At 39.3% G+C, this 72,089-nt stretch overlaps 1 protein-coding gene across 1 annotated transcript; it reads right to left on the bottom strand.

The window, feature by feature from the left end:
- Positions 1-13,139: 13,139 nt before the first annotated feature.
- dnajc25 (DnaJ (Hsp40) homolog, subfamily C, member 25) lies at positions 13,140-43,076 on the bottom strand. The gene is made up of 4 exons (XM_051689862.1): positions 42,758-43,076; positions 24,824-24,976; positions 18,595-19,065; positions 13,140-17,041 (listed from the first exon to the last, which is right to left on the bottom strand). The coding sequence occupies exons 1-4, from the start codon at positions 43,052-43,054 to the stop codon at positions 16,919-16,921; spliced, it is 1,044 nt and encodes a 347-aa protein (XP_051545822.1). The 5' UTR covers positions 43,055-43,076; the 3' UTR covers positions 13,140-16,918.
- Between the last annotated feature and the right edge of the window lie 29,013 nt (positions 43,077-72,089).

Below are 72,089 nucleotides of genomic sequence, written 5' to 3' on the forward strand. Positions count from 1 at the left end.
GCAGCTTTATCCATGCTAGTCCACCATACTTTGCTCCTTAGATGTTGCTTGGTTCCAACAATCCCTAAATGTCCCTCATGCGCAAATGCTAGCACTCATGCTTTAGGAAGAACAATGTGTATTCTACGTAGGACAAGATAACCTACGACGCAGAACTCACTAGCTATGGCAAATGCTATATGTCATACGCTTTTCAAAATGTCCACTTTCAATGGCTTTTCTCACCTCTGTCATTTCTGGATCTTTTTCTGATGCCTCCTCCACCTCTCTTGTGATTAAAGCTCTCAGGGTGGCACTAATGGCTACAAATCTCACATTCAATCCGATTCATGTGAATGCTGCTCTCTAATTTCTGTGCTTCCCAGAAGTTGTGACAGTGTGTCTGCAATGTTTTCTTTTCCTGAAACATGGACAATCTTGAAATTGTAAGGTTGCAGACATAAAACTCTGCATTCAATACGGGTGAAAGTCTTAGATCGTGGACCATATACTGACTCTAATGGCTAATGGTCAGTGACCAGATCAAATTGTCTCCCATAGGCGTAAGGGTGGAGCTTCTCACCAGCCCATACAAGGGCAAGGGCCTGTCTCTCCATTTGTTCTCTCACGGTCTGATAAACTTAAAAGACTGACATAACACACGTCTGCTTCCTGCAGGTGGCTCTACGCCGGGGCCAGGATGCTGGCATTTCCGCGTCGGCCTGCGATAGGGCGACTGCAACCGAAGGTGGGAACCCCGTCGAGTCCTCGGCGTCAGACTGAACCAGCCCGCTCTCCGATGCTGCAATTGAGAGCTCATCTGCTTTGCGAGCCCCGAATGAGTCATGAACTCGCCCTGAGATGAGCCGGCAATCTCATCGCAGAACTCGACTAGGGCAAATGAGCATGCTGGGGAATGGGAGGTCCGTGGGGGGTTACCCAGCGGAGCGGCTCCCATTGTAATCCCCAAATCGTGCTAACCGACGCGGCCTCAAACCCGTAGGTAGAAGGACCGCGGTGGGGAGCCACTGGGGTGGCTTTCCCTCTGAGGAAGGAAAGCCGCAACCACAACGTTGCCATGGTCATGTTCTCGCAGTGAGAACATGACCCGTCCACGAACGCCGGCTGTTGTTGTTTTTGTTACTTATGAGTGTCTTGCTCAGTGTCATGCTCCATGTTGTCTGGGAGAGGTGCAACATTGCTGCTGCTGCTGTTTCTGCATCACAAATCTACCAATTTGCACGGTGATGTCAGCGTAAATAAAACAAAATGTTTGATGTACTGTAGCGTTTACTGTAACATGACACCATTGTTGGCAAATTCCACAAGCTGTAACATGAAAATTTACTTGACATTTTCCATTGATCTTCTCGCCTATGTGTGGGTGTGTGTGTGTGTGTGTGTGTGTGTGTGTGTGTATATATATATATATATATATATATATATATATATATATATACAATTGTGCTCAAAAGTTTGCATACCCTGGCAGAAATTGTGAAATTTTGGCATTGGTTTTGAAAATATGACTGATCATGCAAAAAAACTGTCTTTTATTTAAGGATAGTGAGCACATGAAGCCATTTATTATCAAATAGTTGTTTGGCTCCTTTTTAAATCATAATGATAACAGAAATCACCCAAATTGCCCTGATCAGAAGTTTACATACCCTTGAATGTTTGACCTTGTTACAGACACACAAGGTGACACACACAGGTTTAAATGGCAATTAAAGGTTAATTTCCCACACCTGTGGCTTTTTAAATTGCAATTAGTGTCTGTGTATAAATAGTCAATGAGTTTGTTAGCTCTCATGTGGATGCAATGAGCAGGCTAGATACTGAGCCATGGGGAGCAGAAAAGAACTGTCAAAAGACTTGCGTAACAAGGTAATGGAACTTTATAAAGATGGAAAAGGATATAAAAAGATATCCAAAGCCATGAAAATGCCAGTCAGTACTGTTCAATCACTTATCAAGAAGTGGAAAATTTGGGGATCTCTTGATACCAAGCCAAGGTCAGGTAGACCAAGAAAGATTTCAGCCACAACTGCCAGAAGAATTGTTCGGGATACAAAGAAAAACCCACAGGTAACCTCAGGAGAAATACAGGCTGCTCTGGAAAAAGACGATGTGGTTGTTTCAAGGAGCACAATACGACGATACTTGAACAAAAATGAGCTGCATGGTCAAGTTGCCAGAAAGAAGCCTTTTCTGCGCCAATGCCACAAAAAAGCCCGGTTACAATATGCCCGACAACACCTTGACATGCCTCACAGCTTCTGGCACTCTGTAATTTGGAGTGACGAGACCAAAATAGAGCTTTATGGTCACAACCATAAGCGCTATGTTTGGAGAGGGGTCAACAAGGCCTATAGTGAAAAGAATACCATCCCCACTGTGCAGCATGGTGGTGGCTCACTGATGTTTTGGGGGTGTGTGAGCTCTAAAGGCATGGGGAATATTGTGTAAATTGATGGCAAGATGAATGCAGCATGTTATCAGAAAATACTGGCAGACAATTTGCATTCTTCTGCACGAAAGCTGCGCATGGGACGCTATTGGACTTTCCAGCATGACAATGACCCTAAGCACAAGGCCATGTTGACCCTCCAGTGGTTACAGCAGAAAAAGGTGAAGGTTCTGGAGTGGCCATTACAGTCTCCTGACCTTAATATCATCGAGCCACTCTGGGGAGATCTCAGACGTCCGGTTCATGCAAGACGACCAAAGACTTTGCATGACCTGGAGGCATTTTGCCAAGACGAATGGGCAGCTATACCACCTGCAAGAATTTGGGGCCTCATAGACAACTATTACAAAAGACTGCATGCTGTCATTGATGCTAAAGGGGGAAATACACAGTATTAAGAACTAAGGGTATGCAGACTTTTGAACAGGGGTCATTTCATTTTTTTCTTTGTTGCCATGTTTTGTTTTATATTGTCCAATTCTGTTATAACCTGCAGTTGAATATGAATCCCATAAGAAATAAAAGAAATGTGTTTTGCCTGCTCACTCATGTTTTCTTTAAAAATGGTACATATATTACCAATTCTCCAAGGGTATGCAAACTTTTGAGCATAACTGTATGTGCATATATATATATATATATATATATATATATATATATATATATATATATATATATATATATATATACACTGGTGGTCAAAAGTTTAGAATAATGTACAGATTTTGCTCTTCTGGAAAGAAATTGGTACTGTGGCATTCAACTGATCACAATGTATAGTCAGGGCATTAATAATGTGAAAAAGTACTACTACAATTTGAAAAACTTAAACTACTTCAAAGAGTTCTCATCTAAAAATCCTCCACATGCAGCAATGACAGTTTTGCAGATCCTTGGCATTCTAGCTGTCAGTTTGTCCAGATACTCAGGTGACAGTTTACTCCACACTTCCTGTAGCACTTGCCATAGATGTGGCTGTCTATGGGTTAAGATCCATAACACTCTTTTCCAATTATCTGTTGTCCAGTGTCTGTGTTTCTTTGCCCACTCTAACCTTTCCTTTTTGTTTTTCTGTTTCAAAAGTGGCTTTTTCTTTGCAGTTCTTCCCATAAGGCCTGCACCTGAGTCTTCTCTTTACTGTTGTACATGAAACTGGTGTTGAGCGGGTACATTTCAATAAAGCTGTCAGCTGAGGACATGTGAGGCGTCTATTTCTCAAACTTATCCTCTTGTTTAGTTGTACATCTGGCCTTCCACATCTCTTTCTGTCCTTGTTAGAGCCAGTTGTCCTTTATCTTTGAAGACTGTAGTGTACACCTTTGTATGAAATCTTCAGTTTTTTTGGCAATTTCAAGCATTGTATAGCATTCATTCCTCAAAACAATGATTGACTGACGAGTTTCTAGAGAAAGCTGTTTTTTTTTTTTTTTTTTTTTGCCATTTTTGACCTAATATTGACCTTAAGACATGCCAGTCTATTGCATACTGTGGCAACTCAAAAACAAAGATAATGTTAAGCTTCATTTAGCAAACCAAATAGCTTTCAACTGTGTTTGATGTAAGTGATTTTCTAGTACCAAATTAGCAATTTAGCATGATAACTCAAGGATAAGGTGTTGGAGTAATGGCTGCTGGAAATGGGGCCTGTCTAGATTTGATCAAAAAATACTTTTTTTCAAATAGTGATAGTGCTGTTTTTTACATCATTAATGTCCTGACTATACTTTGTGATCAGTTGAATGCCACTTTGGTGAATTAAAGTATGATTTTCCTTCCAAAATAGCAAAATCTATACATTATTCCAAACTTTTGGCTGCCAGTGTGTATATATATATATATATATATATATATATATATATATATATATATATATATATATATATATATACAGTCATGTGAAAAAGAAAGTACACCCTCCTTGAATTCTATGGTTTTACGTATCAGGACATAATAAAAATCATCTGGTCCTTAGCAGGTCTTAAAATTAGGTAAATACAACCTCAGGTGAACAACAATGCATGACATATTACACCGTGTCATGATTTATTTAACAAAAATAAAGCCAAAATGGAGAAGCCATGTGTGAAAAACTAAGTACACCCTTACTGCTTCCATATGATTTAAGAGGCTAAGTAGTAGCCAGGTGCTGCTAATCAAATGCCCTTGATTAATTGATCACCAGCAAGTGTGACCACCTCTATAAAAGCCTAAGTTTTAGCAGTTTGCTGGTCTGGAGCATTTAAGGGTGTGTTAACACAATGCCAAGGAGGAAAGACATCAGCAATGAACTTAGAGAAGCAATTGTTGCTGCCCATCAATCTGGGAAGGGTTATAAGGCCATTTCCAAACAATTTAAAGTCCATCACTCTACAGTGAGAAAGATTATTCACAAGTGGAAAACATTCAAGACAGTTGCCAATCTTCCCAGGAATGGACGTCCCAGCAAATTTGCCCCAAGGTCAGACCGTGCAATGCTCAGAGAAATTGCAAAAAACCCAAGAGTTACATCTCAGACTCTAAAGGCCTCAGTTAGCATGTTAAATGTTAAAGTTCATGACAGTACAATTAGAAAAATACTGAACAAGTATGGTTTGTTTGGAAGGGTTGCCAGGAGAAAGCCTCTTCACTCTAAAAAGAACATGGCAGCATGGCTTAGGTTTGCAAAGTTGCATCTGAACAAACCACAAGACTTCTGGAACAATGTCCTTTGGACAGATAAGACCAAAGTGGAGATGTTTGGCCATAATGCACAGCGCCATGTTTGGCGAAAACCAAACACAGCATATCAGCACAAACACCTCATACCAACTGTCAAGCACGGTGGTGGAGGGGTGATGATTTGGGCTTGTTTTGTAGCCACAGGACCTGGGCACCTTGCAGTCATTGAGTTGACCATGAACTCCTCTGTATACCAAAGTATTCTAGAGTCAAATGTGAGGCCATCTGTCCAACAGCTAAAGCTTGGCCGAAATTGGGTCATGCAACAGGACAATGATCCCAAGCACAACAGCAAATCTACAACAGAATGGCTGAAAAAGAAAAGAATCAAGGTGTTGCAATGGCCCAGTCAAAGTCCAGACCTCAACCCAACTGAAATGCTGTGGTGGGACCTTAAGAGAGCTGTGCATAAACAAATGCCCGCAAACCTCAATGAACTGAAGCAACGTTGTAAAGAACAGTGGGCCAAAATTCCCCCACAATGATGTGAGGGACTGATAAAGTCATACATAAAATGAATACTTGAAGTTATTGCTGCTAAAGATGGTTCTACAAGCTATTGAATCATAAAGTGTACTTAGTTTTTCACACATGGCTTCTCCATTTTGGCTTTATTTTTGTTAAATAAATAATGACACGGCGTAATATGTCATGTGTTGTTGTTCATCTGAGGTTGTATTTACCTAATTTTAAGACCTGCTAAGGACCAGATGATTTTTATTATGTCCTGATACATAAAACCATAGAATTCAAGGAGGGTGTACTTTCTTTTTCACATGACTGTATAGCCACACTGGACACAAAAATATATTTTTGGGGTTTTCTTCTGACAGTTGGTTAATAAAAAGACAGCAGTCGATGAGGCAGTATTGAAAAAGGGGATGAAAAAAAAGAATAAAGAAAATAGTTCAGTCACAGATACAAAGCCTGAGACTGCCATCAGTTTTCCCAACTAGCACGATAGGTAAGGAATAAGCACTAGTGCTTTCTTGGATCACTCCTTTTTTTAAGGAGCTTGGTGATACAGTGCATTCACAAAGTATTCAGACCCCTTCATTTTTTTCATATTTTGTTATGTTGAAGCCTTATACTAAAATACTTGGAATTCTTTATTTTTTTTCACATCAATCTACACTCCATACCCTATAATGACAAAGCAAAAACCAGATTTTTGATAACTTTGAAAATGTATTAAAAACAAAAAATGGAAATGTAAGTGCAGCGTAGTTCTAGTGGGAAGACTAGCAGCTGTACATCATCGCACCATTAGCTAGGTAACTCCTAGCCAATCACATGTAAGCCATTGCTTTATAAGTCTGCTCACAATCTATCACATTGCTGTTTCAGTGTGCTAACACAGCAACGTTATTCTATAGCACTGTCTGACGTTGAGTCCATTTCGCTCTCTGAACATCCAGCTATGGACACGGACTTATTCACTGCCGCTTGCCTTATCCAGAATCAGCAGTTCCTTGCGCATCACACGTCTGCAAATTTCCGGATTCTCAGTGGGATCGCGCCCTCTTGGAATCATAATAGACATGCTCCGACCTCTCCAGGCCACAGGAGAACCCGTGCACAGAACATCTCTGGAAGCCCACCTTCCCTTCCCAACGCAGTGTTTTCTTAATCTATACATACTTCCTCATTCCCTCGGAAGCACCAGTTGCAGTGCACCTCTGACACCTAGCGGTAGGCTCTGCACTGCATTCTCTTATTCATCAGATAATTTCATTACCAGCGTGATGCATATCACCTATATGATCAGGTCATACAGGGGGTAATTCCTTTTTCACGGCATATTTACGTTTTATTACTCATTCAGGCATCATTAAAGTGTAGAAACTTGTATCACATGTCTTCATAAATCATTCACTTTCACCTTCGGTTGTGCCATGTTTCAGTCTATGGGGATCTTCAAGCATTGGGGGTTTATCAATGTTCAAAATTTTAAAGCTCATGAGTTTAACTGTCATGTCAGCCTAACTACATTACTTTAAGTATCAACGCATTTTAGTATGAAGCTGTTCACTTTTAATGCACGTGGTTGGCAATGTTACATTTAGTAGGTTTGGCAATCATTGGATAAAACCTGTGCCAAATCAAGCTCACTAATTTCATCTTGCTCCATTAATTTCCGTTCCTGCTGGTAAGTCATAGCTCTTTCCAAATGCTTTTGTTATTTCTTCAACCATGTTGCCAAATGCCTTATTGATTTTAAAGTTATCAATGTTTTCGTTTTGCTCCACTCAGTGTACGTAGGGGTGTGTGTGTGTGTGTGTGTGTATATATGACAAAATAATTAAAAAAAAGGCAGATATCAAAGACTATTTCAAAATCATGCCCATTCTCACCACCGACTGGCCCCTCTAAATTTCCATGGCAGTCAAAATTTTACTTTGCTGTCCGACTCGCTTTCGGGTGCAGAAGTAGCCCTCACATTGTAATTTTCTATCAAAAGGCCTATACTGGATCCTTCTCAATCACATTAAGCTCCCCTTCGTACTACACCTGCTCGACGATTTCCTACTCATCAATCACCCCGCTGCCCCACCCCTATTTTTGGACATCCTATCGAGCTTTTTCACAAGTTGGGTGTTCCCCTCTCAAGTGGAGGAAGAAAAAAAAAAAAAACACGGGCCCTGCCATGTCTCTCGAATTTCTCGGCATCACGCTTGATTCTTTAAACATGCAAGCTTCCCTGCCAAAAGATAAACTCGACAGGATCAGGTCTATTCGCACGTCGTCCTCCGGTCAGTTTGGGTCTCATATCGTGATCTCCCGTCCCTATTAGGCCACCACAATTTTGCCATGTGCATCATCCCTCAAGGCAGCTCCTTAGTTTCCCACCTCCTCACACTAGCCCATTCCGTAGACAACCTCTCCTACATCATGTCAATCAATGACAGCTGCCACTCGGACCGCCTCTTCTGGTCACAGCTATTAAATCACCGGAATGGCATATCCTTTTCACACATACACGCACAAAAAAAAAAAAAACCCTGAATCTCCAGACGACATGTCCCCTTTCACGGACGCGGCTCCCTCCGTAGGATTCGGGGTATATTTTCTAGGATCATGGTTCACAGGGAAATGGCCAGATTAATTTTTCAATATAGCTTCCTCTTCCGCCCTCTGAAATGTATCCCATCGTCATGGGCAGAGTTATATGGGGTTCCCTTTGGACACGCAAAAGCGTTGTAGTTTTGCGACAATTCTGCAGTCGTCACTATAATCATTAAGGCCGGTTCTCCTCTAGCCTCATCTTCCTTATGAGACATCTGACATGGCAGAGCATTTCCTGCAACTCCATTATCTCAGCCAGACACAATCCTGGGTTTTTCAATAAAAATAAAAAAAAAATAAATTAAAAAAAAAAAAACATTCCCTGCCTTCCCCTCTCAGACCTCCTGCGGATTAAGCCCCTCCTCACTACCCCATTTAAATTCTGCTCCAACTCTCATGCAGAAAGGACTTGCCCGGTCCACACTCACTTCCTACAACTCCGCCTGGGCTCACTATTCCTCCTTCTGCCAATCACACAGTACTCCTCTATTTTCCGTTCTGATCTCCCAGTGTGCGTGTTCACTTCCTTTTGCTTTCACAATAGATCTCAATTTCCTCCCCTATTCATCACTCCATCCCTAGCCCCCATGTCGCACTACTGGTTCAGAAACCACCTCACCGCAACCCTCAAACACCGTGGTCTCTCCCCTCATATCTTCTCGGGGCACTCATTTCGTATCGGAGCAGCTACTACTGCCGCTCATCGAGGTATTCCAGAGTCCACTATCAAGATGCTCGGCTGTTGGTCTTCCTCATCCTATCTGAAATATATTCAACCTAACACTCAAATCATCAAACAAGCTCAACTCGCCATCAGCTGTAAGTTTTCATACCTATCTGGTGGTGGTTGGTGGCTCTCTTCCATCACATCCTTCCCTACACAATGATTCAATTCAAGCACATCCATCGTTTCGCAAGGATGATGCATAACTATGTCTACCCTCCTCGCCAGGGCTTCCATAATCTCAAGCATGGTTTCCTTTGCATAGGTATTGCACAAGCCAGCTCACCCTCGCCGGAAAGCTCACACTATCATGCGATATCTTTCAACAGGGTATTGCACGACAACATCGCCATTATCGTATGGCTTTATGTATGCTGTTCACCTTGGCAAAGATAACCATTAAACAATGGCCGCCCTCGTTTGAGGGCTCGAGCCTCATGGAATATCTTTCTACGAAGGGTATTGCACGCAATATCGCACTCAAGCACAAGGATAAAATTAAACAAAAAAAAAACAAAAAACACACAGCTTTTCCTATTGCAAAGGTATTGCACAACCATGCCAGATATCGCGCACCATGTCAAATCTAGATGTTCACGTCTTTTTTTTTTTTTTTCTCTTCTCCAGAATGAACGCCTAACACAAGACCTGGTCATACCTGACTGGATCTTCTCTTCTGGGGGTAGTATTCTACTCTCTCTCTTTTGGGGTAGGCTCCTCGTCCCTGCCTCCTATCTCTGGCAGGATATGACGGTTCTGAGTACAACTTCGGACCGCCAGACGCCAAAGAGAAACATTACATTTTCTGTTTTATATTCATCAAATAAATATCATCTTGAATTTCACTCAAGTCTGCAAGTCTTCCTGACAGAAATGTAAGTGCAGCGTAGTTCTAGCGGGAAGACTAGCAGCTGTAAATCATCGCGCCATTAGCTAGGTAACTCCTAGCCAATCACATGTAAGCCATTGCTTTATAAGTCTGCTCACAATCTATCACATTGCTGTTTCAGTGTGCTAACACAGCAACCTCCACCACCACACCGCCACCAGTTGAGTCCCGTTCTGCATGGGGGTAGGCTCCTCGCCCCTGCCTCTGATCTCTGGCAGGATGTGACGGTTCCAAGTACAACTTCTTCGGACCGCCAGACGGGGCTTACACCAAAGAGAGACATTACATTTTCTGTTTTATATTCATCAAATAAATATCATCTTGAATTTCACTCAAGTCTGCAAGTCTTCCTGATAGAAATATCACATTGACATAAATATTCAGACCCTTATCTCAGTACTTAGTTGAAGCACCTTTGGCAGCGATTACACCCTCAAGTCTTTTTGGGTATGATGCAACAAGCTTTGCACACTTGGATTTGGGGATTTTCTGCCATTCTTCTCTGCAGATCCTCTCAAGCTCTGTCAGGTTGGATGGGGACTGTCGGTGGGCAGCCATTTTCAGGTCCTTCCAGAGATGTTCATTTAGGTTCTAGTCCGGGCTCTGGCTGGGCCACTCAAGGACATTCACAGAGTTGTCCCTAAGCCACTCTTGCATTGTCTTGGCTATGTGCTTAGGGTCATTTTCCTTAGGGTCATTCAGCCAAGTCTGAGGTTCTGAGAGCTCTGAACCAAGTTTTCATTAACGATATCTCTGTATTTTGCTGCATTCAGCTTTCCTTCAACCCTGACCAGTCCCCCAGTCCCTGCCGCTGAAAAACACCCCCACCCCCTCTGTTTCTCAGAGTCTGAGAGTCCTTTAGGTGCTTTTATGCAAATTCCAAGCAGGCTTTCATGTGTCTTGCACTGAGGAGAGGCTTCCGTCTTGCCACTCTGCCATAAAGCCCAGATTGGTGGAGTGTTGCAGTGATGGTTGTCCTTCTGCAAGTTTCTCCCATCTCCACACATGATCTCTGGAGCTCAACCAGAGTGACCATCGGGTTCTTGGTCACCTCTCTTACCAAGGACATTCTCCCCCAATTGCTCAGTTTGTGCCACGCGGCAGCTCTAGGAAGAGTCCTGGTTGTTACAGACTTCCATTTAAGAATTATGGAGGCCACTGTGCTCTTGGGAACCTTCAATGCAGCTAAAAAATGTTTGTAGCCTTCCCCAGATCTGTGCCTCGACACAATCCTGTCTCTGCGCTGATATGCATTTTCAGTTGTGAGGCCTTATAAAGACAGGTGTCTGCCTTTCCAAATCATGCCCAATCAATTGAATTTTCCACAGGTGGACTCCAATTAAAGTGTAGAAACATCTCAAAGATGATCCAGAGAAATGGAATGCACCTGAGCTAAATGTCAATTGTCATAGCAAATGGTCTGTGTGATATTTCAGTTTTTCTTTTTAATTTCCAAATTTATGAAAAATCTGTTTTTTCTTTGTCATTATGGGGTACTGAGTGTAGACTGATGTGAACAAAATAATAATTTAAAGCATTTTTAGCATAAAGACCTTTTCAGACCAAACTCAACACGATAATGAAAGGCGAATTGTTGGCGAATGGCCCTTTCCCATAGAAAGCTAAGCGAATGACCGCCATTATCACATTCACACCATTACAATAGGTGGTGCTAATTGACAAGCAATTTTACCCCAGTACGGTTGGTGGCTCAGCGAACCTTTTGAGCTGGTCTGCCCTCCGCCCATGACGGTCCAGATCGAAAAAAGAAAATTGATTTCTCTGCAAGCTGCAGAAGTGATGAAGCATTTGTTGTTGAGTTACTCAACGAGAAACTTCGCAAACTGTCACAAATTTTTCTATTTCAGTTCACCGTGCTGGACAAGTTGACTGGCAATATTATGTTTACACACTCTGAGAAATAATCAAGTGTAAAAAAAATCATATTAATGGTTAAAACATGCTATTATTTGAAGAGTGATTATATAACACTGCTGATATGTTAAGTATTTATGTATGTTAAGTAAAAAAAAATTTATTCACTGCGTAATGCACAAATATAATGACTGTTGTAACAGATGTTGTCAGTTTTAACTACTGATTGTATCTTCATGAATGTGTATCTAGATTTGCTCAAAACATGTTACTAATTAAATGTGACTGCATTTAAACGGCATGGGTCTACACAATGCAAGAAATACAACACCTCACCCAACAAACCATCTTCAGTCTGACCCATTATTAGTTGCTAGTACTTGCCAATGACAGCTGTTAATGACTATTAACAACTGCACAGAAATAAAAATTGAGTAGACAATACCACATTACTGCATTTTGATACAAAGACATACAGTGCACTGCAAGTCACAGCATTAATTAATATTAACAGCAATATCATTTACATGTAAAGAGAACCCATAGGAGAAAAAACTGTTTCTGTTTTTAAGGCATTTGATGCCAATGCAACACACATCCTCACTGCTTCAGCGTTTAATGTCGGTGGTCAAAACAGCTTTCTATGCTGATCATCTAAACCATCACACAGGCCATAAAAAAGAAACAAGATCATGCATTCAAACTCTGACTAACCAAAACTCTATAAACTAAAACTTATCATATTCACTTACCAAAATCCAAATCACCCCCAATACTCATCCCCACCGTCTTTTGTCTCTCTCTCAAAGCCAAAATTTGTAGGTTCAAAAATGAACTGCTCTTGATTTGGAGATACACTTGAAAACATTCTCTCCCCATCACTATCACCTCTAAAGCCTGACAGCTGGGCTTTGCCCCCTGCCTATTTTCTTCTTTTCCATTAGACTGTCTACTTTCTCCCTTAGATGTTTCACAGGCTTTTTCTCCCTCTCTGTTTCCCTGTCTTCCTCCCACTCCAGCCCCTCCGCTCTCCCTGTCTCTTTTTCCTCTCCCATAATTACTGTATGTCACTTATTTTGCCTCCCTCCCCACGGTCTAACCTACCCTCCCCTCCTAAACCGACCTTTGCTTCCAAAGAAGGTACAAGCTTCCCTCCATCTTGAAATACTTGCCCCTGCTCCGCCATCATCATTTCCACAAAACCTTCTAAAATTTCTTCTGTCATTTTATCAGCTACCACCTCTTCCTTTTCTAATAAAGAAAAGCAGCCAATAAGTGCCCAACATAGATGGGAACTCCTTCAATACTGTTAAAAAAGCATCCCAGGGTAATACCTCAAGAAGTTGGTTTAGAAAATGTCAAGAATACATGTCTGCAAATTCTAGGCAATGGTGACTACTGTGAAGATGCTAAAATATAACACAGTTTTAATTTATTTTGGATTTTGTTTAGTCACAACATAATTCCCATAGTTCCATTTATGTTATTCCATAGTTTTGATGACTTTACTATTATTCTAAAATGTGGAGGGGGAAAAAATTCTTCAGATCAAAAGACTTTTAAGATCATGAGAAACATTTCAGTCAAGTGTTTCAAAACTTTTGACCGGTAGTGTATATATATGTATGTATGTATGTGTGTGTGTGTATAATATATATAATATATCTATTGTGTATTCTATATATACTTTTTGCTTTTCAATATTTATTTTTTATTCAATTTTAATTATTTTTTAAAAGTCTTGTTGCTGTTTTTGTATTGTTTTGTACTGGAAGCTCCTGTCACCAAGACAAATTCCTTGTATGTGTAAGCATACATGGCAATAAAGCTCATTCTGATTCTAATGTATTTAAAGTCCATCCTGGATTAGCTGCAGAAGTTCACATAGATGCATTGTCCTTTGTTAGTTGGCGGATGAAGGCTTTTGTTGGCAATTAATTGATAGTCTATGTATTCCATTTCAAGAGTGTAGTCCATCAGTAGACAAAGGTGAGGCAGGCAGAGATCAATGAGGTGCATCGCAGTTCAAACAGCAGGTCATTTGGTGAGGTTCGTTGGGGTCCATCCTAAGTCCAAGTTTCAGGCATTGGCATATGAAGTATCCGATGTCTTACAGTTGGAGTTGGCATCAGTTCATCCTCTAAAGTCCATCATAAAAGACTGAAGTGATGTCTGGCTAGTACCGGCTGTAGTTTGTCTTCATCACTCAGTGACACATAGCAGTGGAGTCTGACACCAAGCAGGAACAGAGCCGGATCTGGTAACCTCAGGATATGAATCCCAAGGTTGAGACAGGGAAACAAATAGTATAATATTAGAATAGATGCCATTCAATTTATTGCAGGTATAGATTATGAGAATTGTGTCTGGTTCCGGCAGACCAAAGCAGCCTAATTTTGAGTTGCTGGATAAATTAGGTGTATTCCTGGCTAAACAGATCTTAAATAGAGTCTTTAGTCTAGACTTAAAGTCAGTTTAACTATGTAGTTAACAGAATTTTAGGGTCATAGCAATTTCTAGTGATTCCATTTGCTCATAGGACTTTTAATGAGTACTATATTCACTGCCTGAGTAAAAATCCTACAAAATCCTTTTATGCTGTATGTCAATTTTAAATATGACATTTGATAACTTTTAAATAATTTGTTGCACATAATAGTATATTACCATAGCTATAGATCATGAAATTAAACATTTCTTTTTCGGTGTTTTTCAGTTAGCTTACATATGGCATATCTGCTACAGAATTACTGAACCACAATATTACAAAATATTTTACATATTTACACACCTTACAATCTTTTATGACCATCAGCAATTAGGATGGAAAAACCATTGTGTCCTGATCGGTTACCCCCTGGGGACACTATTTTATGAGCGGACACAACTGATCATGACACCAGGACGTCTGGCCACCCAATCTAATTAAATTATAAACAAATAATTTTGCTGCCCAAAATTTTTTGACTTTTTATTTTGCATTTAAAAAAAAAAAAAACTGTAATAGAACATATTTTAAGCTGCTCGTCAACGCTTTTAAAATACAAAATCAATAATAAATAGGTGCGGTTTACCCGTTTAGAGTTGCTGTCTGCTTTAGCAATAAAAAATTTATTCTCGACAATTTAAAAAGTTAGTTAATTCATCAAGGAGTACCTTGAGTAAATGTCAAATTGGATTCCCTCCAAATTGTTGCACATCTGATCACATTTTCACCTAATTTATAAAAATATACATCAAAATGAAAGTCCAATTTTTGCTTGTTTTAGTAGATTTTAAGATAGCATTTGATTCAATCTGGCGTGAAGGATTCTACTTAAAACTTATTGACAACAGTGTAGGGGAAAAAGCATATCAAATCAATGTACAGCCAGGCAATGTGCTGTTAAAAATGGCAATAAAAGAACCAAAAAATAAATAAAAATTCAGCAGCATGGAGACAAAGCTGAATAGGGTAGGGCTTATATTCTAGCTCTATGTAAATCAATTGACACAAATAACTGAACAATCTCCCATTCATGGTCTCATTCTACATGGTATAGAGAGATAAACTGTCTCCTCTACACAGATGACCTGGTTCTCCTGTCGCCCACTAAAGAAGGGCTACAGCAGAGCCTGGCAGTACTGGAGAATTACTGTCAGACCTGGGCCCTGACAGTAACCATTAAAAACTTTATAAACTTCCAAAAGCGATCCAGATCTCATGGACTAACAAACACATTTTCATTATCAAATAGAAACATTGAAATCACAAAAAACATACACTTACCTTGGACTAAAAATCAGTTCTACAGATGATTTAGCTTTGGCTGTGAATTAACTCAAAGAGAAAACAAAAAGGGCTTTTGATGCAATTACATTATATGGCAGTGAGGTCTGGGGTCCATCTATAAAATCTGACTTGTTAAACTGGGAAAAACATCTCACTGAAACACTACATTTGGAATTTAGCAAAATAATTATTCATGTCCAAAGAAAAGCCCCAGATAATGGATGCAGGGCAGAATTAGGCCAATACCCTACCTTTTGAACATTCAAAAACATTCAAATTCTGGAAGCAACTAAAAACATATGACCCCAAGATATACTATTATAAAGCCCTTAAATACCAAGAGCTGAGCTTAGTAAAAAGTCCTCTCTACCACCTTATCCCGAGACTGACTGAACTCACACCTGAGGAGATCAGCCAGTCTCAGGACAACCTCACACTCACAAACATTCGGTCTAACCAAATTATACACAAAGAAAAGGGAAAACACAGGTATATCATGTACTGGACAAACACCATTAAAACTCAACACAAATTGGAATGCTATTTGCCATTAAATCAAGAGTACACAATTGCAAACTGTCTGACCACAGTAATTGACAAAGTTAAGAAAAGCACTGACAATGTACAGAGATGGCCTGCTGCAGACAGACCTGGCTGCTCCGCAAAGACAGACTGTGCTCCCAATGGAACTTGGGAGTGATTGAAACAGAGCTGCACTTTCTCACAGAATGCCCTAAATACCAATCATTTAGAAACAAATATTATCAAAATTGACAATATATCCTCTGACTTCAATGAATGTACCCCAACACAAAAATTTTATTTTTTATTTTTTTTATTCTAGGTGAAAAAGAACGATGTGCAAATATAGCTGCAAGATGTTTTGTATCCTGTAATACCCTGAGGGACCACCAGAATTAAAAGCATAATATATTAATGTAAAGATGTATTTCTTTATAGCTATTACTGTTTTCATGTTGTAGACCTTGTTCAGTTTTATTGTTATAGTTCAGTTTGTTATTCTTGTTCTGTTTTTCTGTATTATTGCTTTGGTAATACAAACATTTTGTCATACCAATAAAGCACATTGAATTGAACTGAGAGAGCTCCAGTATTTAAAATAAACAGTTTGCAAATGGGTTTCTGTTGCATGTGATCAAAATTCCACTTTATTTGATTATTTTATGATTTGAACACAGGACCGGCCTCAATATTTCCTCTTATACCATTACAGCAAAGTCAAATGACCCTTCATATGTACAAACAGCTCTTAATTTAGTGCCTTGCATCTTAAAAGGCATCCTTATAAATCACATGCACATTTTCGGTCCATTGTAAACAGAGCTGTACGTATTCACGCACAAGTAACTCAGGCTGTTTGAAGTGCATCTGTGATGAAGTGCATCTATAATGTGCGTGAGGTCAGTCGTCAACAAAAGTGATGCGGCCAGGTCCCTCGCTCTTCATCCAGCGCCTGTAGCGTTTCCATCGTGAGTCTGAAGCCATCTTCATCTTCATCTCCTCCTCTTGCTCCTCTCTGTAGGCCTGTCACACACACACAAAGAATGATCAGTCAGGTCAGGTAGAGTCTGGCTTAACAAACATAACAGGTGCTTATATAATGAACGGATGTGAATCACTGATGGATCATTGACTTAAAGACCCCATAAAATCAAACTTTATCAAACTTAAAATCAAAGTTTTGTTGATTTTAGATGTCTTTAAGTCTATAATATACCAATGTACTTAAATGTAAAAAAAGAAAAGTAAAAAAAAAGTTTTAGTTTTAGATTATTCATTTAAAATTTACAGTCTCTATTGGGAATAGGAACGCAGTCTGCGTTTCGTACTTCCTTCGCAGAGCAATTCCAAGGGAGAACATTCATGGCAGAATGGCTATAGTGGCATTGCAAAAAGAATAATAAAACAATTATTTAAATTTTTTTATATATATATATAAAAAACTGAACATTTTTGAGTACAATTACTATATATATATATATATATATATATATATATATATATATATATATATATATATATATATATATAGTAATTGTACTCAAAAATGTTTTTTGGAGGACCACCCCTTTAGCTATCCAAAGTTCTCTGAGTGTAGGGTAAAGTCTTAAAATGGAATAGGGCATAGTGATGATTACTTAAAATGTACACTAGAACTTTCCAAGCTGTGAGTTAGCTGCGATAGAAGAGGCTGGAGATTGTTTATTTTTCAACAAATGGATTGTGCTGTGCACTACTATTGCAACTGTTTCTCAGATGATTCTGGATCGATCCACAAAAAAAAAAAAAAAAAAAAAAAAAAAAAAAAAACACTACTATTTTTTTTTATCACTTTTTAAATACTTTTTAACTATAAACCATTGCTTCCGGTTGCAGCAGTATACGAATTCACGAGAGCACCCAGTTCACATGGTCTCTCGTGCGACAAATTCACGTTGGCATGTTACAGATGTAATCTCACGTTTTTTCATTTGAGACATCCAGGATAAGCACACAAACGCACTATTGTGAGTAAACAAACAGATACAAATACAGATCTTAACCAAACCAACAAAGCTTATGTACAGCGTTCCTCCTACGTAAACAGCACTGTTCTTCCGGGTGTGTCACATGTGCGTCAGTTCTCACCTGAACATCACACGCACATACTGCTACTGACTGGAAGCATTGCTTTAGAGTTAAACAGTACTTAAATATTGATCTTTTTCCCACCAAATGCGATCGCTTTAGAAGACATTAACCTCTGGAGTCGTATGGATGACGTTTATGCTGACTGTCTGTTCTTTTTGGAGCTTCAAAAGTCTGATCACCATCCACTTGCATTTTAAGGACCTACTGAGCAAAGATAATTTTTCTTCAAATGTGTTCTGCTGAAGAAAGAAAATTATCTCGGATCATACACACTTGGGATGGCATGAGGGTGAGTAAATGAGATAATTTTCATTTTTGGGTGAACTAACCCTTTAATATTTACACACATTTGTAAACATCTCCTGTATATATCATAAGTCAAAAGTACAGCAAACTGCGGAATAAGTGCTACAAAATTAAAGAAACCTCCTCCAGTTCAAACTGACCTCAAAGTTTTGTTTGATCCAGAGCTGCTTCTTCAGAAAAGTGTCTATCAGGTTATTGTCCAGACTATCAAACTGAGCCTGCGACATCTTCATGTTCTTGCGTATAATGTAAAGTTTCTCCTTGTCCCCGTACTCCTCCCTACGGATGGTGAAACGGTAAAACCACGAACAGTTCCATGCCATGTAGGCGAACAGATAGTAGGGGAACAGAATGATTTTACACAAGAGGATATCAGATATGTTGGGCTTCTGATAGCCCCCCTTGATATCTATCTTGTTCTTGATGATGTCTCTGATGATCTGCTCCTCTTCCTCACGGATCTCCTCTTTGGATCGCCGGTTCTTGCCCTTCTCTTTGGTTTTGTTCAGAAGACCTTGCTGCTTGGCCAGTTCAGTGGCCTGGATGCGATACCTGGGAACAGTCATCAGGTAATTGATGGCTTCCGTGTAGCTGCTCCACCAGCTGTAATACTAAATACAGAAAACAGATAAACATCTGTTTATAAAATGGACAGTTCTTTTTCTAAAATTTGAGACATGTATGAAGCTGGTATAAAATTGCCAATACACACACACACACCTAAACATCAATTCTATACTGATGTTCCTAGTTGCAAACCATTTAAACTAGGGCTGGGTATTAATGGTATCGATTCGTTTCCAATTCACAAGCTCTTGATTCGGTTTAATTCTGATTTTGATTCAATATAGATTCATATGGGTATATTTCTGTTACAATATTAATTTCGCTTACATATGAAAGAAATTCTCTCTCAACAAATGCTCTAGATTATAAAGGGACCCTCTAACCTTCCAAGTAAACCTTCTAGGTACAGTTCGAAAATATAAATTTAAACATCATCATATTTGGTCACATTTTAGCTTTTGAAAAATGTTCAAATTCAGTCTTTTCCATCAATAAATATAGAGGCTTGCCACAGAGAAAAAGACTGACCTTGGGATTTGAGAATCAATTTAGAAATCATTCAAACGAAGATTGCAATGCTTTGGAAAATCAATATTTTTACCCAGTCCTAATTTGAAACAGCCTACATTTAAGTTGAAGGTTAAATCACAAATATAATATTAATTATAAAATATAATAATAATAATAATAATAATAATAATAATTAATAAATAAATATTATTATTAATAGTTTTGTCAGTCGATAATTTAAAAAAATTACTTGCATGATATGCAGATTAATTAAATTAAATCAAATAATTGCATATCAATATTTGGTGAAATAGCGGGTAGAGCATTTTCACAAGTGACACTGCTTTAAAGTGTCTTTTTGCTGCTCCTCTTTTGGGGCTTTTCCACTGCACGGTACAGCTCAACTCGACTCTTTTGGGGGTTTTCCACTGTGGATAGCACCTGGTACCGGATACTTTTTTTAGTACCACCTCGGTCGAGGTTCCAAGCGAGCCGAGCCGATACTAAATGTGACGTCAAAAACCTGCAGATCACTGATTGGTCAGAGAGAATCATCACTACCAGCATCACTGGATTTGTGACACGGGACATCAACTCACTAGTTTTAAAATTAGCAACAGCGACAGCAATATCATTTGTTCACGCCACTTTCGAATTGTAAAAAGAAATGGCTGTGCGCAAAACCACACCGTGGTCAATAAACGAGGTGCAGACATTCCTTTCGTTAGCGATGAACGAAACGACCTGAGTCTTTCAGGAAGTGTCTCGGCTGTTGGCCGCACACGGCTACCACCGGACCTACCAACAGTGTAGGGAAAAGTTAAAAAAACATAAGTGACTACAGAACCATCAAGGACCACAACAGCTGGAGTGGTTCAAACAGAAGAAAGTGGAAGTGGTTCGAACAAATGAACGCAATCTATGGCAATAGACCAGCGAGCAATGGGAGGGAGAGTGCCCTGGACTCTGCGTTGTTGGAGTCCACGATGGAGGATGGTACGTTTTGTTACGTTAACCCTCTGGGGTCTGAGGATGTTTTGGGCCCTGGAGAAGTTTTGACATGCCTTGACATTTGTGCTTTTTTCAGTTGCTTAAAAACATATTAATGGCTAAAGTCTGATAACACTGTATTCAGCACAAACGGGGCTACAATAATATGTGAGCAACATGTATGTACACATTGTATTTTTGAGAAAATAACATTTATGCGTGGTCACTGAAATAAGGCCATATAACACATACTAAACATTTGTTCACAAGACTTTTGAGGACTGGATTTTTGTAGCCTAGAGTTTTTGCTATAAAATGATGTGAAAACAATCCTGATCACTCATTCATACAAAACAACATAGTCATTTAACTTTTGTAAGACACTTTTAGTGTTAGAAAGGCCATATGCGAGGAGGCGTGGATGATCATGAATATTGATGTGATTCACACCTGAGGAGACAAAGACTCCTCCCCTGAGAGAGAATGAATGTTTGTATAAATTCACAAAATTTAAGTTAAAAGAAGTAATCTGACAATACATTTTTTTTACATAAAGACTTTACTTTAGACCTACACTACCATTTAAAAGTTTTAGATCTGTAAGATTTTTTAATGTTTTTAAAATAAGTCTCTTCTGCTCACCAAGGCTGCATTTATTTGATCCAAAATACAGCAAAAACAATGATTTGTGAAATATTTTTACAATTTAAAATAACTTTTCTATTTGAATATATTGTCAAATGAAATTTATTCCTGTGATCAAAGCTGAATTTTCAGCATCATTACTGCAGTCTTCAGTGTCACATGATCCTTCAGAAATCATTCTAATATGCTGATTTTCTAATATGGGCATATTTACAGCACATTTTACACATTTACACCCGAACAGCTATTTGCAAGCACAAGCTTCGTTGATGATAATGAGGCAGCATAAACACTAGTTAAAATATAATCTAAACATTCATATTATTTTTATATCATATTACATATCATATTTATATCATACAGCATACAATTTAAATACCTGCTTTAGCCAAAACAACATTTAAATGTAACGAAAACTTGCCTATTAGGACATATTTCAAATGTCAATACTCTGAATCCTGGCTGGCAAGTCTGGAAATAGTCCAACTACTAAAATATGTACGTTTATATAAAATAGCATGTCAACTAATGTAAGTAAAACCAAATGACTTACTCATCCGAAATTGTATCCTCGTCGGATTCCCACTCTTCCTCACTATCTAGGACCATCTGTAGTGCTTCCTCACCTGTGTAGTGTGCCATCTTCCAAACGTGCAGAAAAGTGAATGAACTTTGTTTTTTAAGGCATTGTTGGGGGTGTTTACCATTTGCATTGATCGCATATTACCGTATGATTAGCGCGCTCTGCTGGTGGGTGTGATCTCATTAGAGATAATCAGCTGAGCCAGGAGAAACTGTACATCGCTTTGTTTCATAGAGATTACATTGCAGGAGAATATTTGTTTTAAATTTGAATTGTTTTATTTAAAAGTAGATGTTTTAAGCTTTCTTTAGACATATGTTTCATGTTTGTGTGATAAATATTCGCGGAGTTTCAGTTCATTTTCGTGACGTGTTTCAGAAAGATGCTCGAGGAGACAGAGATAGCTGAAAGCGCACCCTGTTTATTTTCTTTATTTTACAAAAGCACAAGGTTTTGTTGTTATTGTGAGTGTACACAAATAAAAGTAGACCCTTTATAGTCTCTAATGATGTCTTACACTTATCTGTGTGCCCAAAAATGACAGAGTATTTTAAGTTGTTTCCGCTGTTATGCGGAAAAAATCCAGCAGGATGCGCCGGCGCGTCCATCGACCCCAGAGGGTTAACTCTATATTCTATAAGCTCTATAAGCGTCACTTTATCTAGTTGACCAGCTACTGGAAAGCTTGCTTCTAAAACAACCAGGCCAATTTAACTGATACACTTGTGTAAAATCACCATGCAACAACTGCTTTATGCAGCACAATGAGCTAGTAGCTAACAGCTACCGGTAGTGTTATTGTTTATGGTCAGTAATGTTTGTGTTGCGTTTAAGATGATGTCACGGCAGTAGAGGCTGCGCAACTATGGCGATCAGCCTATAATCCCACCCACGTTGAGGCGGCACTAAACTGCAGTGGAAAAGCAAGCTCAGAAAAGTAAAGCAAGCAGAGTCGAGTCAAACCATAACGTGCAGTGGAAAATTGCCATTTGAATGTGCGCACAGGCCTGAACACAGAATGGATCAGCTGTGTTCCTCCTTGACAGCTGTCTGGAAACTTTAAACTTTGAACAGCCAGTTGAATTGGCTTATACACAGAAGAGTCAGAGTTATGTTCAAGTTGGTATTTGCAATGAGCCATAACACCATAAAAAAGTAGGACAGATTACATATAATCTTTATTTGACATTCATAAATTATTGAATGGCAAAAACATAATTTTAATCATAGCACAATGACATACAATTATTTGGCTTCTTGATACCCCAGGGCAACATCTTTGTTCCTTTTTTAGTGCGTGCGAGTAGGTCTGTTTGTGTGAATTTAAAAAACAGGTAAACGTTTTTGGAAACTTTATCGTTTTGTTGCTTAATTGTGTCATTAAGGTTGTAAAGGCTATGCTTTGCTATTATGGTTTAAATGTGCTTGATTTTCATATCAAATATTTTGGCCATTTTTTTAATACATTCATTAATACAGTGGGTTTTGAACAATCATTGGGCTGGAAATCATCATGCTAATCTTGCAACAGTGGTGTGGTGTTGAGGTGTTGGATGAGAGAAGACGACAGTGGAATGGCATCTGTGCAGAGCCCTTCTGGTCTGTGCATCTAAAGCAAAGCCAAGTTATATTACAAAGCAATAACTGCCATATTTTGATTCATACTGAATTCTACTCTATTTGTATCTGGTCCTTGTTGGAGACATGCAAACCAACAGACGAGGATCTGCTTTTAATGGTGGAAAGAAAATGCGAAGCGAACTCGGAAGCTGATCAGACCAGTGTGTGTTTGTGTGTTAAAGGGTTAGTTCACCCAAAATGAAAATTCTCTCATAATTTACTCACCCTCATGCCATCCCAGATGTGTATGACTTTCTTTCATCTGCTGAACACAAACGAAGATCAAATATTTAAGTCCTTTTTCCTTCACTTTCTCCTTCTGTTTTTTTTTATTTTTTAATTTTTTTATTTCACATTCTTTGTCATATGGATTATTTTTATGCTCCCTTTCTGTGGATTTTGGCACCCATTCACTTCCATTGTTTGGAACTACAGAGCGGAAATATTCTTCTAAAAATCCTTATTTGTGTTCTGCAGAAGAAAGTAAGTCATACACATCTGGGATGCCAGGAGGGTGAGTAAATCATGAGAGAATTTTCATTTTTGGGTGAACTATCCCTTTAAATCTCTCAACACCGGCAGAGCACATTTTAATAAAAAGCCAACTTTCACCACTTCTTTTTCTGAATAATAACGTGAAATCATAAAAATGTGATAGCCTTTATGTAGACAGAGAATTTATATATGTGCATTACCTCATGACTTCAGTATTGGTTTCTATGTAAAATCTGGGTGAGAGCAAATATTTGTAAATCTTTTTTCTGTTTTCCAATTTTATTAATACATATTAATTAAATTTTTTCCCAAAAAGAAAAGCATAGTCTGGTTCTTATTTTTAATTATGAGTAATCGGGTACTCGTTTTTTGTGGGTTAGAGTACATGACTACAAAATTACTTGAAAATGCCTATCCCTAGTTTGTAACTTTAAAAAAAACGCATCTCGAAACCTCTGATCAGCTGTCAGTTTGTTGCCTGTTCAACTGGGGGTTACCTGCATAGCTGAAGTTGCGCTGGCCTCCCCCTGCTGACTGTGACTCGCAAAAACAAGAAGGTGATACTTCAAGCTCAAATTGCCCCATTGGTAGGAATATTCCTTATGATGGAAGTTACGTATGGTCAGGGGGCATGACTTAACGACAGCCATAATTATTAATAAGGCTAATCATTTAATAAATATTGTTGACTTATTAATTGCTGTTTCCACCATTTTACAGTGTTTTTACAATGATCAAGGGCTTTGCAACATGAATGACACCCCTTAACCTTTGTAAAATCACTGTAACACATGGCTTATTGCTTTAGTGTGTTTGTTAAGTGGGTGGAAATGGACAATAATTTTCAAATCACACAAAGCTTCAAATGATAAATAAATACCAATCAAATTAATCATTCTAGAAATAATTTATTCAAACACAGAGCACTGTATGCTCAGCAGGATGAGGGCTGTACTTACCTGAAACACTGAGATTGCACAAACAGTTACGAGAATCACTATCCTTACGTCCACTTTGGGAGCAAGTCTTCTCCTGTAGTAGGTGTAATAGTGACTGTAGTATTCCTCTGGGTGGTCCAGCATGTAGTCATAGTCCTTCCGTAACTCTTCATCCTAAAAGTCACAACATTGATCATAATCAAAAAAAGAGGTGAAAAGTAACGAATTACAACTACTCGTTACAGTACTTAAGTACATTTCTCACATTATTCTACTATTTTGAGTATACATACATTTTAGTACTTTTACTTGTTGATTAAAAAAATTAAGGATTCAACTTTGCTACATATATTTTCAACCACAATTAAAGTTAAAAAAAAAAAAAAGAAAAGAAAAAGAAAATCTTTTGTGATCCTTTAGAAATCTACAGAGAATGCTGTACTTTAAAGCGCTATGGAGGAAGTCAACTATCTTAAATGGCTAGACAACCTCAACATCCTAAATAGCATCGACAAAGAAAAGAGGCAACACTGCCATGCACCAACACGAAATACGAGGCTCTTCAAACTACATAACATCACACTTAATAAAAAATTTTAACAATTTTACTGTGGTTACCAGTTCTCAAAGTAGGCCGGTGGTCACCAGAGCAGAGTACAGATAATTATGAGCAATGCTTTACACAGTTGTCACAGCAGCTTTCATAAACTGCCAGCGGTACTCTTCTCTCTTTTCTGCCTACTAGACAATAACTGTAAAACTGTAATCTTATGCATACTTCATCTTATTCAGAAAAGGAACTGTTCATTAAGATACGACTGGACTGTCTGGCTTGTTTAACCAATGATCACACTGAACTTGGTTTTAAAGGTACATTTAAACTGTATTAAACATGTTAATACAGTGTAGTTTTACAAACATGCAGGAATATCTTGTTTACATGCAGCTATTTGTCTCCAACAAAATACCTTTACAAAAGATACAATGCCACAAACTTTTCAGGTTCTTTAACCCTTATGCACTGTTCATCATTAAATCACATTCCAGTTGTTCCCGGTCAAAAGTGACCAAAAACAATAAACATGTAATTTTTTTAATTATGAAAGAAATGTAACAACTCTAAATTAAATCATGTAAAAGCACTAAAGTTGTGCATTTTTTGGTATTTAGACATTTTTTTCCTAATTTATTTACCTATATGACCTTGAGCTTGAAAATTGACTTTTTTTACTTTTTATGAATATTTTCTCAAATACTGAACCAATTCTCATAAATTGTGTACCGTTTGAAAGCTTAAAGTCTCAAGAATCAAACTATGCTGTCCATTTAAAAAAAACAATAATGGTGTAGATGGTGTAAGAAATGACAGTATTCTGCCCTAAAATATGAGTTCCACTTGACATGATCTCTGAATGCTCATCATTTAAAAGGCTTGATTATTATGAAACCAAAGAAACATTTACAACTTGGTGCTGTCACAACACAGGGGGGTCCCAACCTGACCAAATGGTCATCATCAATTGTAGAATGGGCCATGGAGAACCATCTCAGACAAATGGGGTGCCTGAGCTTAATTAACATACAGACCATATCTTTTAGGGATTTTAATTATCATGAAGAGCACAACTTCATATACGTTGTGGGCGGTAAACTATTTCACAAACTGGTTTAAAAGGTTTGAGTTTATAATGTTTGTTGTTCAGTCTCCGCTGAATCCAAGGTGCCACATGCACTTTGTCACTGCTACATTGCAATAAAGACTTCAGCATCTTCAACCAAAGACCAAGACGTCTGTTCCTTCCTTTTTGTGTTTTATTTTTCTACATTGGCGAGCCACCCAGCGAGGGATTTCCACGTGCAAAAAAAAAATACAATTATAATTGGGGAAAGTTAAGAATTGCGGTTTTCTTCTTTTATGCTGTTTTTGTTTTAGGTTATCCCCTCATTTAAAAAAAATCTGGAAAATAAATTAAAGACAGAGACAATTTCAGCTTTATTCAGTGTAGCGGGAGGAGTTTTATTAAGTCTTAAGCCTAATTCTTTACAATTATGTTAAGATTCTAAAGGAATTGAATCAGCCAGAAGAAGTGTGGTGGCAGATTTGTATCGGAATTATACGTGGAGGTATTGCAAGGGGGGGGCACGGAAGACTGACCTGTTCTCAAATCTCATTCACTTTCACACATTCAACAAAAATAATTTCTTTTCATCTGCCTTTTCTCCTGCCTTGTTTAAACTTGCGCCTAGCACTGCAGCGCATACTGCATGCGCAGCTCTTGACAGCCCAAAGCGTTGATGTCAGGTGCACTCATGTAAACAAGGTAATTCTTGCGTGCGCCAGATTCAAATGAGTGACGATGTGAATTAACACTTAAATTTCGGTCTGTTCCTCACACAACACTATCATATGGCTTCAGAAGAATTGAAATCTAAGGCACGAGTGTTATGGACAACTTTAATGGTGCTTTTATGTGCGCTTTCAGAGCTTGGACAGCCACAAACATGATCTTCTCGTCCCTAAATCTTGTGTTTCATGGATGAAAAAAGAAATACTGATTTTGAACGACAAGGGTGAGTAAGTGACGGCAGAAAGGTCAGTTTTTATTACAGTTTATCAGTATCATTAATCAGGTACAAATTATTGTCCAGTGGTCCTGACCACTACCAAAAGCATGTAAACGGCACTGTCACGTGATACTTATTACTTTTTTCACAGTTACAGTCACAAAAGTTTTACTTGCTTCAAAGGGGGGCGTGACCTGAAAACGTTTAGAACCACTGCCATAAAGAGTGTTTGTTAGTGAAGTTGAACTTAGAGGCCCAACGGAGTGGAGCGAAGCACAGGAGCTATGAATAGTTAGACTTATGAATATCTTAAAGTAACTAGATAGCATATAGTCAGTGAAGGAATAATTGCAAATAACCTATTGAATTATCTGCAAAGGTATTTAAGAATGGATGAACTGATTGTGGAATACATCGCCAAGCACAGCTCACAGGGAATGTTTGATAGGATAGAGAACGTAGTGGATTAACCCTACGAGTGGGCTACATCCCAGTTCAAAAATTATCCTAAGATGCCTAAAAGCAAAGAAGGAAAGTTGGCTAATGCACTTCAAGCTTTTTTGCATCATGCAAAGTAACTAAGAAAAGATTGGAAGAAGGCAGAAAATGAAGGCAGAAAACAAGATGCTTCATACTCAAATCAGTGACAGTGTTATGTCTGTGAGAAACTACCAAGCTGATGAGATTATTTTGAAGGAACAAATTGTGAAACTAAGACAAGAAATAGCACATTCTGAGTCAAAGAATGAGTCTTTTAGGTATTTACTTCAAAATACGTTGTTTTGGGGGCCCTGGTTAGCTCAGCGAATGTTGACGCTGACTACCACCCCTGGAGTCGCAAGTTCGAATCCAGGGCATGCCGAGTGACTCCAGCCAGGTCTCCTAAGCAACCAAAATTGGCCCAGTTGCAAGGGAGGGTAGAGTCACATGGTGTAACCTCCTCGTGGTCACTATAATGTGGTTCTTACTCTCGGTGGGGCGTGTGGCGAGTTGTGCATGGATGCCGCGGAGAATAGCGTGACACTCCTCCACATGCGCTACGTCTCCGTGGTAATGCGCTCAACAAGCCACGTGATAAGATGCACGGATTTATGGTCTCAGACGCGGAGGCAACTGAGATTCGTCCTCCACAATCGGGTCACTATGCCACCACGAGGACTTAGAGCACATTGGGAATTGGGCATTCCAAATTGGGGAGAAAAAAAAGACGATGTTATGTCAGAGGCATGAATCTTCAGAGGATTCTGTGAGGTTCCGTGCATGTGGAAAGGAAGGACACACAGCAAGACAAATATTTGTTTACATGCACTTAAGAAAACGGTTTATTCCAGGGTTTTTGCAGAAAGCGGCATTCTGAAACTTCATGTAAACGAGAATGGCGATTTCCTTATGCCATTTAAGGGATTAAGAGAAAGTGGTTTAACACACCTAGGTTTCTCCCAGGAAAGCTGCTTAAGTGGCCATGTAAACACATTCTAACAGGATTTTGAGGGGTGTGCATGTGCGTGGAACAGACCAGAAAACAAACATCATAGGATGGAGCCCAACAACAAGTCAACAAAACATTTCTGTGAGTACAGTGGGAAAAGCACATACACTATAAACTATACCCATTTATAAACACCAATGTAAAATATCGACAGTCCCTCACATTTGTGTATAAGCGCTCGTACATAGACGGAATCCCAGAGTTTTACGTAAAGGGAAACCCCACTACTGAAGCACAATTCCGCTGCAGGTCGTGATAGAAAGGTAAGGAAACAAACACAGCAACAACTCTGGAATGTCTAGAAATAAAGCGAAGCAACAGAGAATAAAATAGTGATGTCTTTCTTGGATGCCATGTTTGTTATTTACACAAGCATCACAGGGAAATTATGTTGCTCTGGAGAAAGCTGCTTACTAACAGAGGGTAAAGAGTATGCAGCTTATACAGTGCACGTAAACCGGAACGCTGCTTTCACGCAATATGCCGCTTTCTCGCAATAACCCGCTTTCTAGTGTCCATGTAAACATAGTCAGTGTCACTCTGATTTAAAAAGGTAAGCAGCTTAGTATAACAATTGTGATCAATTTATGATGCTGATGTAATATGATAAAACAGTTTGTCTGATGCTGTGAATGTGTGAAGATTCTTGTGGGGAAAAGGGGGTGGCAACCTCTTCTTTTAGTACCCCTTTAGAAACAAGCACTGAGATGTTTGTCTGAAATGTGCAACCTCCTGGAGGAAGATGGTCCAATCTTGGGGAAGACCAGAAGGCCAGTAGAACCACAGGAGCCAGGGGACTCTTGAAGTACAGAGGGAACACAATCCAGAAATCAAGAGAAGACCTCTAGAGTAAAGGCTATACATTTTCACAATAATTCGATACACCCAGTTACACATTTGCTCTTTGAGGTAAAACATGGCAAAGAAGTCAAAATCCTCAGGCTCTGGAGACATTAAAACACACTTACGTGCTCAGGATGAAAGCCCCGACGGGCCTACAGACCGGGGACTCGATTTAGACGGCGTGGCGGGAGAGGAGATCCAGCGTCAGTTGTCCAACATGTCGGTGATGCTGACGAAGGTTCTTGCTGTCTTGGAGGATCTCGCTGTAATACGTCGATCGATTATAGCGATGGAAAGAAAATTCTCTGAGTTAGTTACAAGAGTGGCAGATGCTGAGAAACAAATCGATTATTTGGAGTCTTCGGAGAGGGAATCATCCGCTAATCCGCCCACGACCAAAGTTGATTTGGAATGGGTTCTTGAAAAGCTTGAAGATCTTAAGAATAGAAGCCGCAGGAATAACGTTCGAATAGTTGGAATTCCTGAGCATGAGGAGGGCAGAGATACGGTGAAATTCCTGGACGAGCTCTTCCTGAGTCTGCTCGACATAACAGGCCACAAGCTGGAAATCGAGTGAGCTCACAGAGTCCCTGCTTGCAGATCTGCTGAGGGAGACAGGCCCCGATCAATCCTGTCCAGATTTCTGAGATCATCTGATAAAGATCTTGTGTTGCGCCAGGCGAGGAGCAAAGGAAAGCTTTCTTGGAAGAATCATAATATTTTCTTGTTCCCGGACTTTGTGAGTACGACAAGAGAGAAACGCGATCGGTTCAAGGAATGCAAGAAACTCTTGCATCAACGTAAGATCACTTTTGCATTGATGTTTCCGGCCAAGCTGAGAATAGAAGTGAAGGACGGTCGCAAAGTATTTACATGTCCCAATCAGGCAATGTCTTTTATAGAATCAATGGGTGAGTAAACCATCAGATGTTTCTCATGTGAGTGGGTCGACTCGCTGTACTTACTCTGGCTTTTGAGGAAGCTGGGCATCATTTTAGTTTCTTTCTGTGTTGGCTCTGCCTAGCAGCTGGAGTTTGTTTTGTGAATAACACTTTTCCTTAAAGAAACTTTGGCATTGACGGAAGATCACTTTTACATTGAAGTTCCCGGCCAGTTTGGGAGTGGACACTACGGATGACCGCAAAATATCGACATGCTGTTCACACAAAGGATGTCTTTTATAAAGTTGACGGATTGAGTAAGTCATGGTATATACTTTTATGCGGCCTCCGAGTGAATTGACTTGATCATCCGGGGAAACGGAATGCCGGATTTGTTTCTTTTTGTGTTGGTACCGCCTAGCGACTGGAGTTTGTTCTGTTGAATAACACTCCTTTGGAACAGCTGGGGATTAATCTTTCATTCTTCGTGCTTATGCCTCCTGCTGGCTGGAGTTTGTTGTTTTGAGTATTTTTACGGGAAACTGGAATTATTACGTCATCTGCTGAACTCATAACAGCTGGCTCACTGATCATTCGTCTGTCCGAGGAATCTGAATGGTTTTATATCGGCTGGAATTTGTTTTGTGGAGGATCACACCTTTGAGACAGTTCTGTAAATGAATCTAAATGTTCTTTGTGTTCATTCTGCCTATTGGCTGGGGTTTATTTTACAAAGTATTCTTTGTTATGTAATTTTGCCTCACAAATTTGTAGGCAAAATTGTGCATTCCGATGGCAAAGCTGTCGTGGGGGCTCGTGGGCGTTCATCAACCTTTTGACTTTAGAGGGATCGTCGACGGTTGGCACTGTCGTGCGCAGGGTTAATGCGCACGTTTTTCTTTTTTCTCTTTGTTTTGTTCGGGGGGAAGTTCGGGATTTGATTGTTTCACTAATGGGGAATGTGGTCTGTATTATTTTATTTTTGACACACAATTTATTTTTTCTACTATATCAAAATGTCAATTGTTAAAATGAGTGGATTGTCTCTCTTCACATGGAATGTAAATGGGTTGGGGCACCGAATAAAAAGGAAGGTTATTACTTTTCTTAAACGTAAGAAATATGATATAGTCTTTCCCCGCAGGAAGCTGAAAAATTTGGGAAGAAATGGGGTGGGCATGTTTTTTTTTAGTGCTGGCTCAAGTAAGAGCAAGGTAGTCATTATATTGGTAAATAAGCATCTACAATTCAAATGTCTCAAACAGATTAAAGATACATTAGGAAGAGTCATTATTGTTTGAGCAGAAATTCAGGGGCAAAGGTTTATTTTGGCTAATATTTACGCACCTAATGCTGATGACCAGGGCTTTTTTTTAGATCTTGAAGGGAAGTTGCAAGCCGCTGGCACTCCTCATGATATAATATTGGGAGGAGACTTTAATCTATTGATGGACTCAGTCCTTGATCATAGTGACACAAAAGTGTGTAAGCCCCCCTAGAGCAACATTGACGCTTCACAGGATGTGTAAAAATCTTGGTCTTACAGATATTTGGAGACTTCTGAACCCATCTGGTAGGGGCTATACATTTTTTTCATCAGTCCATAAGATTTATTCTAGAATAGATTTTTTTTTTTTTTATGTCTAAGTCCCTCATTTCACCTGTTGTTGATTGCTCAGTTGGAAACATCTTAGTCTCAGATCATGCCCTGGTGAGTTTAGAGGTGTTGCCACATATAGAGAAAAAGAAATCATATAGTTGGCGCTTTAATGTATCCCTTTTGCAAAATCCTGATTTTCCAACAAATGTTAAAGACTGAAATCAATGTTTATATGAAGACCAACTGGTCCTCAGTATCCTCTGTGGCTTGGGATTTGGCATTTAAGGCGGTTCTTAGGGGTCGGGTCATACAGTATGCCTCATTCATAAAAAAATCCAAAGCACGAGAATTCGTGGAGTTGGAAGGAAATATTGAGTGCAGAGGCAGAGCTGAAGCGCTGTTTGTAGTCTGATGGCCTCAGAGAATTGAAATATAGATATAATACTATTTTGTCGCGGAAAGTGGAGTTTTGGTTATTCAGGGCAAGACAGTCATACTTTGAGTTGGGGGACAAAGCAGGAAAACTTTTGGCTAGACATATAAAGCAGAGAGAGTCTTTTTCTACCATTCCCTCAGTGAAATCTGCTGGTGGTGAAATATTTACCTCGGCCATTGATATTAATAATGCTTTTAAAGAATTCTACCTTGATCTCTATAGTTCCACGTCTTCGTCTACTGATGAAGATATTAGAAACTTTGTGGAACCATTAGAACTCCCTAAATTGACGACTGAGCAAAAAATTTTTCTTGATTCTGAGATAACCTTGGAGGAGCTTGATGAGGTAATTAAGGCCCTGCCTACAGGCAAGTCTCCGGGGCCTGACAGCTTTGCCGCTCAGTTTTTCAAATCTTATGCTACAGAACTGGCTCCACTTTTGTTAGAAGTTTATATGGAATCATTAAAAAATGGAAAGCTCCCGCCAACCATGACACAAGCCCGGATCAGTCTGATTCTTAAAAAGGACAAAGATCCAAGCGAGTGTAAAAGTTACCGTCCAATTTCCCTGATCCAGTTAGATGTAAAAACTTTGTCAAAAATTCTGGCTAACCGATTAAATAAAGTTATGACATCACTTATACATATAGATCAGGTGGGGTTTATTTGGGGCCGTAGCTCTTCTGATAACATTAGGCGTTTCATCAATATCATGTGGTCAAGTAGCGAATGATCAATCTCCGGTCGCTGCCATCTCACTTGACGCCGAAAAGGTGTTTGATATGGTAGAATGGGATTATCTTTTTAAGATTTTGGAAATGTATGGGTTTGGGAGTACTTTTATTGGTCGGATTAAGTTACTTTACAGACACCCTGTAGCAGCGGTACTAACAAATGGACTAATTTCAGATTATTTTACTCTGGATAGGGGCACCTGGCAGGGTTGCCCTCTATCCCCATTATTGTTCTGTCTTACTCTGGAACCATTAGCAGCCGTGACAAGAAAGGAGGATGAATTTCCAGGGGTGATTTTGGGAGGTGTGGCGCATAAGCTTCTGCTTTACGCAGACGATATTTTATTATTCGTCTCCGACCACACTAGATCTATGCCTTGCCTCCACAGAATTATTAATTCCTTTTCTAAGTTCTCAGGATACAAAGTCAATTGGTCTAAATCCGAAGCTTTGGCTTTGACAGCGTACTGTCCAGTAACGGCCTTCCAGCCGGGCCCCTTCCAGTGGCCCAAACAGGGCATTAAGTATTTGGGAATTTTATTCCCATCAAATTTGTCTGATTTAGTCAGAGTTAATTTTGATCCCTTAATAAAAAGGTTTTCGAATGATGTGGATATGTGGGCTTCATTACACTTATCGATGATTGGGAAGGTTAATGTAATTAAAATGAATTGTATTCCAAACTTCAACTACCTGTTACAATCTCTCCCTATAGATGTCCCCCCCTCTTATTTCAGGCAATTTGATAGCATAGCGAAGTCCTTCATATGGAATGGTAAGCGTGCCAGTTTAAATTTCAATAAGTTACATAGGCCGATGGACAATGGTGGGCTAGGCCTACCCAAGATTTTGTTTTATTATTATGCATTCGGTCTCAGACATTTGGCTCATTGGTCGCTTCCACCTGAAAGAGCCCTTCCCTGGTTTTGCAATTGAACAAGAACTTCTTGCCCCTATTTTGCCATTGCAAAGCCTTTCCATCAAACTAACCAGAGAAGTTAAATCACACCCCGTTATTTCATATTTGCACTCAGTATGGACAAAAGTGTCCAGAGTGTTTAATTAGGAATTTATCTACATGTTGCCTCGAGCCTATGGCTAAACCCCGAACTATGCATTAATAAGTCCCCTTTTTTTTGGTCTGAGTGGATTGCGAGGGGGGTTAATACACTCGGTTATCTTTATGAGAGTGGTGTGATGAGATCCTTTGAAAATTTGGTTCAATATTTTGGGATCCCAGATCTCAGTTTTTTAGGTATATTCAGCTATGACACTTGCTCTGTACTATTTTTGGGAATAGCATACACCCCCTAGAGCGGCGGATACTGTGGGAGAGGTGATCTATGCTTTTGGAAAAGGCCATGAGGCATCATTGTATTACTCCTTATTAATTCAGAGTCTGGGGGACGGAGTCTCAACCACTCTCAAAAGATTATGGGAGAGGGATTTAGACCTGGAATTGGAAGAGGGAGAATGGGCTAGGATTTTTAAAAAACATAAAAACTGCATCTAGAGATGCAAGGGTGCGCCTTATACAATTCAAGATTTTACATCGGTTCTATTGGACCCCCTCTAAATTGTATAGGCTTGGTCTTAAAGACACACCCACCTGCTGGAAATGCCAATCAGAGTATGGAGATTTAACCCATGTCTTTTGGGGGTGTGTTGAAATTCACAAGTTTTGGTTAAAGGTGCAGAGTCTGGTATGCGAGGTGATAGGTATTCAGGTATTATTCTGCCCGAGACTCTTGGGTGATGGGGCAAGTCCCGTCTTTCACCGGACCATGTCTATGTGTTAATTTTACTCATCAAAAATTTATGCTTTTGAGTAAGTAGCCTAGAAAATAACTGCTTTAGACTAGGTATGCCATTTTTTTAATCTGCTGATTAACAAGTCTATTTTCAACGAGGTGCCGACTGCTTAACGTGTTAAATCTTTTATTCTGTGTGCACGTCATGTTTAAAATACATTAGGTTTATTGCAGGCTACATCACAGGTCTATTTTTTCTATCCTATAGCTACTTTTTTTTTTTTTTTTTTTTTTTTTTACATCGTAACTGTTATTGGTTAACATTCATTACCGAACAGCTGCCATATTAGATCAATGGCTAATGCACGACTGCGCGCTGTGAAATACGCGCAACTTTTCAGCGCATTTTTTTTCTCTCTCTCATAGATTTGGCTTAGTCTACCTGTTAATTATTTTCAACAATGTCCTGACTGTTTTAATATGTTAAGTAACTTTTACTTGGTGATTTCCATTTAGAACAGGCTTTTAATGGTTGTTCCATTGATCCTGCACTTTTCATTCAATTGTTTTCAATAAATATGTCTATTCGATATTCGCTAATGTTGATTCAGTGAATGCGTGTCATGTTCTATATTTAATGTACAATGATCATAATGCAAGGCGAGCACGTCGCAGATAAATTCCCCATTTCAGTGGAATTTACCGCTGGATTTGGAATAGATGAAGTATTTTAAATGGGTACCATAATTTTTTTTTTTTTTTTTTTAATACTGTTTTCTGAAGGTTGGTTTCTCTTTAGACTAGTCGGTTACAAAACTTCCATTTAAACGACAGTCAAATTAGTCGTGGCGCACATCCCTAGTCTTAACCAGTGTCATGATCACCAGGCAGATCATTTTGAGGGGCTGGAGGTTGGCTGGAGCACCCTCTTTTCAGGAGTGGTGCTCGGAGATGAGAAGGGTGGCGGCCTCTGAGGAAGTTACATTCAGAGGAACGACGAGGTATAAAGTGTTCGTGGAGAAATGGGGCGGGTATTTGTCATTTGTGGATGTGTGATTGTTGTTGTGTTTTTTTTATTTTATTTGTTTATTTATTTATTCTTTATGTATTTTTTTTTGTGTGTGTGTGCATGTGTGTCTTTGTCATTTAAGACCACTGTTATGTTGCTGGGGTTAGGGTGGAATTGGGAGGGGGAGGAGTAATAGTTCGGGTTACATTTGATTCTATGTATATATGTTTTGTTTTATGAGGTACATTTATGTGAATCAATAAAAATTGTTAATCAGAAAAAAAATATCTAAAAACTTAACTTTTTAAGCAACTGGTGTTAAGGTGACTTTTTGTATTCATTTTCAACACTATACCTATTGTTTTATCATTTGAAACCTAACAAACCTCTCTTTTCCCCTTGAAAAGTGTGCATGTACCAAATTTCTTTAAAATAAATGCCACTTGTTATATAATGAAAAAAAAAAAAAGACTAGTAAACAGTCAGTAATAAAATAACGAAAAACAGCAATGAATAGAAATAGATTAAAAATAATAGAACAAAAATACAAATTAAAAAAATTCAGTGCTTTTTTTAACAGCTTTAAAAGTTTTTAACAGCAGTATCAAGTATTCAAGTAAACATTCAGAATGAAATGCAACATAAAACTACTACTGGTCTTCACTGTATGATTATAATACATTAATACTTTTTAAAGCTACTAAACTTAACCAGTCAAGAGCAGTGAGTGTTTTCTCATTTTCTTGTTATGGTTGTTTGATTATTATAATGACACACTAGCCGGCAGCAGGTCTATTGGCTTACATTTACACTTACAAGTCCGACATTTCTCTGCTATTTACATTCACTTTAGACATCATTCTCATGAATACCTCACCAAGATGGGCATTTTGGCGGAATTTTGAAATGTATTTGACCATTCAGGTGCGCATTATTGCGAGCATTTTCAGAACACACGTGCATGTTCAACACACACACATACGCCGCCTGTCAATCAAAGCAAATTACACAATTAGCGCACTCTGGATTATTTTCAACTGCAGAATAAGAATATGAACTTTCTAAAAAGTGACACAGGCCTCAATCACAAATATAGCCGGTTATTTTTCATTATTGACATTTTAATCAGTCTACTTGTCCGGTCGGGCAAGTAAAATTGCCTTTCACTTGCCCCTTCAAAAATACACTTGCCCCAGACAAGTGGACAAGCGTTAATGTCGAGCCCTGTTTAAATACTGTATTCAACATTCTCTGATAACAAATGTTCCTTATGCAGTATAGCTCCTAAAATAAATGTACATGGTTTTAGATATTATTTTGGAAAACAAGCCAAAAAAGACTAATCAAAAACTAATTTTGTTCCAGTGTATAATGGGCTAAGACTACACTCTCTCACCTTTATGTTCACTTCAATCCATCTTTAACTCACAAAAAACAAACTCTTCTTAACAGAGCTGCGTATCGCTAATTTTCTTCATGATAAGATACACACAGTGAATGTGACACATATATTATAATTCACTACGTCGCGAGCCAAGCCAAATGAATGATGAGCGAGTGATGAGCATCCCCACATCAGAGTGCGTCAGCCGGTAGAAGATTCAATCTCTGCCCCGGTCACTTCACGCAACTCATAGACGCGGTGCTGACCGCACAGAGAAATGCCAATTTCGGAGTTTATTTTCATAACCCACTTTCTTATTATTTGAACTTCAATAAAGGATGCTTTAAAGATATAATGCCGGGGTGTTTCACTGTGAAATGGAATGCGGCACAAAAAAGTTTTATCTCGATTATCTTGTTTTCAAAATCGTAATTGAAAATAAAATCCGATTAATCGCCCAGCCCTACCTATATTAAAATGTTTATTTAACAATATTTATAAAAACTAATATAATTATTTGTAACTTGCGTTTTTACTAGAACATGCCGTTCACATGTACAAATTCATGTTCAATTGACAAGCAATTTACTTCAGACTTATATTTTCAAGAAAATTTCTCTCATTTGCATTGTCTACATTTGCAACAAACACACAAATGAACAGATAACATTTTCAACCCCACCTCATAAAACAGCTTATAGGTATTAGTTAAAATCTAAATATTATCATCAATAACAATACTGGATACAAGAACATAACATTTCAGTGCATTAACACAAAATATTTCAGCACCACAACACACACACATGCCGAACAGTCCTGTGCATCAGAAAACATTCTCACTATTCGCAAGACTTTTCAACAATCAGTCAGGCATCTCAATAACACATTTCTTCAAAGTTTCTCCCTCTTGTAACAACTTTTTCGTTTTTCACAAGCACGAGAGAAACAGCATTATTTGTCTTTGGTGATTCCCACACTGTCACAGATTTCGTAAAAACCTTTGATGCCTTTTACCCTTGTATTTTATTTACCCTTTACATCTGTGAGGAGAGCAGCTCTGGTGTATGTATCTCTCATTCTGTACGCCTCTTTGATCACTTGATCAGTGGTGTATTTGCGAATCAAATTGAAATCTTTATTGACAGATTTCGTATCCAGGCAAACAAAAGATATGGGTTCCACCTGCGTACATTAAAAATAGCATGCACTATGTCGCTGACAAGCTGAAGTAAAATTTAGCTCAATTTATCTTATAAATGATGAGCAAGTGTAAGATGTTGCATGCTAGAATCCTAGAGTGATCAGCAGGTCTGCTAAGAACAAGCGACCTCTTCTGGTCAATAGTTGTAATAACATCATAAACTGAACGCAATCTTTACATAATCCCTTTTTCAAAGAAATAAAATCAATTCTCAGTCTTGTCCGACGGGCTGTATTCAATGATACAGCCAGTTGCCCATCCCTGCATTAGATCATAAGTAATCAGCAGCGGCTTTGAATGCGTTTTAACCGCGTGCAAAAGTGCAGCTTTTCTGTCGAACAGCTTGTGCCCGTGACGAGCCTGTGGAAAACAGCAGCTGAATCTTCAGATGACAAGCAGCTAATATCTACGTCACCTTGAGTTAAAGAAACCCAACACGAAACACACAAAATGCGGTTGTGAGGCCTGAAAAATTTAGGGTGTCAGTTCGGTTACAAGATGCGGTTGTCACTCTCGTAAATAACCAGACTGTAACTTTATTAAGCACTCAAAACAGGACTGACAACCATATTCTGCTGCTGTGTAAACATGGCCAATTTGATTTTTCACTATATTTTCAGAGTTTTGACATGAAATGCTGGTGGAATCTCTGAATTGGAAATGCAGAAACTGAATTTAGACTTTGCGCTGAAAACAGAACTGCTTTTGAAACGTCTTAGCGCAATTGCCCATTTCTCAGGAAAAAAGCTAATTGTGCTTTGCGGCACTTCAATTTCATACAATAAACCCACAGTTTGTGTGCATACACCCACAGATAGTGCGCAAACACTGCCACCCACGCCCACTTGTGCTTTGCGCTGGCATGAAAATTGGATAATACATAGCGCAAGGTCTTTACACGTAGCGTGCTATATTCCATCACATTCATTACGATCTCATAATTCTGGCATGTTAATAGTTCCTAGAATATCAAAATCCACAAAAGAAGGAAGATCCTTTTCCTATTTAGCTCCTAAACTATGGAATAGTCTTCCTAACACTGTTCGGTAGGGGTTGCATTAACTGAAAATTCTGTTAAAGCTGATATTTCAAGATTAAAAATGCAGCTTCAACTTAAGGCAGCACGTCGAGGTACGTTTTGGCTCTAATGCTAACGTGGGCTTTTCTGTGTAATGTGATGGTAATTTGCAGGGTGATAATTGAACTGGGTTCTTATGACATCGGTTTTTAAGTGTACATTTTTAAATCAGTGCAGCAATCTATCAGTGAGCTTTGTCCCACATCCCGCATGTCATGAGCAGTATTTACGCATTTACTGGAAACTATTGCAGCTACTTTGGGTGGATTAGCTATATAAATCCATGTAAACATCCAAGTTACGTGTAAATGCCTTTTGCTCTGCCATTCGCGTGATTGACAACTGGAGAACGAACAGACAGCATTTCTGCGCGTGCACAGCGAGGGGCGGCAGGCACAAGCGTGAGAGATGTGTGGGCGCAAGGCGAACGTAAGGCAAAGAGAGTGGATGTGTCCGAAATTGTTCACTCATTCACTAATTCCTATATAGTGAATGGCAGTTAGTATATCTCAGCAGTGAGTGAATGAAATGAGTGATTGAATTCGGACACTGACGTATACAATGAGTGTCAGAGCTCTGGGGCTGTCACAGAAGCAATGTCACATATGAACTTTTACAATACCTGGGCCTTCCTTGTTATTCTTATTAAATAATACATTAATGCAATAAATCTTTATTCTGTTTGTCATTTTTAATATATACTGTATGTTAATATAAAGAGTAAACACATTTTATCAAATAAAGAGTACATTTTAAAATGTATCTGTATGTTTTGCCTCTCTTTATGTTGTTATTTTAATCAAATAATTATTTTTCAAAAGTAAATGAATACATTCAGCATGAAATAAAACATTGCAGGAGTGAAGGAAGCAGTAAACTCCCAGCTCATACATCTTCCCCATGGTGGATTGTGGGCAATTAACGTTGTACATCAAATGTACACTCGAAATTAGAGTGCATTGTGGGTAAGAATGAGTGAACAAAAGCAGGGAACGATTGGCTCACTCAGAATTCAGACACTCCTACAAAATGGTGGACACCCGAAATAGTGCACTATATAGTGGATGGGGGCGGTTTCAGACACAGCGAGTGTTCCATGACCGGGGTTGGTGCCCTACGCATTAGGCTGCGTACTCTGCATTTAGAGAGTGGCGGTACTGTTGTACAGAACTAATGATCTAAATTCTTTCGACACTGAAAACTGTAACTACACTGAAATGAGAATCCACACATGACTTTAAAAGCTATGAAATAGCGAAAGTAGGCATTAATAAAGCATGATCTTGCTTTGGTTTATATTTCAGCATTATATATAATGTCCCTGTGGGACATTTTCACGTTTTCAAAGTAATAATTACTAGAAATGTTTCAAAACCTCTCTTCTTATTGACAAATTTATCCAGGTCTGACAAGAGCCCTTAAAAGGATAGTTCACCCAAAAATGTAAATTCTCATTATTTGCTCACTCTCATGCCATCCCAGATGTGTATGACTTTCTTCCATCTGCTGAACTCAAATGAAGATTTTTTAGAAGAATTTCTCAGCTCTGTACAAAGGTCAATACAATGCAAGTGAATGGGTGGAACAATTTAAAGCTAAACAAAATCACATAAGTCAACATAAATGTAATCCATAAGACTCCAGTGGTTAAATCAGTATCTTCAGAAGCAATGTGATATGAGAATGTGTGGATGAGAAACAGAGAAACAGATCACTTTTGCATTCTTCTTGTGTTTTTGGCGATTCACATTAGAAGGAGAAGAATGTCTAGTAAAAAATGACAAATATTGATCTGTTTCTCACCCACACCTATCATATCACTTCTGAAGATATAGATTTAACTACTGGAGTCTTATGGATTACTTTTATGCTGCCTTTGTGTGCTTTTTGGAGCATCAACATTTTGGCACCCATTCACTTACACTGTATGGATCTACTGTGCTGAAATATTCTTTTAAAATCATAATTTGTGTTCTGCAGAAGAAGTCATCCATATCTGGGATGGCATGAGGGTGAGTAAATGATGAATTTAAATTTCTGTGATAGCTTAGCCATAATTTAATATTTTGTCATTTCCCTACCCTCATGTTGTTCCAAACCCGTGTGACCCTTTGTATTATGTGGAACACAAAATATGTTAGACAGAATGTTAGGACTGACAGTCTCGGTCACCATTCACTTTCAAAATATGGAGGAAAAAAAACAATTCACTGAAAGTAAATAGTGACAAACATTCTGTCTTATTCTGTTGCATGGAAGAAAGTCATACGGGTTTGGAACAACATGATGGTGAATGATGACAGAATTTCCATTAATAATAATTCTGTAGTACATATTAAATGTGTATTATGTAAGGGAATATAGAGGAGTTAACGTCTATTATGTCATTTGTAAAAGTAACGAGTTACTCACTACTTGAGTACTCTTTTAATTGGATACTTTCTTACTCTAATAATTATTTATGTTAGTACTTTACTTCTACTTGAGTAATTATATATTTAAAATAATTGTACTTTTATTGAGTACAGTTTTTGGCTACTCTACCCCCCTCAACCTGAGCCCTTTATATTATATTATATTATTAATAATAATAATATATATACACACACACACACACACACCGATCAGCCACAACATTAAAACCACCTGCCTAATATTGTGTAGGTCCCCCTCGTGCCGACAAAATAACACCAACCTGCATCTCAGAATAGCATTCTGATATGCTTTTCTTCTCACTACAATTGTACAGAGCGGTTATCTGAGTTACAGTAGACTTTGTCAGTTCGAACCAGTCTGGCCATTCTCTGTTGACCTCTTTCATCAACAAGGCGTTTCCTTCCGCAGAACTGCCGCTCACTGGATGTTTATTTTTAGTTTGGCACCATTCTGAGTAAATTCTATAGACTGTTGTGTGTGAAAATCCCAGGAGACCAGCAGTTACAGAAATACTCAAACCAGCACATCCAGCACCAACCAGTTACCTTGAGTGTCTCGTAAGCAGTGGCGATTAGCAAGAACTTGTGCTGTGCAGTGTCTCGCGTGTCGTCGCTGTCTCCGGGCTGGTATTTGTCCGGGTGATATCTCCGGGCCAGCTGGCGGTAAGCGCGTCCGATCTCCGCTTTACTTGCGTCTCGGGCGACTCCTAAAACGTCATAACAGCTCTGAGTACCGCAGTAAAGTCCCTCAATTAGTGCGACGGCCGAAGAAAATAAAAACCCCACAAGAAGACAAACAACACAGAACCAAGAAGTCAATCTCAGCGCGATGGACGCGGCCATGTCAGCATTCAACGCTGCAGTCGCGCTCTGATGACGCAACCGCCATGCATTTTTGTGAATGTAAGGGTACGTTTACACATATCCCAGTGTCTCCCAGAGAATTTGTTATAGTTGTGGATGCAATCCCTACTGGCCTCTGTGTTTTTCAAAAATATTCACTCTTTAAGGCCAACAGTTCCCTATCCTGAACCTAATTACACACCAATTGGTGATATATGCTTTACTGATAAAAAAAGAAGAAACCATAAATTAAGAACTCTTTTCCTTGAAGAAATTACATCTGCCCCTCCTGTAATCTCATATTGGAATAGTTTATTTGATAATTTAAACTGGAAAGTAATTTGGTCCATGCAAAAAAAACTTTTTCTTTCAAATATGGTAAAATAAATATCTTTTAAGATATTCCATATTTACCCTGTCAAACAATTTTTAGGGAAAAGATTTAGGCTTGATATTGACACAAATTGCTCCTTTTGTCAAATTGATGTTGAGACTACTCTTCATTTATTTTGGTCCTGCAATTATACTGTGCAATTTTGGAAAGACATTAGTTATTTTCAAATCAAATCAAATCAAATCACTTTTATTGTCACACAAAAATATACACAAGTGCAATAGTGTGTGAAATTCTTGGGTGCAGTTCCGAGCAACATAGTAGTCATGACAGTGATGAGACATATACCAATTTACAATAAACATCAGATTTACACAACACAATTTAAAATCTAATATACACATAATTACACATAACACAATATACAAATAATAACATACAATGTACAGTATACAATAAACACAATATAGAATACACATTATACAATAAAAATAGTATATATAGTATATATAAAATATACAGTAGGTTGTATTGTACTGTATTGACATTCAGGCTGTCGGTTGATAGTAAGTTGCCAGTGTGTTGTTAAGAGAGAATATAATTTATGACAGTCCGGTGTGAGATATAAGAGCAATAAAGTGCAGTGCTGATGTATTTTGATCGTGAGAGATCAAGAGTTCAAAAGTCTGATTGCTTGGGGGAAGAAGCTGTCATGAAGTCGGCTGGTGCAGGTCCTGATGCTGCGATACCACCTGCCTGATGGTAGCAGCGAGAACAGCCCATGGCTCGGGTGGCTGGAGTCTCTGATGATCCTCTGAGCTTTTTTGCACACACCGCCTGGTATATATGTCCTGGAGGGAGGGAAGCTCACCTCTGATGATGTGTCTGGCAGTTCGCACCACCCTTTGCAGGGCTTTGCAGTTTTGGCGGTGCTATTGCCGTACCAGGCGGAGATGCAGCCAGTCAGGATGCTCTCTACAGTGCTGGTGTTGAACCGTGTGAGGATGTGGCGGTTCATTCCAAACTTCCTCAGCCGTCTCAGGAAGAAGAGGCGCTGATGAGCCTTCTTCACAACAGCCTCAGTGTGGACCGACCATGTGAGTTCCTCAGTGATGTGGACACCCAGGAACTTGAAGCTGCTGACTCTCTCCACTGGTGCTCCATTGATGATGATGGGGCTGTGTTCTCTTTCTCTTCACCTGAAGTCCACCACAAGCTCCTTTGTCTTACTGACGTTGAGGGAGAGGTTGTGCTCCTGACACCAGTGTATCAGAGTGTGCACCTCCTCTCTGTAGGCTGTTTCATCATTGTCAGTGATCAGACCTAACACCGTCGTATCATCAGCAAACTTGATGTCATTGGAGCTGTGTGTTGCCACACAGTCATGTGTGTACAGGGAATACAGGAGTGGGCTGAGAACACAGCCCTGCGGGGCTCCAGTGTTGAGGGTCAGTGATGAGGAGATGTTGCTGCCCATTCTAACCACCTGGCGTCTGCTTGACAGGAAGTCCGGGATCCAACTGCACAGTGAGCTGTTTAAGCCAAGAGCCCGGAGTTTCTCATCAAGCTTGGAGGGCACTATGGTGTTGAATGCTGAGCTGTAGTCTACAAAAAACATTCTCACATAAGTGTTCTTTTTTTTCTAGGTGGGAGAGAGCAGTGTGTATTGTAGATGCAATGGCATCATCAGTGGAGCGGTTGTTGTGGCAAGCAAACTGCAATGGGTCCAATGATGGAGGCAGCACAAAGCAGATGTAATCTCTGATTAGTCTCTCAAAGCATTTGCTGATGATGGGGGTCAGAGCAACAGGACGCCAGTCATTTAAGCAAGTGATTCTGGATTGCTTTTAAAGCATGTGGGGACTACAGACAAAGAGAGGGAAAGGTTGAAAATATCCGTAAAAACATCAGCCAGTTGGTTCGCGCACACTCTGATGACACGGCCCAGAATGCCGTCTGGACCCACGGCTTTGCGGATATTCACCTGTCGGAAGGATCGGGTTACATCCGCTACAGAGGTGGAGAATGAACTAACCTCTGTAGCTTCGGCCGCGAGAGCTCTCTCCGCGAGGGCAGTGTTATTTCCCTCGAAACGAGCATAAAAAGTATTTAGCTCATCCGGGAGAGTGGCAGCGGTGTTCACGGCGGAGTTTTTATTCCCTTTAAAGTCCGTGATGATGTTAATTCCCTGCCACATGCTTCTAGAGTTGGTGGTGTTAAACTGTCCTTCAATCTTGTACTGACGTTTTGCTGTTCTGATAGTTTTTCAGAGGGCATAACTGGCTTGTTTATGCTCCTCCGCGTTCCCAGAATTAAAAGCGGAGGTCCGCGCATCAAGTGCTGCACGAACATCGCTATTAATCCAAGGTTTCTGGTTCGGGTAGATCCATATTGTTTTGGTCGGAACAACGTCCTCTACGCACTTTCTGATGAAACACGTTACGCTATCAGCGTAAAGCTCGATGTTGTCATCAGAGGTCCGCGTGATCAAAACATCTCCCAGTCCGCGTGATCAAAACAGTCTTGTAGCATAGAGTCTGACTGGTGCGACCAGCACTGAATCATTCTGAGGGTGGGTGCTTCCTGTTTCAGTTTCTGCCTGTAAGCGGGCAGAAGCAGAATGGAAGAGTGGTCCGATTTGCCAAATGGTGGGCAGGGGAGGGATTTGTAGCCATCCCGGAAGGGAGAGTAGCAATGGTCCAAAACCCGGTCCCCTTGTGTGTTAAAACTAATGTGTTAGTGGTATTTTGGTGCGACTGATTTGAGATTGGCTTTGTTAAAGTCCCCGGTCACAATGAACGCGGCCTCAGAGTACGTGGTTTCCTGCTTGCTTACAATCCCGTTCAGTTCCTTGAGTGCCCGGTCTGTGTCGGCTTGTGGCGGGATGTACACAGCAGTGATAATGACCGCTGTGAATTCCCTCGGTAGCCAGAATGGTCGACACAGAAGCATAAGAAATTCCAGATCAGGAGAGCAGAAAGACTTGATAGAATGTACGTTCCTCTGATCACACCAGGATTTGTTGATCATAAAACATACACCACCACCTCTGCTTTTACCTGAGAGGTCTTTCGCTCTGTCCGCTCAGTGCACGGAGAACCCCAGGGGTTCAATGGCTGAGTCTGGAATCTCCGCAGACATCCATGTTTCTGTAAGGCAGATAATGCAGCAGTCCCTCGTCTCTTGTTGGAAAGAGATCCGCACTCTCAGCTCGCAGAGCTTGTTGTCCAGAGACTGAAAATTTGCCAGTAGAATACTGGGTAGCGGGGGTCGATTTGCGCGATGTCTTTGATGAGAACGCCGGCTCTGTTTCCCCTTTTCCTTTTGCGTTTCCACGGCCGGGCAGCCCAGACAAAGGGCTCCGCTGCTGTGTTTGTAAACAGCGGGTCAGCATTGAGGAATTTGAAGTCCGGTTTATGGTGTGTAATTGCAGAACCAATGTCCAAAAGTGTTTGTCTGTCGTAGACAATAAGGTAGACAACACCCAAGACAAAAAACATAAGAATTGTAAACAAAACAAACAAAACACTACAATGTTGTGTCGGAGCTCGCAACGCAGCAGCCATACTCGGCGCTATCTTGAGTCCTTTTTTATTTCCAATAATGTCTTAAAAGACCTTGTGATGTCACCCAGAAATGTTATTTTTGGATTTTTTAATGCTGATCAAAATACTTTCTTTATAATAAATTTAATTCTTTTTCTATGCAGATCGTATATTCACAAATGCAAATTTTCAAATTGCAAACCTATCTGTCTGGTATTCTTAAAAGAATTTAAACATTATTTGAATACTATATCACTTTCAGTTAACAAAAAAGCAATCAGAACATGTATCATTTGTTTAGGATTTAATTTATTCTCTTTATTGGAATTGTAAACTCTTATTTAATTTATTTGCCCTCTTTTCTTTTTTTTCTCTTCTCTGTCTTTTTCTTTTTTTCCTTTTGTTGGTTAAGTTATGATGTTAATTTTTGTTATATGTTTCAATTAAGCAAATAAATAAATAAAAAAAATAAAATAAAGGGTACTTTTACACGAGAACGATGTACTAAAAACGGAAACATTTTTCTTTTGCGTTTTTGAAAAGTTTCGCATACAAACGACAACGCTGTCAAAACAATCCCCGTTCACACGGATCCGCAAAAATGACTAAAACCCTGTATTAGGCATGCCAGGCCAGTAGTTGGCGATGTCACTTTGTAAAGAAACACTACGCGCCTGCGCACATAAGCATTCTTCCACAGAGCGGTGAATACAAACAATGAAGATGGCGAAAGCATCGAGCAATTTTGTATGGACGGACGATGAGGTTGCTTTATTACTACAATTACTTTGCTGGAGAAGCATCAATAAACTCAAAATCTTGAGCAGCACAAACACAGTCCTGTCGTCCGCCATTGTAGTTTTGAATGTCTCGCGCATTGTTTTGAAGTACTCGCGCGCATGACTATAGACTAAACACGTAATACACGTGCGCATGACGTCATCGTTTTTACAAATTCGCATTTTTGTATGTTTTCATGGAGGCATTGTTTTCAGAAACTTGCACTTTGAAACCCGTTTTCAACCGTTTGCGTTTTCAGGCCCCAAAACGCCGTTGTCGTGTAAACGAACAGCCAAAACGAATAAAAAGTTTTCAGTTTTTAGTTGAAAACGTTGTCGTGTAAACAGCCCCTAAGAAGCTCTGCATCTGGATTTGCCTACTTATACTAAGCCCTTAGAGTATCTAATTTTGTTATGGAAAATGCACACTTTTGAGTGTGTAACTAGAGAGTTTTTTTCTTTTTATTATTGCTTTGAACACAAAACATTAACAATGCACATACACAAAATGTAAATGTTGTGCAGTTTGAGCATTCTGTACATGTGCATAAATACACTCACTGAGACATAAAAAGAAAAAGACAACAACAACAAAAACTCAGTGAAATGTATGTCATGAGACAGGAAAGATCTCATCATAGCACATAGGAAAATATATACATTTTCTATTATTACCCTCAAAAACTTGATTAAATATTCAGTTTCCATTCTGCAATTCTAGGTAGTTTTTTAAAGAATTTTTGCTTATGAATGTAATATTTCGCTACAAGAATAAGAAAATTAACAGTAGACTCCAAAGCCTTGTTTTTGTTTTCATAATAGCAAATTATATCTTTAAAGTTATTAGGCTACTCAATTCACTCCAAAAAAAGATGAAATCTTACACAGAAAAAATAGGTGACTGAAACATTCACTCTTGCTTTTACAAAAAGTTCATGTATCATTCACATCACAGTACTTGAATAGAAGTGCATTACATGGGTTTTGTGCAGTATTTTAAAATGAAATTTGATTTTATTAGATATACAATACTTATATGGTAACAACCATATTTTCCTCCATTGAATATTATTAATAAGAGAAGTCCAAAAGAATTTCCCTCTTGGGGAAATTGAAGTTCGGGAATGTAATAATTGCCGAATAAACTTATTATTACAGGATTTACTCAACAACGAGACTCCTTCCAAAGACAATTGGGGCAATTGTTTATGGTATATCTCATAACTTGAAGATTTCATGAAACAAATTACACCCGGAGTCACATGATGCCATGCGAGTTGCGGATGTGTAAACGACGAGCTCTGCGCACTTTGCTAGTTTTCAATTATTTTTGTGTTATAATCTGGTGATATTCGATACACCCTACTACATATTTGTTCTTTGACGTCAACATGGCAAAGAATTCAAAATCCTCGGGCTCTGGAGATATTAAAAGACAATTACGTGCTCAAGCTGAAACCTCTGACAGGCCCACAGACCAGGGACTTGGTTTGGACGGTGCAGCGGGAGAAATCCAGCCTCAATTGGCGAGCATGTCTGTGATGCTGACAAAAGTTGTTGCTGACTTACAAGATCTCGCTGTAATACATCGATCGATTACTGTGATGGAAAAGAAATTCTCTGAGTTGGTTACAAGATTGTCGGACGTCAAGAAACGGCTCGGAGAGGGAATTATCTGCTAATCCGCTAGCGACCAAGGGAGATTTGGAATGCCTTTTTGAAAAACTGGAAGACCTTGAGAACCATAGCCAGCGAAATAACGTCCGAATTGTTGGAATTTCTGAGCATGAAGAAGGCCGAGATATGGTGAAATTCCTAGACGAGCTCTTCCTGAGTCTTCTCGACATAACAGGCCATAAGCTGGAAATCAAGCGACCTCACAGAGTCCCGGCTCGCAGATCGGCTGAGGGAGAAAGGCCCCGATCAATTCTGGCCAAATTTCTGAGATCATCTGATAAAGATCTTGTGTTGCATATGGTGAGGAGTAAAGGAAGGCTTTCTTGGAAGAATCACAACATTTTCTTGTTCCCGGACTTTGCAAATTTGACAAGAGAGAAACGTGATCGATTCAAGGAATGCAAGAAACTCTTACATCAATGAAAGATCGCTTTTGCACTGATTTTTCCGGCCAAACTGAGAATAGATACTAAGGATGGCCGCAAAGTATTTACATGTCCCAAGCAAGCACTGTCCTTGATAAAAACACTGGAGTGAGTAAACCATTTGGTGTTTCTCATGTGGCCCCCGAGTGGATTAACTCGCTGTACTTACTCTTGGCTGTCTGAGGAAGATGAGCGCCATTTTTGTTTCTTTTTGTGCTGGTTCCGCTTAGCAGCTGGAGTTTGTTTTGTGGAATAACACTCCTTCAAGAAACTTTTGCACTGACGGAAGATCGCTTTACACTGAAGTTCCCAACCAGATAGAGAATGGATACTAAGGTAAGGTGACCAGATTTCTGAAATGAAAAACGGGGACATTTCTAGTTTAGTGGTAAATATGTAATTGAAATTTCACATGCTACATATCTATGATTTAAAAAAAGGGGGACAATTCGGATGTTATGTATTCTGAACATGGTGAGTGTAGTAATGTGAACTATGGTATATCATACTCTGTTGAATATGTCTCAATGAAATTCTGATACGCAGGTTAAGTTGATAGTTTTTAATTGTCTTCTGTTTCGAGTTAATTCTCTTCTACACTGTATACAGTAGATGACACTGTGGCATAAAAGTGAACTAAACAAACATATATATATATATATATATATATATATATATATATATATATATATATAAACAATGATTGAATATAGGAACTATTGCAGTTGACTCCACAGCACAGGGACACCTGCCCTTGGTCACACTCTTTACACCACTTTTCTCACTCTCTTCTAAAATTCCTTCTCTTATCCTCTTTTCCTTCACCTTTACCTGGCACTTTACTAAAAGTAAGATGGTAGGCTATTAATTTGCTTACTGGCAAACTGGCAGAGGATTTTCAAAAGAAATTAGCTTACTTGACTACCATTTCCCTCAGCATTACAACTGAAATCATATGAAACACTTACACTATGTATTATATCAGGGCCTGAAATTCATTTCTGAAGGGGGGATTGCCCCACTTAGATGCCTCATATTGTTGGGGATTTTTCCACTTTGTAGTCATGACACAAAGATATTCAATATTGTATAATAATAATTATTATTATTATTACACTATTTCACCTAACTGTTTCTATCAGTTATCTCATATGGATCTGTTTTTCTTACTTATACCTTTTATTTTGATCAACTCAAAATTTGCATTATGATGCTTCTTTTCAGTCACTTGTTTCCCAACAAGGCGCAATGTAATCTATGCTGTAATGTGCTGACTTACATTTATTGTCGTTCTTTGCAGATACTTTACTATACATACAAATAGAGCCGCATCCCGCAACTTGATCAATACAGTTTCTATTATCCTAAATAACTTTTAATGTTTCAATGTATTTCGCCCTAATCAGCCTCACATATCTATAGGTGAAAAGCACTTATAGTTTCTCTCTTTCGATCCCTCAAACACACCCACACACTCCGCTGCGCATTGTGACCACATTTCCACCTCGGGTGTGCATTATTTTTCAACGGGCCGGAGTCAATTATTCCTTATGTATTTTCACTTAGCGGACTGATTTGAATGCACATTAAAAACGGGGACATTTCCGGGGACAGCTCCAGTCAGGGACAGACCGTCAAAAACCGGGACTCTCCCCGGAAAACGGGGATGTCTGGTCACCCTATACTAAGGATGGCCGCAAAATATCTACATGCCCACAACAAGCAATGTCTTTTATAAAGTTGATGGACCGAGGAAGTCATGGTGTATTTTTTTTATGTGGCCTCCGAATGAACATGACTCACTCAATACACTCTTGACCATACGAGGAACCGGGACGCCTGTTTTGTTTCTTTTTGTGCTGGTTCCGCCTAGCGGCTGGAGTTTGTTTTGTGGAATAACACTCCTTTGGGACAGTTGTGGATGAATCTGCTCGTTCTTTGTGCTTATGCCTCCTATTGGCTGGAGTTTGTTTTGTGGAGTATTTTTGCAAGACATTGGAAGGATTAAGTCATTTGCTGCACTCATGAACAGCCGGCTCACTGAACACTCGTTTGACTGTCCAAGGACTTATTTTTTTTTTTATGCTGGTTTCGCTAGAAGCTGGAGCATTTTTATGGAGAAACACACCTTCGAGACAGTTCTGTGAATTAATCTACACATTCTTTGTGTTTATTTTGCCTATTGGCTGGGGTTTGTTTTACAAAGTATTTTCTGTTATGTAATTTTGCCTCACAAAATTTTTACAGAAACACTGGACATGAGCAATCCAACGGCAAAGTTGTCGCAGGGACTCTCGTAGGCATATGAGTTTAGAGGGATGGACGCCGGTTGGCGCTGTCGTGCGCGGGGTTAATGCGCTTGTTTTTCTTTTTTCTGTTTGTTTTGTTCGGGGGTGGAGTTCGGGGTTTGATTGTTGCACTAATGTTGGAATATGGTCTTCATAATCTTGTTTTTGACACAATTTATTTTTTCTGTTATATCAAAATTTTAAATGTTAATATGAGTGGGTTATCTTTCTCCACGTGGAATGTGAATGGGTTGGGGCACCCCATAAAAAGAAGGAAGGTTATTTCTTTTCTTAAGCGTAAGAAATATGAAATAGTGTTTCTTCAAGAAACTCATCTTTCCTCACAGGAAGGTGAAAAATTTGGGAAGATATGGGGTGGACATGTTTTCTTTAGTGCTGGCTCAAGTAAGAGCAGGGGAGTCATTACATTAATAAGTAAACATCTACAATTCAAATCTCTCAAACAGATTAAAGATAAATTAGGAAGAGTCATTATTGTTTTAGCAGAAATTCAGGGGCAAAGGTTGATTTTGGCTAATAGTTACACACCTTACACTGATGATCAGGGCTTTTTTATAGATCTTGAAGGGATGTTGCAAGCCGCTGGCACCCCTCATGATATGATCATATTGGGAGGAGACTTTAATCTTTAGATGGACTCAGTCCTTGATCATTATGAAGCAAAAGTGCGTAAGCCCCCTAGAGCAACACTGATGCTTCACAGGATGTGTAAAAATCTTGGTCTTGCAGATATTTGGTGACTTTTGAACCCATCTGGTAGGGACTATGAATTATTTTCATCAGTCCATAAGATTTATTCTAGAATCTATTTTATATATATATATGTATATCTAAGTCCCTCATTTCATCTGTAGTTGATTGCTCAATTGGAAACATCTTAGTCTCAGATTATGCCCTGGTGAGTCCATGGTGTTGTCACATGGAGAAAAATAAATCATATAGTTGTAGCTTTAATGTATCACTTTTGCAAAATCCTGAATTCCAACAAATGTTAAAGGCTGAAATCAGTGTTTATATGGAGACCAACTGGTCCTCCGTATCCTCTGTGGGAGTGGCTTTGGAAGCACTTAAGGCTGTTCTTAGGGGCCGGATCATACATTATGCCTCATTCATTAAAAAATCCAAAGCACGAGAACTCGTGGAGTTGGAAGGGAATATTCAAAGTGCCGAAGCAGAGCTGAAGTGCTGAATGTGATCTTATGGCTTCAGAGAATTGACCCGATTGAAATACAGATATAATACTATTTTGTCATGGAAAGTGGAGTTTTGGTTATTCAGGGCAAGACAGTCATATTTTGAGTAGGGGGACAAAGCATGAAAACTTTTGGCTAGATATATAAAGCAGAGAGAGTCTTTTTCTACTATTCCCTCAGTGAAATAGATTTTTACAACAGTGAAATCTGCTGTTGGTGAAATATTTACCTCAGCCATTGATATGAATAATACTTTTAAAGGGGGCCTGGGTAGCTCAGTGGTAAAATACGCTGGCTACCACCCCTGGAGTTCGCTAGTTCAAATCCCAGGGCGTGCTGAGTGACTCCAGCCAGGTCTCTTAAGCAACCAAATTGGCCCAGTTGCTAGGGAGGGTAGAGTCACATGAGGTAACCTCCTCGTGGTCGCTATAATGCGGTTCGTTCTCGGTGGGTGAGTTGAGCGCAGATGCCGCAGTGGATGGCGTGAAGCCTCCACACACGCTATGTCTTCGTGGCAACACGCTTAACAAGCCACGTGATAAGATGCATAGGTTGATGGTCTCAGAAGTGGAGGCAACTGAGATTCATCCTCCACCACCCGGATTGAGGCGAATCACTACGCAACCACAAGGACTTAAAAAGCGCACTGGGAATTGGGCATTCCAAATTGGGTGAAAAAGGGGGAAAAATAAATAAATAAATAAATAAAATTATGCTTTTAAAGAGTTCTATCTTGATCTTTATAGTTTCTCGTCTTTGTCTACTGATGAAGATATTAGAAACTTTGTGGAACTTCTAGAACTCCCTAAATTGATGACTGAGCAAAAAAAGTCTCTTGATTCTCAGATAACCTTGGAGGAGCTTGATGAAGTAATTAAGGCCCTGCCTACAGGCAAGGCTCCGGTGCCAGATGGCTTTGCCTCTTAATTTTTTAGATCTTATGCTGTAGAACTGGCTCCACTTTTGCTAGAAGTTTATATGGAATCATTCAAGAATGGAAAGCTTCCGCTAACTATGACACAAGCCCAGATCAGTCTGATTCTTAAAAAGGACAAAGATCCAAACGAGTGTTAGAGTTACCGTCCAGTTTCCCTGATCCAGCTAGACGTTACATTTTGTCAAAAATTCTGGCTAACCGATTAAGTAAAGTTATGACATCTCTTATACATATAGATCAAGTGGGGTTTATTTGGGGCCGCAGCTCTTCTGATAACATTAGGTGTTTCATCAATATCATGTGGTCAGTGGCGAATGATCAGACTCCGGTCGCTGCCATCTCACTTGACACCGAAAAGGCGTTTGATATGGTAGAATGGGATTATCTTTTTAAGATTTTGGAAATATATGGGTCCGGGAATACTTTGGATGGATTAAGTTACTTTATATACACCTTGTAGCGGTGGTACAAACAGATGGATTAATTTCAGATTATTTTATTCTGGACAGGGGCACCCGGCAGGGTTGACCTCTTTCCCCATTATTGTTCTGTCTTGCCCTGGAACCATTAGCAGCCACGATAAGAAAGGAGGAGGATTTTCCAGGGGTGATGGCAGGAGGTATGGCGCATAAGCTTCTGCTTTACGCAGATTATATTTTATTATTTGTCTCTGACCCCACTAGATCTTTACCTTGCCTCCAAAGAATTATTAATTCCTTTTCTAATTTCTCAGGATACAAAGTCAGTTGGTCTAAATCCAAAGCTTTGTCTCTGACAGCATACTGCCCAGTAACGGCTTTCCAGCCTGGAGCCTTCCAGTGGCCCAAACTGGGCAATAAGTATTTGGGTATTTTATTCCCAGCAAATTTGTCTGATTTAGTTAGTTCATTTTGACCCCTTAATAAAAAGGATTTCGAGAGATGTGGGCAGGTGGGCTCCATTACATTTATCAATGATTGGGAAGGTTAATGTTATTAAAATGAACTGTATTCCAAAACTCAACTACCTGCAACAGTCACTCCCTATAGATGTCCCCCTCTCTTATTTCAAGCAATTTGAGAGAATAGTAACATGAGAGTTTTTCATTTGGAATGGTAAGCGTCCCAGATTACATTTCAGTAAACTGCATAGGCCAACTGACAAAGGTGGGCTAGGCCTACCCAAGATTTTGTTTTATTATTATGTGTTCAGTCTCTGACATTTGGCTCATTGTCACTTCCACCTGAAAGAGCCCCTCCCTGGTTTGGTATTGAACAGGAAGTTCTTGCCCCTATTTTGCCATTGCAAAGCCTTTCTATCAATCTAACTGGAGAAGTTAAACTACACCCTGTTATCTCGCATTTGCACTTGGTATGGACAAAAGTGTCCAGAGTGTTGAATTCGGATATTTATTTAAATGTTGCATCGAGCTTATGGCTGAACCCTAAACTACGTATCATTAAGTCCCCTTTCTGCTGGTAAGAGTGGATTGTGAGGGGGGTTACTACACTCGGTGACCTATATGAGAGTAGTGTGTTGAGATCCTTTGAAAATTTGTTTCAACATTTTGGGATCCCCAGATTTTATTTTTTTAGATATCTACAGCTGCAGCTTGACCACTCTCAAGAGATTATGGGATAAAGATTTAAACTTTGAATTGGAGGAGGGGGAGTGGGCTGGAATTCTGAGGAATGTCAAGACTGCATCTAGAGACGCAAGGGTGCACCTTATGCAATTCAAGATCTTACATCGGTTCTATTGGACCCCCTCTAGATTGTATAGGCTTGGTCTTAAAGATACTCCCACGTGCTGGTGATACCAATCAGATGATGGAGACATAACCCATTTATTTTGGGTGTGTGTTGAGATTCAGGAGATTTGGCTGAAGGTTCAGAGTCTGGTGTGTGATATATTAGTCACTTGGGTATCATTTTGCCCCAGATTCTGTATTTTGGGTGGTGGGGTGGTCAATGACATTGAAAATAGACACATAAAGAGTTGGGTCTTAACCAGTGTCATGTTTGCCAGACAGATCATTCTAAGGGGCTGGAGGTCAGCTGGAACACCTTCCTTTCAGGAGTGGTGCTTGGAGATTGGAAGGGTGGCGGCCTTTGAGAAGGGGTCGTTTAGAATAATGGGGAAATACAACGGGTTCGTGGAGAAATGGGGAGGGTATATATCATTTATGGATGGGTGATTATTTTTATTATATTTTTATTTAGGGAGGGGGATTAATAGTTGGGGTTAAGATTGATTCTGTGTTTATATGTTTTGTTTTTCTGTGTTCATTTATGAGAATCAATAAAAATTGTTAATCTGAAAAAAAAAATTACACCCATTGGGATGGCATTTATAATGGAGTGGAATTATTGGGAACAGGGTGTTGGTAAATTTTCATAAACTCCTCATATGATAACAGATCACCTTTACTATCAAATAAGTCTGCAACAAGTATTATATTTTTACTGAACCAATTGTCCAAAAGAATTTACTTGTTTTTAGTCTTGATATTGCCATTATTCCAAAGAATAATCTTGTGGGGGTGGAAAGTTATGATTGTACAACAATTTCCAAGCTAACAAAGCTTGCTGGTGAATTGAGCCAATTTGATAGGTAATTTGCCTATAGAATAGTTACATTTCATTAGAAAAGAGAGGCCACCAATTTTTTTAATATTATTGGGAATAAAATACCATAAATAGTCATTGCCAAGTAAACATCTTTTCAACCGGTTAACTTTAAATGTGTTGTTAATATCATCAAAATTAAGTATTTCAAGCCCCCCTTCACATCATTTATTTGCAAGAAATTTGTTTTTTAGATTTGTGCAATTTATTTTTCCAAATAAAATCCAGGAATACTCTATTCATTTCTTTTGAGATTTTGTTGTCAACATGTAAAGATAAGGATGGATACACAAATCTGGATAATCCATCTGCCTTGGACAAAAAGACTACCTAAGATTGATAAATCTCTTTGAAGCCAGTTGTTAAATATGCTTTTAGTTTTAATAAATCAAGATGAACAATTTAAATGCTGTCTGCTATTAAAATTCTTTGTTATATGAATTCCTAGGTATTACACATAATTTTTAATCGGTATACTGTCAATATGGGTTTCTGAAGTTTCGTATAAGCAAATTATTTCACATTTAGATAAATTAAGTTCGAGCCCAGAGGCAATAGAAAAGGCTTTGATTGTATTTAAAGCTGGCATGACTTGATCTTTGTTTTTTAAGAACAAAGTTGTATCATCCGCTAACTGTGAAATTAGAATCTCCCTATTAAAGATGTTAAGACCAGTGTAGCTCTTGTTGTGCAAAATATCGAGGGCTAAAATTTCTACTACAATTAAAAATAAAAAGGGGCATGTAGCTAGAGAGTGTGTAAGTATTGAGACATACTATCATGTCATAAAATTGCATCTTGAAACCACAGGCCGCCAACCTGTCAATCATCTTGTTACAGTTGTCATGACATACAGGTTCCTCATTTCATTTTTACTATCATTCATTCATTATTTCATTTAATTTACGCTACCCCACAGTTATTCCTACTGTACTGGAGAGAAAAAGCAGTGTGGCGTTGAAGATCGCAGGTCTTTCGTATGGAGATCCACTGATGTTTTACAGTTTGATGCATATGAAGTAATGTGTATATTAAATAAGCCAAAATGAAATATTTTGCTATCATTATCTCCACTGAATGTGTAAAGTTACAATGTCTTGCAGATTAAATGTAACAAGTAAAACATTAAATAAATATTTTTGAACAAGTAAATGTGATCTTATTCATAATCAACTAAAGTAAAAAATTTAGTTTTATCTATCATATATTGAATGCCATAAACAATTCAGAAAGACACAACAATTGCATGACACTATGCTGGATAACTTTATTTATTTATTTATTGTCTTTTGAAGAGTCACATACGGTTACATCATTCATCACAGTCCATTGAAAGGGAATCTGATCTCTGCTATTTCAGTGTGATACGATAAATGGAATGTTTTAATAGTGAGGGTGCTGGATATGAGTTTCCCCAGTCTCACTAGCTGCTGCCCATCTGTCAGAAAGCTGATGATTCATCGACAGATTGGTGTGAGCACGGAGAGCTGGCTCAGTTTGGTTGAGAGAAGATCAGGCATGATGGTATTGGAGGCTGAACTGAAGTCACAAAAATAGGATCCTTGCATAAGTCCAAGGTCTGTCGAGGTGTTGCAGGATATAATGCAGTCCCATGTTGACAGCATCATCCACAGACCTGTTTGTTCAGTAAGCAAACTGAAGGGGGTCTAGCAGGGGTCTAGTGATGTCCTTCAGGTAGGCCAAAACCAGTCTCTCAAACGACTTCATGACCACAGATGTGAGAGCGACAGGTCTGTAGTCATTAGGTCCTGTGATTTTGGTTTTTTTGGGGACCAAATATGGTGGAGCATTTGAAACAGCTGGGAACTTCACACTGCTCCAGTGATCTATTGAAGATCTGTGTGAAGACGGGCCAGTTGGTCAGTGCAGACTTTCAGACAGGCAGGTGAAACACCGTCTTGGCCTGAAGTTTTCCTAGTCTTCTGTTTCTTGAAGACACATCCTCCTCACAGACCATAATGCTGGTTGAGTAGCAAGAGGGGGGAGGAGGTGGGTTTCAGGAGGTGTACGTGGGTGTGTGAAGTGAAGATCAAAGCAGGGGAGGGGTGTGAGTGCCATGGGGAGCGACAAGACAAGTTGAGAAAATTTCATGCAAATGATGAGCGACATTTGCGAGCAACTACCAATGAGAGTGATAACAGAGCAGCTTACGTCATCCGTCTCCAGGCAGGGTGAGTGTGAGATACTGGAGTCGACTCGAATGCAGGCAAGACAGAGGAGAAGTTAAACATTTCTGTGAGCGATTTCACTGTTTTATATAATTTGTCTGTAACCACATACATGGATATGGTCTAATAAAATGATGCGTGTAAAACCGTGTTGGCATTCTGAGTGTAACAATGCTGCTGGCAATGACGAAGACGATGACGTGAAGAACCCAAATGCAATTTTATTGACAAATGTGATATCCAAAAAAAAAAAAACTAATTACAAACATGAAACATAAACATGAACTTGACTTGACTTAAAACTTGACTTGATTAAACATGGCTTGACATAAACTGACAACATTACATTCACAAAGGACAATGGAAAACATGAGGGTTTAAATACATGGACATGGGAGAACAAACCAGTGAACAAACAGAACTCTAAACAAGATAATTAAGCAATTAAACCAATGAAAACAAGACACATGAACATGGAGGGAAAACAGGAATCACATGACTAGGAACACATGACATGAAACAGGAACTAAACTTCTCAAAATAAAAGACATGAAATACATGAACACACACATTAAACATTACATATCCCCCCCACTAGGGGCGGCTCCCAACACCCCAAAACATGGACACACACATTAAACATCGAAGTTCCAAAGTTTTGTAGGGAGCTGGGGGGGGTGTCTTGAGGCGTGGGGTGTGGCCTGGCAAGACAGGGCATGGGACCAGGGCAGAGTCAATGGAAGGTGGGGCCCTAAGAGGCTCGAGGTGTGGAGTTGTGGAAGGTGGGGTTGTAAGAGACTTGAGGAGCGGAGCCATGGAAAGCGGAGCCGTGAGAGACTTGAAGGGTGACACCATGGAACTTGGTACCCGGAGAGTAGGCGAAGACTCGAAGGGCCAGGGTGGGGCCGATGGCAGGGAGGACCAAGGTGGTGCTGGAGGCTCGGAGGAGCAAGGAGGAGCTGGGGGATCGGAAGACTGAGGCAGAGCCGGTGGGACTGAGGATCAAGGCGGAGCCGTAGGGAAGGAGGTCCCCGGTGGAGCTGACAGATTGGAGGGATGAGGCGCAGCCAGAGGATCGGAGAGCCAAGGTGGAGCCAGGTGACCGACAGACCAAGGAGGAGCCGGAGGGACGAGGGACCCTGGCAAAGCCGACAGGCTGAAGGACTGCAGTGGAGCGGAGGGAACGCAGAGCTGAGGCAATGTCGAGGGGCTGACAGGCCAAGACGGAGTCCAGGGCTCGGAGGGTCCAGGCGGGGTCGGAGGGTTGAAAGTTCCCCTTGCCTGCTCAGGAGAACTAAGGGTGGGTACAAGGGTGGGAACCATCTCCAGGTCCAACTGCTCAGATGTGGCCATGACATGGCGTGGAACAGACTCATGTGTGGCTGTGACGTGGCATGGAGCAGGCTCAGGCGTGGCTGTGACGTGGCATGGAGCAGGCTCAGGCGTGGCTGTGACGTGACATGGAGCAGGCTCATGCGTGGCTGTGACGTGGCATGGAGCAGGCTCAGGCGTGGCTGTTACGTGGCATGGAGCAGGCTCAGGCGTGGCTGTTATGTGGCATAGAGCAGGCTCAGGCTTGGCTGTGACATGGCATGGAGCAGGCTGAGGCATTGGGACAAAAGATGGCGCTAGCTCAGCAACCATGACGAGGAACTCTGGCTTGGTGGCCATGACGTGGAACTCTGGCTCGGCGGCCATGATATGAAACGCTGGCTCGGCGGCCATGATGTGAAACACTGGCACGGTGGCCATGACGTGGAACTCTGGCTTGGCGGCCATGACGTGGAACTCTGGCTCGGCATCCGCCTCCCCCACTGTGAATGTAGAACCAGTGATCTGCAGGGCAAGGTCGATATACTGAGCAAGGTTGATGGAGCTGCGACTGCCAGGCATCAAAGTGGAGATTGTCCAAATCAGAAACAGTCTTTGAGGGCAACCTCATTAAAGTCCACCTGGCAGGCAAGAGCGAAAAAGACGATTCCCCTGACGTAGGCGGAGGAGCTGGATTGCTGGGTTTATTGTCGGTGAAGTATTTCTGTAATGATGCTGCTGGCAATGATGAAGACGATGACATGAAGAACCCAAGTGCAATTTTATTGACAAATGTGATATCCAAAAAAAAAATTACAAACGTGAAATATAAACATGAATTTTATTTTAAAATTTGACATAAACATGGCTTGACATAAACTGACAACGTTACATTCACAAAGGACAATGGAAAACATGAGGGTTTAAATACATGGGAGAACAAACCAATGAACAAACAAAACTCTAAACAAGATAATTAAACAATAAACCAATGAAAACAAGACACATGAACATGGAGGGAAAACAGGAATCACATGACTAGGAACACATGACATGAAACAGGAACTAAACTTTTCAAAATAAAAGACATGAAATACATGAACACACACATTAAACATTACACTGAGTGAGTTTGATTCATATATTGATATAACGTTCATCTTGTGTAATGATATAATCAGAATCAGAATCAGCATTATTGCCAAGTATGCTTACACATACAAGGAATTTGTCTTGGTGACAGGAGCTTCCATTGTACAACAATACAAAAACAATACAAAAACAGCAGCAAGACAGATAATAATAAAAAATAAAAAATAGTTATACACATACGTACATACACACAAAGACACACACATACATACATACACACATACACATACGTAGTGCAGTCTAATACAAATCTGTTATCTGTTATGTACAGTGCAAATACAAATCTGTTATGTACAGTGGAAATATTTTTATTTTATTTTTTTCAGAGGAATGAAATGGCAGAAGAGGTTGGATGTGTTGGATAAAAATAAAAAAGACTAAACTGTGTATTGCACATAGTAATTGCTCAATGGGGCAATTTAACTGTTCATGAGATGGATAGCCTGAGGGAAAAAAACTGTCCCTGTGCCTGATGGTTCTGGTGCTCAGAGCTCTGAAGCGTCAGCCAGAAGGCAACAGTTCAAAAAGGTAATGGGCAGGGTGAGTGGGGTTCAGAGTGATTTTTCCAGCCTTTTACCTCACTCTGGAAGTGTATAGTTCTTGAAGTGGGGGGGGGCAACCAATAATCCTCTCAACACTCTGAACTGTCCTTTATAGTCTGCTGATGTCTGATTGCATAGCTGAACCAAATCAGACAGTTATTGAAGTGCAGAGGACAGACTTAATGACTGCTGAGTAGAACTGTATCAGCGGCACCTGTGACAGATTGAACTTCCTCAACTGGCGAAGGAAGTACAACCTCTGCTGGGCCTTTTTCACAGTGGAGTCAATGTGTGTCTCCCACTTCAGGTCCTGTGAGAAGGTAGTGCCCAGGAACCTGAATGACTCCACTGCTGCCACAGTGCTGTTTAGAATGGTGAGGGGGGTCAGTGTTGGGGTGTTCCTCCTAAAGTCCACAATCATCTCCACCGTTTTTAGCATGTTCAGCTCAAGGTTGTTTTGACTGCACCAGACAGCCAGCTGTTCAACCTCCCTTCTGTATGCAGACTCATCATCATCTCGGATGAGGCCGATGAGAGTGGTGTCGTCTGCAAACTTCAGGAGCTTGACAGAGGGGTCCTTGGTGATGCAGTCATTGGTGTAGAGAGAGAAGAGTAGTGGGGAGAGCACACATCCCTGGGGGGCACCAGTGCTGATTGTACAGGTGTTGGAAGTGAGTTTCCCCTGTCTCGCAAGCTGCTGCCTGTCCGTCTGAAAGCTGGTAATCCACTGACAGATAGACATGGGAACAGAGAGTTGGTGTAATTTATTCTGGAGTATAGCTGGGATGATGGTGTTGAAAGCCAAACTGAAGTCCACAAAAAGGATCCTTGCATATGTCCCTGGTCTGTCCAGATGTTGCAGGATATGATGCAATCCCATGTTGACTGCATCATCCACAGATCTGTTTGCTCGATAAGCAAATTGAAGGGGATCTAGAAAGGGTCCAGTGATGTTCTTCAGGTGGGCCAACACCAGTCTCTCAAATGATTTCATGACCACAGACATCAGGGCGACAGGTCTGTAGTCATTAAGTCCTGTGATTTTGGTTTTTTGGGGGACCAAATTTATGGTGGAGCATTTGAAACAGCAATGAACTTCACACTGCTCCAGTGATCTATTGAAGATCTGTGTGAAGATGGGGGCCAGCTTGTTAGCACAGGATCGAAGACACGCTGGTGAGACGCCATCTGGGCCTGAAGCTTTCCTCGTCTTTTGTTTCCGAAAGATGCAGCTTACATCATCTTCACAGATCTTCAGTGCAGGTTGAGTTGCAAAGGGGGGGGGGGGGTGTTGCAGGAGGTGTGGGTGTGGGGTGTCTTTCAAATCTGCAGTAGAACACATTCAGGTCGTCAGCCAGTTGTTGGTCCACCACAGGGTTGGGGGTAGGAGTCCTGTAATTTGTGAGTTGTTTCATGCCACTCCACACTGATGCAGGGTCATTAGCTGAAAACTTGTTTTTCAGCTTCTCAGAGTATCTTCTTTTAGCCACTCTGATTTCCTTGTTCAGTGTGTTCCTGGCCTGATTGTACAAGACCCCTGTAAGCATCCTCTTTGGCCTGACGAAGCTCCCTGAGCTCTGCTGTAAACCACGGTTTGTCATTGTTGAACTTTAAATAAGTCCTAGTAGGAATGCACATATCCATATATACAGAAACTGATTTATGATGTAACAGTATCTGTGAGCTCGTCCAGGTCTGTGGCTGCTGCCACAAAAACACTCCAATCCGTGCAATCGAAGCAGGCTTGTAGTTCCCGCTCTGCTTCATTGGTCCATCTCTTTACAGTCCTTACTACTGGCTTGGTTGATTTTAATTTCTGCCTGTAGGTTGGAAGAAGATGAACCAGACAGTGATCAGAGAGTCCCAAAGCTGCTCTAGGGACAGAGCGATATGCATCCTTTATTGTAGTGTAGCAATGATCCAGTATGTTCCTGTCTCAGGTGGGGCATGTAATGTGCTGTTTGTATTTGGGCAGTTCACGTGTGAGATTTGCTTTGTTAAAATCCCCAAGAATAATAATAACTGAGTCCGGGTATTGTTGTTCTGTGTCTGTGATTTGATCAGCCAGCAGTTGCAGCGCTGCATTCAAACATGCGTTTGCCGCAATATACACACTCCCCAGAATAAACGAGGAAAACTCCCGTGGCGGTATGATGCATTAAGCACTGCTGCAGGTTATATAAAACGCACTCCCCTGCAGAATGTGCATTTTTAGAGGCAAAAGAACTGATTCCTTGTCAAATTAGTATGATATCATAGTTTTATTTGCAGTATCATCTGTAAACAGCATTTCAAACGCTACTATGGCCAGTTGTGCAGTCCACCAATAATGTTTGAGCGGCGTCAGCATTAGGAACGCCCACCAGCAACACAGATCGCAAAGTCTAGCAACATGCTACCCGCGGTGTGAACGGGGCTTTAGACATCTCAAAAAGAAAGAAAGAAAAAAGCCATCATGTCATATCAATGCTGTTGCTAGACTTTTGACTGGTGTATGTAAACGTAGTCATATTAATCTGATTTTAGTTTCTCTTCATTGGCTGCCAATCCCCTACAGAATTGATTTTAAAATATTACTTTTTGTTTTCAAGTCTTTAAACGGATTGGTGCCTTCTTCTCCCTCTGTCTGATCAATTGTGTATACACAATCCTGACAGATCTCTGACGTCATCAAGGCAAAGACTGTTTACTGTTCCCAGGTCTAGATTGAAGCTGAGGGTGCTTTTGCAGTAGCTTCTCTGCCTGCCTGCATTCATCGGATCTGCTTTTAAAGTACATGAATTTAAAGACTTATCTCTTTTCCCTGGCTTATAATCAACATTACAGTTGTATTGTGTTTTTGTTTTTAAAATTTCTTATTGTTGAATTTAATTTATTATTGACAAATTATCTTTGTATTATTTAAGTGGTTGTACAGCACATTGGTCAACTATTGTTGTTTGTAATTGTGCTTTATAAATAAATTTGACATTGCCATTGACAAATATTTTCAAGATTTAAATATAAATATATAAATATGTATTTCAAATATTCTTTTTAATTGGACAGTGGAGTGAGATACATTACATACTATTCTAACCACATATATAGTTTCATTATCTTAAACCGTTTCTTCACTAAAATATGGGCCTGCGAACTTTGCTTTACAGACAACATATGAGCCCTTTTCTCTATTTTGAAGCCTAATAACTTGGCCATTTCAAATATTCTCTTCAACCGGACAGCCTAGCATGATAGATTACATCCTATTCTAACCACATATGTAGTTCATCATCTGAAACCATCTGAGTATTGAAATATGGGCCTGGGAATTTTGCTATACAGACATCAGATCAGCCCTGTTCTATTGTTTAAAAGCTAATAACTTTGCAATTTCAAAAATTCTCTTCAACCAAATAGCCTAGAGTGATACAACAACATCCTATTCTAACAACACATATAGTTTCAGCATCTCAATAGTGAAATATCGGCCGTCGAACTTTGCTATACACAGACTAGAGTGATAGATTACATCCCATCAGGGCTCATCTATTTTAAAAGCTAATACCTTGGCCATTTAAAAAATTATTTTCAACTGGACAGCTTAGTGTGACAGAATACATCCTATTCTAACCACTTATAAAGTTTCATCATATAAAACCATCTCAGTATTAAAATATCGGCCTGCGAACTTTGCTATACAGATGTTATTTTTGCCTTTTTCCCTAATTCCAAGGCTAATACCATGGCCATTTCAAAAGTTCTCCTCGACCGGATAGACTAGCATGATAGATTTCATCCTATTCTAGCAACCTGTGTAGTTTCATCATTTAAAAACTTCTCAGTATTGAAATATCGACCTGCGAATGTTGCTATACAGACATCAGATGAGCCCTTTTCTCTATTTTAAAAGCTAATAACTTGGCCATTTCAAAAATTCTCTTCAAACGGCCAGTGTAGCGTGATAGATTACATCCTATTCTAGCAACATGTGTAGTTTCAGCATCTAAAACCATCTCGGTATTGAAATATCGGCCTGCGAACTTTGCTATACAGATGCTATTTTTGCCCTTTTCTCTATTTACAAGGCTAATAACTTGGCCATTTCAAAAAATCTTCATCCGGATAGCCTAGCGTGATATATCACATCCTATTTTAACAACACATTTTAGTTTCATCATCTAAAACCATCTCAGTATTGAAATATTGGCCTGCAAACTTTGCATGCAGACTTTATTTTTGCTTATTTCAACTTGGCCATTAAAAAAATTATCTTCAAACAGCCAACATAGCATGATAGATTACATCCGATTCTAACCCCATATATAGTTTCATCATCTGAAACCATCTCATCATTGAAATATGGACTTTAGAAATTTGATACACAAAGATATTTTTGCTCTACTTTCGAATCCATTTATGATATGTACAATTCTTACCACTTGCTGCAGATTCAGGATTTAACTATGATCCTAATTTAAGCAGTGTTCTGCTCGTTATTCTACAAAGTGATGCCGGTCTCATAAATGCTGAACAACAAAGCTACAGAGCTGGCAACAATGCCCTTGGGTGTCAGAGAGGATGAGGAGGAGAGGACGGTGTGAAGACGCTCTGACGATCTATCTATATCTATTTTTAATGAAAGTTTATTCCAAATGCCTGTTTTGTCTTTATATTGCATGCAAATAAATGTATAAGTCTGAAAAAACATTTTATGTTCCAAGTACATCCAGGGGTGGTTTTTGTCATTTCGAGGCCCATTTCATAAACCGAAAGTGAAATTACAAGAAAAGCAAAAAAGACTTCCACATTGAAATACATTTTTGCACAAATTTCTTATTAGCTTATTGGCTGAATTTTTACTTTACAATAAATTAAAAATTAAAATATAATTTAATGTAGGCTAATGCATGCATTAACATTAGCCTACATGTTGTCTTATGTGGATTGTTGGATGAAACCATATAATTATATTAAAAATGTTTATGTAATAATTATATAGAATGTAGTGTTTTGTGTGAAACATGTTTATAACATAAATGATTATGCAGCTAAACATTTTTATCAGATAAATTAGAACATTTATTAAAAGTTTGAAACAATAATAAAAAACAACTTCAAGTATATGTAGAAATATTTTTTAAAAGTTCATAAAAAGATTATTAAAATCAATACAAACAATTCACAGAGCAACAGTATGCGTACAAAGGCCTAAATTTATTGTAAATTATCCTTTACATTTTATATTACAAGTCATTCTCACATTTATGTAAAGGTACAAAGTGCATCCTTCCAAAACAATTAATTTGAGGACATGACATGTATGCAAGCAGATATTTTCCAAGGGCATACTACGAAGGTTCGTATGAACACTTAGTCACTCAACTAACATACAGCACTCGTTTTCTTGCATTACACAAAAAATATAAAAACATTTAGAAAAAGACATAATGAACCATTATTAAAAAAAGATACTATAAAGTCACAAAATTAGATGTGCTCTAAAGCCACAAATGTACATGCAAAAAACAACATAAAGTCAATAAAAAAGAAGAAAAAACATCATGACTACAACATGTCATATTTGTTGTGTCCTACACTGCATTTGTTTTTTTGTTTTTTTGTTTTTTTTTGCCTTCTCTGGAAAAAAACACGTGGACCAACACTAGGATACAATTCATGAAATTACAAGAAATAGCCCTGTATTAATTAATTCGCTAAATTATTAATTTAATTGTGTATATATAAAATGTGTGTGCTTTTTTTAAACACTTCACAGGAAAAGGAACTTCCAGCAGTGGTATTTGGACACAGCGGTATTTGCATGACAGTCATAAATACAATATATATTACATTAGGCTACATTATGCTTAAATATGTAGACTGTCATACTTACGTTTAATACAGGAATTATAATATATACAAACAAATGTATGAAATGAATGTTAACATAAATGACCCTGGTTTTGTTTTTTAGGTCATTTCTGACAAGGAACACGTAAATGAAGCCACAAAGGTAAACTCATTGTTTATGTTATCCAATCCGTGGTATGCACTGTTAAAGTGAATGAAGATCACTTTCATCAATCAACTGAATCATCAAGGGTTCAAATAAAATTTTTATGTAATTGTTCAACATGTTTATTTTATTATATATATATATATATATATATATATATATATATATATATATATATATATATATTATTTTTTTGTATATTATGTTGGATTGTGTGATAACAAATGTTAACAAATTGTGGTATTTCATTTGCTATAGAGCACTATTCAGGAAAAGGACAGTGCTGACTTTGACATAATGGTAGTTGGATTAGTTGGATCTTTATGGTCAAACAAAGTAAAGCTAGTGAATGTAATTCTTTGAGGCAGTAACCTTTGATAGTAAATGTATTAACAGTATTAAATATGTATTAAATGTATGGAATACATTTTGTAATGACATTTCAATATTAACATGACATTGGCCACAAACAATCTTTATCTTCATTGTTTCCTTTAATTATTAAAAACGAATATATAAAAAAAATATTTTTGGAGGTCACGTGACACCATGCAAGAAGCAGACGTGTGAGCGACAAGCTCTGCGCACTTTGCTAAATTTTTAATTATTTTCATGTTATAAACTGGTGAAATTTGATACACCCAGTTAAACATTTGCTCTTTGAGGCAAAACATGGCAAAGAAGTCAAAATCAAAACATTAAAAGACACTTACGTGTTCAGGATGAAAGCCCCGACAGGCCTACAGACCGGGGACTCGATTTGGATGGCGCGGTGGGAGAGGTGATCCAGCGTCAGCTGTCCAACATGTCGGTGATGTTGACAAAGGCTCTTGCTGACTTGGAGGATCTCGCTGTAATACGTCGATCGGTTTCGGCGATGGAAATAAAATTCTCTGAGTTAGTTACAAGAGTGACTGATGTTGAGAGACGAATCTATTGTCTGGAATCTTCAGAGAGGGAATTAACCGCTAATCCGCCCACGACCAAAGTTGATTTGGAACATCTCCTTGAAAAGCTTGAAGATCTTGAGAATAGAGATCTTAACGTTCGAATTGTTGGAATTCCTGAGCATGAGGAGGGCAGAGATATGGTGAAATCCCTAGACGAGCTTTTCCCAAGTCTGCTCGACATAACAGGCCACAGGCTGGAAATCGAGCGAGCTCACAGATTTGCTAAGGGAGATAGGCCTCGATCGATTCTGGCCAGATTTCTGAGATCATCCGATAAAGATCTTGTGTTGCACCAGGTGAGGAGCAAAGGGAAGCTTTCTTGGAAGAATCATAATATTTTCTTGTTCCCGGACTTTGCAAGTCCGACAAAAGAGAAACGCTATCGGTTCAAGGAATGTAAGAAACTCTTACATCAGCGAAAGATCACTTTTGCTCTGATGTTTCCAGCCAAACTGAGAATAGAAACGAAGGACGGTCGCAAAGTATTTACATGTCCCAATCAGGCAATGTCTTTTATTGAATCAATGGGTGAGTAAACCATTGAGTGTTTCTCATGTGAGTAGGTCGACTCGCTGTACTTAATTTGGCTTTTGAGGAAGCTTGGCGTCATTTTGGTTTCTTTTTTCTTTTTGCGTTGGCTCTGCCAAATGGCTGGAGTTTGTTTTGTGAATAACACTTTTCCTTAAAGAAACCTTTGCATTGACGAAAGATTACTTTTGCATTGAAGTTCCCAACCAGTTTGAGAGTGGACACTACGGATGACCGCAAAATATCTACATGCACAAGGATGTCTTTTATAAAGTTGACGGATTGTGTAAGTCATGGTATATATTTTCATGCGGCCTCTGAGTGAATTGACTCGACCATCCGGGGAACCGGGATGCCGGTTTTGTTTTTTTTTGTATTGGTTCCGTCTAGTGGCTGGAGCTTAACACTCCTTTGGAACAGCTGTGGATTAATCTGTTCGTTCTTTGTGCTTATTCCTCCTGCTGGCTGGAGTTTGTTTTGTTGAGTATTTTTACGGGACATTGGAATGATGAACTCATAACAGCCAGCTCACTGAACATTCGTTTGTCTGTCCGAGGAATCCGAACGGTTTTATATCAGCTGGAATTTGTTTTGTGGAAGATCACACCTTTGAGACAGTTCTGTGAATGAATCTAAACGTTCTTTGTGTTCATTCTTCATATTGGCTGGGGTTTATTTTACAAAGTATTTTATGTTATGTAATTTTGCCTCACAAATTTGTGAGGCAACATTGAGCAATCCAATGGCAAAGTTGTCGTGGGGGCTCGTGGGCGTTCATGGACCTTTTGAGTTTAGAGGGATTGTCGCCGGTTGGCGCTTTCGTGCACGGGGTTAATGCGCACGTTTTTCTTTTTTCTATTTGTTTTGTTCGGGGGGAAGTTCGGGTTTGATTGTTTCACTAATGGGGAATGTGGTCTGTATAATTTTGTTTTTGACACACAATTTATTTTTTCTACTATATCAAAATGTCAAATGTTAATATGAGTGTACTATCTCTCTCCACATGGAATGTAAATGGATTGGGGCACCCCACAAAAAGAAGGAAGGTTATTACTTTTCTTAAACATAAGAAATATGATGTAGTGTTTCTTCAAGAAACACATCTCTCCCCGCGGGTAGCTGAAAAAGTTGGGAAGATATGGGGTGGACATGTTTTTTTTTTAGTGCTGGCTCAAGTAAGAGCAAGGGAGTCATTATATTGATTAATAAACATCTACAATTCAAATGTCTCAAACAGACTAAAGATACATTAGGGAGAGTTATTATTGTTTTAGCTGAAATTCAAGGGCAAAGTTTGATTTTGGCTAATATTTACGCACCTAACGCTGATGATCAGGGCTTTTTTATAGATCTTGAAGGGATGTTGCAAACCGCTGGCACCCTTTATGATATAATATTGGGAGGAGACTTTAATCTTTTGATGGACTCAGTCCTTGATCATAGTGAAGCAAAAGTGTGTAAACCCCCTAGAGCAACATTGACGCTTCACAGGATGTGTAAAAATCTTGGTTTTACGGATATTTGGAGACATTTGAACCCATCTGGTAGGGACTATACATTTTTTTCATCAGTCCATAAGATTTATTCTAGAATAGATAGAATATATATATATATATATATATATATCCAAATCTTTCATTTCATCTGTTGTTGATTGCTCAATTGGAAATATCTTAGTCTCAGATCATGCCCTGGTGAGTTTAGAGGTGTTGCCATATAAAGAGAAAAATAAATCATATAGTTGGCGCCTTAATTTGTCCCTCTTTGTTGTTCTGTCTTGCCCTGGAACCATTAACAGCCGCGATAAGGGGGGAGGATTATTTTTCAGGGGTGGTGGCAGGAGGTGCGGCGCATAAACTTCTGCTTTACGCAGATGATATTTTATTATTTGTCTCTGAACCTACTAGATCTATGCCTTGCCTCCACAGAATTACTCATTCATTTTCCAAGTTCTCAGGATACAAAGCTATTTGGTCTAAATCCGAAGCTTTGGCTCTGACAGCGTACTGTCCAGTAACGGCTTTCCAGCCGGGCGCCTTCCAATGGCCCAAACAGGGCATTAAGTATTTGGGGATTTTATTCCCAGCAAATTTGTCTGATTTAGTTAGTGTTAACATTGACCCTTTAATAAAAAGATTTTCGAGTGATGTGGGCAGGTGGGCTTCATTAAATTTATCGATGATTGGGAAGGTTAATGTTATTAAAATGAATTGTTTTCCAAAATTTAAATACCTGCTACAATCTCTCCCTGTAGATGTCCCGCTCTCTTATTTCAAGCAATTTGATAGCATAGCGAAGTCCTTCATTTGGAATGGTAAATGTCCCAGATTGCATTTTAATAAGTTACATAGGCCGATTGACAAAGGAGGGCTAGGCCTACCCAAGATTTTGTTTTATTACTATGCGTTCAGTCTCAGACATTTAGCTCATTGGTCACTTCCACCTGAGAGAGCCCCTCCCTGGTTTGTTATTGAACAGGTAGTTCTTGCCCCTATTTCGCCATTACAAAGCATCTCTATCAAACTAATTGGAAAAGTTAAGTTACACCCCGTTATTTCGC

This window comes from Myxocyprinus asiaticus, chromosome 4, assembly GCF_019703515.2.
Source record: "Myxocyprinus asiaticus isolate MX2 ecotype Aquarium Trade chromosome 4, UBuf_Myxa_2, whole genome shotgun sequence".
NCBI lineage: Eukaryota > Metazoa > Chordata > Actinopteri > Cypriniformes > Catostomidae > Myxocyprinus > Myxocyprinus asiaticus.

Bases quoted from the DNA above. Each gene is read 5' to 3' on its own strand.
- dnajc25 (XM_051689862.1), bottom strand. From the start codon at position 43,054: ATGGCCGCGTCCATCGCGCTGAGATTGACTTCTTGGTTCTGTGTTGTT. The intron at 19,066-24,823 runs GTAAGTACAGCC...TTCTGTATTTAG, and splicing joins GTGCAATCTCAGTGTTTCAG to TATTACAGCTGGTGGAGCAG. The intron at 17,042-18,594 runs GTCAGTTTGAAC...TGTGTGTGACAG, and splicing joins GGATCAAACAAAACTTTGAG to GCCTACAGAGAGGAGCAAGA.